Source organism: Pinus tabuliformis, chromosome 9 (genome assembly GCF_031772625.1).
Source record: "Pinus tabuliformis cultivar Carrire ecotype Pingquan chromosome 9, CPIR1, whole genome shotgun sequence".
Taxonomy (NCBI): Eukaryota; Viridiplantae; Streptophyta; class Pinopsida; order Pinales; family Pinaceae; genus Pinus; species Pinus tabuliformis.
Genome location: NC_142307.1, coordinates 511651407 through 511723495, shown reverse-complemented (window position 1 = coordinate 511723495; position 72089 = coordinate 511651407).

The window sequence follows — 72089 nt, the reverse complement described above, 5'->3', positions numbered from 1 at the left end:
ACACTTAATGCACCAAACTTCTTACTCAGCTTCCGGTGCCTAGTCTTGTTTTAAATTTTGTATTTCTGAACACAAATTTTGGACCTGCGCTCGCATTTGTTGAGCTCCCAACTCTGGGTCCTATACCAGCGTTTCGTGCTACCACATTGTTGCCTCCAGCGCTTTTTCTTGGGTTGAGATCTTTTGTTGTGACAAAGCGAATTTCAGATATGGCATTAATGATGTGATAAACCAAGCACGGTGTTGTGCATCCGTTAGGGTCATGTTGGCTTTGTGAATAGTGCTTTTTAACCTCTGATCTAGATCCCATAGGGTCTCACCAGGCATCATCGTGATTTCTTTGAATCCTATGACCGACTATGACTCTGATTTTGGCCGACTGAACTCCTTTTTTAACTTCGTGTAGATGTCCACTATCCCCGCCGTTGGGTTGATGCCTAAATACTTCATATACCATGTTAGCGCTCGGTCCTGTAGTGTGCTGACTAAGATGACTTTCTTGATATTATCATCCATGATATGCTGCGCGTTCCATACTAGATTCAATACAAACCAAAACTTTTCCAGATCTTCACTTCCTACTCCCTTGAATATTGGTAATTGGATGGTGCTTGCCATTACTACCATCCCGATCCTTCGTCGTTCTTTCCCCTAGCATCCCCACCTTTCACACCAGGCACCCCTTAGGCAGATCCTGGTCCTGACAATGGAACCATTTGTTGGCTTATATGGGCTTGACCCAGGTTCAGAAGAATTATTTAGCCAAACAAATCCTGCAGCTACTGGCCCTTTCGGCAACAACCCATGAAGCGTAGACTGAGGTCTCACCCGAAGTAGTAGGGGAGGGTGTTGGAACCAGGTTTCCACACCCTGGGGATTTCTTGGATGTGGTTTGGGGCTCGTGCGCTGTTCTGTAGCCTCGCGCTACGCCAGATCCATGCAGATCGGAATACCCTTATCGTGCTTATTATAGATGGAATCACTTATTACTGGTTTGATTTAGTTAAAATGGTCTTTAAGCAAACATTTATTACTTTTGGTTACTTTGCGCATCCAGATTAACACAGTTCACATGTATTCAACCATAGCAATTGCAGAAATTATAATAGTTTATTTATTATAAAGAGTAAAGTCGCAATCAATACAGAATTCAGAAGAAACTTATCTTTATTATCAATCTTCAACAATACATCCAGATCCACCCTGCACACTCAGCTACAGGGGTTCGCACACAGAACTATGGACTTTCCAGGCCTTTGCGCACACAGTTGCAAAGCCTCTACCTTCTACCCTACTCCCTCGACTTGGACTTACAGACGCTTTCAAGCTATTTCCTTTCAGAACCCATTACATTCCATTTTCCAAAAGAACTACTTTCCCTCATAGAGCCCCACTCTATTTATACTTTCCCTTGGCCCATGGTCCTCCGCGGGCCGATTCTATTACTATTTCTTTACATTATTTTTGGGCAGACTACCCTTTGACTCAACCTACTATAGTTTGCGCTCTACACTTTCTGTGGAGTCTTTTACCCTATTATTACCCAAAATTCGGGGTTCGCACCCCATACTTGTTCCGTAGGGCTTGCACTACCCAACAATTATCAAAGACAATTTCAATCTCATAAGCCCCAAGCTAATGAATGATGAAATTTTCCTTGAAATGCTTTAAACTTTGAGTCAAAAAGTAATGCCCAATATCCTACTGAAATTTTCTTTCCTCTATGTACTTGTCATGCCAACTGGATCTTTGTTGTTGAACTATGTTGGTTCTTTGAATAGCATCATGTCTTATCACATCTAGTTCATTTAGCTCCTCCATTCTTCGTTTTTGTGATTCAGATAGATCAAGACCTAATTTAACTATTGTCTTGAAGGTCTTTGCTTGGAACTCAATATGAAATAAGACTTGCTTCCCATAAACAAGTTGATAGGGAGTATGTCCTGTAGTGTTTCTCCATGTGGTACAATATGTCCATAGAGATTCTAGAAGATTTTATGTCCAGTCTCTTCTTTGTAGATGCATAGTCTTGGTAATAATTGCTTCAATTATTTTATTAGTGGATTCCACCTATCCATTTGCCTATGGATGATATGGAGTGGACTTCCGATGTTTGATTTTATATTCCTCCATTATCTTTTGTACCAACTTGGATGTAAATTGAGTAAATTGATTTGTCACAATTTCCCTTGGGACACCAAAACGAGTAAAAATATCCTCGAAAAGAAATGAAACTACAACATTTTTAGTAGCAAAAGAAAGTTCTTTAGCTTCTACCCATTTTGTAACATAATCATAGTAAACAAGAATGTACCTTTCTTGTCTTGATTGTGGATTATTTGGACCAACAAAATCAAGAGCCCATTTCTCAAAAGGTTCAATGAGTACCTGAAGGCTAAGGTTGCAGAGGCATTTCATTTGAAAGAACAGGTTTCCCCATTCTATGACAACAATCACATACCTTTACATATTCTTTGGCATCCTTTAAAAGGGAAGGCCAATGATATCCGACGAGAAGGATTTTGTAAGAAGTTCTTTTATTAGCGAAGTGTCCTTCACATGTTTCATCATGACAAGCCTTTAATATCTCTGGTACTTCATATTCTCTAACACATCTTCGAATAACTAGATTTGAACTTGTTTGGTAGAATTCTCCATTTATCCATGAGTAAGATGCACTCATTTGAATTACCTTTATTTTCTCTCAAGGAGACAAATATAATGGTAACTTCCCTGTAGTCAAATAATTAAAATATCTACAAACCAAGGAGATTTAGTAGATACTGCAAATAAATATTAATCAGGAAAATTGTCTTCTATAGGTACATCATTATTATCATTTTGAATCCTAGATAGAAAGTCAACAACTGTATTTTGTTTCCTAGGTTGATCCAAAATAGTAATATTGAATTCTTGTAACAACAATAACCATCTTGTAATTCTACCATTATTAATTGGTTTATTCATTAAGTACCTAATTGTATAATGATCTATATGTACAAAGGTTTCGTAACCAGTGAAGTAGTGTCTGAATTTATTGATGGCATGGACAATAACTAAAAACTCATTTTCTATTACAGTATAATTTAACTTTGCAGGAGTCAAATTTTTACTAGTATAGTAAATGGAATAAGGAGTTAAATATTTTTGTCCTAGTACAACTCGTAATGTTGTAAATAGAAGCATCGGTTGAAATGTGAAAAGGTAATTTCCAATTTGGCCCTCTTAGAATGGGTGCTTCAGAAATATTTTCTTTCAATGTTTCAAAATATTTTTGGCAATCAGAATTCCAATTGAATTCACAATCTTTTGTGAGCAATTTGAAAAGTGGAGAAGCATTTTTTGTAAAGTTTTCTATGAATCTTCTATAGTAACTAGTGAAACCAAGAAAAATTATGACATCTCTTTGACAAGTTGGAATTGATAATTTAGAAATAACTTCTTTTTTAGATGTCCTACAACAATCCCATTAGCAAACATCATAAAATATTTTTCATGGCTTAATGAGAGATTTTCTTCCTTACATCTAATGAGAACTTTTTCCAAATTTTTAAGAAATTCTTCAAAAGAATTTCCATAGACAGTAAAATCATCCATGCAAACATCCACATAATCATGAATTAGATCAGAAAATATTCCTAAAAATTCCCTTTGGAATGGTATAGGTGCATCACACAACCCAAAAGGAAGTACTCGGTAGGCATAGGTTCCTTGTGGACAGGTAAAAGTGGTTTTATCTTGATCTTCTAGAACTACCTAGATCTAGCTATATCCACTAAAACCATCTAGAAATGAGAAATATTTATTTCCTTCCAATGTGTCTAAAACTTGATCTATGAAATGAAGTGGAAAATGATCTTTTAACGTATCTTTATTAAATTCCCTATAGTCAATGCATACTCTCCATTTTCCATTGTTTTTAGGAACAATTACCAATGGTGAAACCCACTGGATATCTGATATTGGATAAATGAAATTCACATTTAACAATTTTTATAATTCCTCTTTAACAATTTCTCTCAAATTTGTATTCATTCTTCTATGAGGTTGTCGGATTGGTTTAGCATTTTCTTCAATGTAAATGCGATGCATACAAGTATTAGGATCAATTCCTTTCATGTCAGTGTATTCCCATGCATAAGCAGAGCAATGCTCTTGTAACATCATTCTTAAGACTTTCTTTTGAAATTCTTCCAGATTATTATTGATATTCAATGTTTTTTCTGGGAATATTTCTATTGGAGAATTGCAAAAATTTTCGATAGAATATAAAGATAATTGATGAGATGATAAATATTCAATATTGCATTATTCTTGAAAAATTTGATTAGATTCACAATATGTGGAAGACTCATTATTTTCCATTAAATTTAAAATATGATCTTCTTCATCTATTTGTGAAGTAACAAAGATTGGTCATATATCAATATCATCATCTATTCATTCTTCAATTTCTACTTCGATTGTTGTTGTTGCAAGAGTATATAATGTGAATTTATTTGTTGAACTTCCATAGGAAATAAACATATCACCAGATATACAACTTATAAAAGCATCAACTGTAGCTAACCATGGTCTTCCTCGAATTAATGGATGTCCTCCTAAATTTCTCTTTGGTGTTAAAATCATAAAACCAACAGGATACTCCCAAGAATCTAAGGATACAAATATGTCTTCCAATACACCGGCAGGTTTATCAACATATTTGTCTGTTAATTGCAACAATGTATGTGTGTAATGAAGATTAGGAAGTTTCAATTGATTCATAGTTTTTTTTGAGTTCAGGCTTCTATGATTCATATTACATTAAGAAGAGTCTTTTCTGTAGAAATCACATAGGAGAAAGTTTTTCCGGTGCTTTTCAAACTAGCTAGTGTGGTTCATCATCAAGACCAGATGAAGATGTAGATCATAGCATAGGCGTAAATAGAGAGCAATGTAGAGACCAATGGCTAGTTTATGAAAATTAATATTTTAATAATGATTATTAAGATCAAATAATATTCCTATAACGACTAGTTTAAGTATAATAATATTATAATTTATAATAATAAAATAATAATAACATTAATATTAATTAAGAAATATCGAAAAACGTAAACATTAATAAGAAACAAACAATCCAAGTCAACCAAATATAGGGAGTAGAGCCAAAAAAATAATAAATAAATAAATAAAATAAATAAATAGGAGTCAAGACCTGATTAATAAGTCAATCTCCTATAACAAACATAATAATTAAAGGAGACTAAAATTAAAATGAAGCAATCAAAAGGGAGGGTAAAAGTATTATTATTATTATTATTATAATGGTTAGTTTAAGAATAATAATTATTATCAAAAAGTTAAGATATATATATATATATATAAAGAGAAGTCAAGACTTGATTAATGAGTCAAGATGCTATAACAAAAATAATAATTAAATGAGACCAGAATTAAAAGAAAGCAATCAAAAGGGAGTAAATTTTTTTTTGTTTTGTTTTGTTTTGTTTTTTTTAAGGTGAGAAAATGGATCAAAAGAATATTAAAATTAAATGAAAATACCTATATACAAAAAATTCATAAATACAAACGTTAAACCCTAAAAAATAAATTCATCCACAAACAAAAACAAACTAGGATGACATGTCAGGGACCCAACTTCTGCTAATATTCCAACCATCATCTCTATTTAAATTATTAGGCATTTTTTGATTTCCAAGGCCTCCCTAAATTTACGATGATGGAAATGACTAACATTGGCAATGACATGGGCTTCCTCAATGCAAATGTGATGCCTAAATTTTTCTGCATGTTCTGCCAAAGCAGAGGAGCGGATCTTGCCATGCTTGATGTTAGTTGCATGCTCACAAATCCTTTGATTAATCGAGTGACCAATTGTTATCACCAAAAAATTGATCATCTAGGCTAATTTACTAGATGGATCGAAGTACACCACGTAAAGCCAATTTTACCATAGTAAAATTTCTTTTACTGTGAGAAATTACTTAATAAAGCACCTTTGTTAAGTAATTTATAATTAACCCATGAAGAATAATTAAATAAATCACTATTTATTTAATTTTCTTCTAGGAATAATTAATTAAACCATTGTTCAATTATTATTCCTTGTCATATTTGACCCAGTTATGAAAAATCAACAAATAAATTATCAATTATCTTATTTTTCTCTAGGAATAATTAATTAATCACTAATTAATTATTATTCCTTGTAAAATTTAACCAAATCCTTTAGGAATAATTAAATAAATCATTATTTTTTTTTATTCCTTAAATAATTTCTTGAGATGATAAATAAATCATTTATTTATTTATTATTTCTAAATAAAAGTTTAAATACTTTTTCCCTCCTAACCAAATATAATAAAATATTCCAAGTGGTTATTCCAAGGATGGCGTTAATAATATTTTATTATTGCTCATTATTTGAGGATAACTCAATATTTTGTTATAAATATAAGGGTTTTCCATTAATTATTCACTTTTTGATTATTTTCATTGTCCACCACCACTTTTCTTCCATTTGGGTTCCCATTGAACTCAAACATTTCATTTGTTGGGTTTACACATTATATAGGAGAGAGACTCTATCAAAAAGCTAAAGACATTTGAGGATAACCAAGAACCGATTCCATAGAGTGGGGGTGGTAACATTTATTTGTTCCTTTCACAGTTGTTATAATAAAATCTATTCTTTGTATATCTGGTTTCCATTAGATTGGAGTTATTACTGTTTCTTTTTGTTGTTTAACTATGATTGTGGCATAGATCAGGACTTTGGTAGGTTTTGTTTCTATTAGTTGTTGCAGATCTACAATGTTTAGCAGCCATTTATATTGTTAAGACTATTTGTCATCCACAGTCTTAAGTGGGTTCCTTTCATACATCTTTGAGAGGAGAACACTACAAAAAAATTGGCGACGCCAATGGTTTTATACTTCAGATCTAGGAAAAGTGGGTGAACTTCAGATTTCAGCTTAGGTTTTCTTCCTTTTTCAGTCTCTTAATGTTTCCCAGCTTTTTAACCCTAGATCTATTAAATTTTTTACTTCCGCAAGTTTTTTGGTCATTTTCGCAGGTCATTGGAACCAATTGCGACATAGATGGTAGTTTTTTCCGTGATTTTCCAACTAGGAGTCAAGGAGCATAAATCACATTTTTTAGCCCAAAAAGTGATATCTAGAGTCCAAAGTGCACCTTTCAGCCCAAAAAGTGCAATCTCACTTGAAAATAGGTTAGTACTGCGATTTTAGGGTTTCTTAGTTTTTATCAGATTTGTTTATGGATTTTGCCGAGAGCTGTCTGCTGGGTTGTTTGACCTCTATCTCATCCCTCTTAAGCATTTATCTACTCTGATTTACTTGTCAAAGTGGAATTTAGCCCCCCTAGGGCTTCTAGTACACTTCCACCTTTATAGTAGGAGTTTAGCTGAGAGAGTAGTCTGAGTTTCTACAACACTTTTTGCCATATTTTCCATATCTGTACCCTTTTGTTTTACATCTCCGAAGATAGGTTGTTGCCATCCATAGTTTTATATTAAACCTTATTTGGTCATTGGCCTTAGGGTCCCATCAATTACCCTAGGTTTTTCACCCATCTCCCTATCTTTTTGTAGTGATCTTCCTCTCTGGTTTTTGCTATTGTTGTGCCACTTTCCAAAAGCCTAGTGTCATTTTCTCCCAGTCACACCGACAATTAGATCTCTTGACATTTTCAATATGTTTTTTAGTTGATCTCGTCACCAACCATCACAGTGCTTGCAAACCCAGTTTGGGTGGGGTTTAGTTAATTGTTTTTTGTTCATTCTTTGTTGTTAATTTCATTTTATTTTCAGCAATTTTTTTTCGTTTTTACAAACACGATTTGGGCTTAAGCAATAAACACACTTGCACACACAAGAACACCTTAAGTGAAGGGCGCTTGGTTTACACACCAAGCCAAGAATTAACATAATAAATTTATCTCCCCTCATCGAGACAAAGGCATATTGTTGATCTCCCTTCACCATTTCTATGTCACGTGTGTCTTACCACCATTGTGCCACCAAGGAATTTTTTGCGGAGACTATTAGGCCTTCACTCCCAATTTCCACTTGGGAATATTACCCCTCCCTCTTGGGTTCGATTTCATAGCCCTCTGAGTCCCTATACTGACTCTTCTCATGGTGCATCTGATTCCTCATCTAATTCTGAGCCTCCTTCACCGCATACTGTCACCATGTCTGGACCCACAACTGGTGTAGGAACCCAACCTAGTGTTGGCTCCAGTTCTATCCCAGTAGTCATATCAAGCAGAATAGTTCCAGGAACCGTTTCGGCAGCCCCCATGCTCCCTTTTATGGTTGGGTTAATTCTACTAGATTTTATCCAATTGAAAAATGACCCCATACACCATGATGCTGGTTTTCTTGCTCATGTCCGCTCCTTCCACATGTGGTGTTCATCCAACTCCATTATTGATGACTCCATTCTTCTTCGACTCTTCCAATGCACACTCACTAGAGATGTTGCAAAATGGTATGTAGACCAGCCCATCACATCTCATTCCATTTTCACGATGCTTGCTGAAGTGTTCCTATCATATTTCCAGTTATCTCTCTGGTAGGGCACTGGTACAGAGCTATTGACATCATTTCGCTAATCCTCTACCACTCACCTTTCTGACCATGTTCAAGAGTGGCATAGTAGGAGGAGCACATGTTGTGCCCTACCCTTCGAAGACCATGTTTATTTATATTGTTGTTTTCTTTTTGCATTCCCGTCTCTTGGAAAGAGCAACTAAATTAAGTTACCAGTTAGGTCCTAATAATTATTTGGACTATGTATAATATATCTGCGATTATTTTCAATTTGTAATATGATATCAGAAGTAATTGATTTAGTAAGTCTAGGGTGCAGGACTCAACCACTTCGCCTAGAAGCACAGAGCTTATATTCCCACAACCTCATTTTCACGGTTTAGGCTGCTCCCATTTCGCTCACCGCTACTACGGTTTCAAACGTCTGCTAATTGGTTTCAAATGTCTACGAAAAGATCACTTGGGTTTATCCATAGTCTTTATAACATAATCAATAATTCTCTTCATTTTCAATTGGGTCTTGCTTTAGCTTCTTTGGGGGTTATAACTCCCTTGGTAGCTCAACACATGTATTCTTTACCCGCTGATGCATTCATAGCACAAGACTTCACCTCCCAAATAGAACGAGAGAAAGAGGATCTCCTCAATACTACTTCTGAGAATTTGGTACAATTAGAGGATCCCAAGAATGAGACGATTTACTCCGAATAGTAAAGAGTCTCTCTATTCCATCATCTGGCTTATATTCTTTATGTAGCATTCAGAATGAATGACTTTATCAAATTACGCTAATACTTTCGTATGTTATGGATAACGTAGGAGGCATATTAAACATCTTTTTCTCTTCTCTCTCTTTTTACTTTTTTTTACTCTGCCTTGGAATCTATTTTATGCATTATGTGATCAAAGCAAAGGAAAATACATATTGCACAAAAATTGTCTGGAAATGACAGATTAACTCATTCTATTAATAACTAAGCATAGTCAGATTCATGATAAAATTTCATTTTTTATTTATTATAAAATGAATCCATTATATGAACTCAAGATTATGGAAATGAGAGGAATGGAAAAGAACCAGCTATTGGGATCGAAATGATGACCATCACTTTACAAGTGTGATGCTCTAACCTCTGAGCTAAGCAAGCTCGATGGAATATCACTCCCCATTTCAATGACCTGATTTATGCACAATCTGGTTATTTCTATGTCGTCATTCCAGAACTTCCCCATCCTAGAAGTGCCAATGCACCGAGGGAATCTCATGCCATAGATAGTATCATTGGAGCCCTTTCCACAGGGGGGCTATCCATAGGGGGGTATCAGTTCCTCCAACACTTTTTCCCCTCTTGCTAGCAATGTGTTTTCAGGGCCCCAACCTGTCTACCAAACTGTTTCTCCTCATGCACAGACAAGTGCTCTAGCCCCTCATGCATTAGTGTCATAGCCTCCCATGCATCCTTAGCCCCAGCGACCACCGCCACCCCCTCTGGGTCAAGTGTTTGCGCATTAGAGTGCGACCAATCCCCAAAATTAGAAGAAAAATAATAAGGGAAAGGGTAACAAGGGTAACTAGGGTAATCGAGGTAATCAACCTAGTGAACACCAGGGGAGCCATCCTAACACCCAACAACCAGCAACAGAGAAACCAACCCAAGAAAATAAAGGATAATTGCATGAACATGCATTGTGCATGTTGTGGTGTACATGGTCGTCATACACATGAGTGTCCTTTCTTACCCCGGATGTGCCAAATGTGGGAAGCTCAAGTAGCTTCTAGAGGTAAATAATCGCCTTAGAATTCTGCACCATCTCAACTGGAAGTGCTCACAAATCCTTTCCCTCAACAAGGATTTCTGTTGCTCAAGCTCAACCAGGTCATACAACCCATCCCCCACAACCTTCTGGTCCTGGTGGCTACTAGATCCTTATGATGAATTTTTGATGAGGCTAATCCCTTTGATATCAACCTGCAAACTTGGTCGCATCAATATGACAAGCCAATGACTCCATTTGCCACGGAGTCCAAAACCAAAGCATCTACTGAGCCTATTACAACACCAAATGGTCTACTACAGATCCCTCAACCTAAAGTTGAGGCCATTCCCAAGATCCTAAAGGGTCCGTTACGCTGTAATGCGGCTTCTAACTGAGCTGTCCATACATAAAATATAGTAGACGACTTGGTGCAATCAACTGCTGCAATGTCAACACTAGAAGTCCTCTAATAGTTCCCCATCTCAAAAGAAATATCTACTAACTGCTTTGGGCATAGTAGATCATTTTTACGATCATTTGATTGTCTTCCCAATTGGTACATCAGAACATCCCCCATTGCCTTCATCCGTTTCTTTCTAGATACCAGTTCGAGTCCATAATTCCATCATCTACCGATGCATTATCGACAAAGGCGCATCCACCTGTGTGATGTCCGCTACCATTTGGAAAAAACTATAGTCACTTGAGTTGTCCCCCTCCACCATCACTTTGCATGCTTGGGACAAACACTCCTCCTAGCCTCTTGGCATGTATCGCAACTGTCTGGTGACCCTTGTAGGAAATATTGCCCATGTAGACATTGAGGTTATTGATGCCCCTAAAGATTACAATATTATCTTGGGTCGTAGTTACACATATGCCATGTCAACCGTCGCATCTGCAGTTTTCCGCAAGATGTGCTTCCCCCATGAAGAGAAGATCTTTACCATCAATTAGTTGACTTACTAAGAGTCGGCATCCATGACCTCCCCCGAGTGCATTATCTCATCAATGTTAGATAAGCAATCTTCAACTCCCCTCACCGGTGTCTCACTCGGAGTCTACAAAGATTCGTCATTATTGAGTGCTTTCCCTGGTCCTCCCCCTCTCATCTTAGAGCCTAACACTATGAAGGTTTGCATGTTACAAGCGTCACGGGCTGCTCTCAAGCAGTCTGGTACATTCGATCAACAATCATCTCCTCAACACCCTGTTGTTGCTGTTATCACCAAAAAATTGATCATCTAGCCTAATTTAATAGATGGATCTAAGTACACCATGTAAAGCCAATTTTACCATAGTAGAATTACTTTTACTGTGAGAAATTACTTAATAAACCACCTTTGATAAGTAATTTATAGTTAACCCACGGAGAATAATTAAATAAATCACTATTTATTTGATTTTCTTCTAGGAATAAATAATTTAACCATTGTTTTGTTGTTATTCCTTGCCATATTTGACCCAATCATGAAAAATAAACAGATAAATCGTTAGTTATCTTATTTTTCTCCAAGAATAATTAATTAATCACTAATTAATTATTATTCTTTGTCAAATTTGACTAAATCCTTTAGGAATAATTAAATAAATCCTTATTTGTTTATTATTCCTTAACTAATTCCTTGAGATGATAAATAAATCATTTATTTATTTATTATTTCTATATAAAAGTTTAAATGCTTTTTCCCTCCTAAACAAATATAATAAAATATTCTAGATGGTTATTCCAAGAATGGGATCAATAATATTTTATTATTTCTCATTATTAGAGGATAACACAATATTTTGTTATAAAAAGAAGGGTTTTCCATTCATTATTCACTTTTGATTATTTTCATTGCTGCACTCGCTGTTGTAACTCTAATTATTTTCATTGTCGCACACCATATTTTTGCCGGGTTTATACATTATAGAGGAGAGAGACTCTACACAAGCTGAAGATGTTTGAGGATAGCCAAGAACCCATCCCATAGAGGGGGAACAGTAAAATATATTTTTTCCCTTCACACTTGTTATAATAAAATTATTCTTTACATATCGGGTTTCCATTAGATGATTGGAATTATTACTCTTTATTTTTGTTGTTTAACTATGATTGTGGCATAGATCTGCAATTTTCCAGGTTTTGTTTCTATAAGTTGTTACAAATCTACAATTTTTGGCATCCATTTATATTGTTGATATTGTTTGTCATCCACAATCATAAGTGGGTTCTTTTCGTACATCCTTGAGAAGAAAACACTACAACAAAATTGGCGACTCCACTGGGTTTTATACTTCAGATCCAGAAACCTAGGTGACCTTCAGTTTTCAGCTTATGGTTTTTTTTATATTTTCAATTCTATTAATGTTTCCTAGTTTTTTAACCCTAGATTTGATAAATTTTTTACTTACGCAAGCTTTCTAATCATTTCCGCAGGTCACAAGGACGAGCCGCAACAAAGGCAACACTTTTTTCTGAGATTTTCCGACTGGGATCCGCGAAGCAAAAATCACACATTTTCACCCAAAAGGTGTGATATGGAGGCTAGAGCACATTTATTAGCCAAAAAAGTGTGATCCATGTAGGAAAATAGGTCAGTACTTGCAATTTATGGCTTTTAGGGTTTTTCTCATATTTGTTCTTGGGTTTTGCAGAGAGCTATTTGCTGGGTTGTCTGACCTCTGTCTCATCCCTCTTAGGACTTGATCCACTATGTTTTACTTGTTGAATTCAAATTTAGCCTCCCCTAAGGGTTCTAGTACACTTCCACTTTTCTAGGAGGAGTTTAGCTAAATGAGTAGTTTGAGTTTCTGCAGCGCTTTCAACCACATTTTCCATATATGTACCCTTCTATTTTAGATCTGTCAAGATAGGTTGTTACCATACGTTGGCTTGTGGGGGCTTGACCCAGGTTCAGCATTATTTAGCCAAACAAATCCTTACACTACTGGCCATTTCGGCATCAACGCGTAGAGCGCGGACTGAAGTCTGACCGAACCAGTATGGGGGGATGTTGGAACCAAGTTTCTGCACCCTTGAAATGGATGTGATGTCACTTTAGTCCAGCTATACCTGCCTTCGCACAGTTTACTTAACCCTCTATTCCACCCTTCAGTACCTTCGTGAAAGTCTACAATCATCTTCCACGCAACCCTAACCAGAGATTGAAGTCCTTTCGCTCTGCTAGGGCAACGAACTGCGATATCTTCCTAATTAGGCTAAGTGTTTTATTATCAAATGTTAATTAGCTTCACGTAAACAGACATTCCTACTTGCGGTCACTTATCCAACATAATTACATACATTCGCTCATCATATAAGCATTATAAGTGAAATTTATACTCAATATAACAGATGCATAAACAGGAACTAAAGACACATAAATTTTAGAATACTTCTCTTTATTGATAATTATGAACAATTATAGACTCGACCCGCCTTGCGCACTCAGCTACAAGGGTCCACCCACTTAACTACAAACTTCTATGCCTATACACACTCAGTTGCAGAGCCTCTACCTACGCTATGACCCAAAACTTAGACTTCTACTCAGAGCTATCTACCATACATCATATCTTGCTTAATTCCATTCTTCCATAGTGCCTCTAACTACTTAGAGCTTAGCTCTACTTATAAAATCCCATGGTCCATGGACCATGGGTAGATATTCTACAGCCGACATTACATTTCCAAAATAAGGGCCGACAAACCTATGAATTTTTAACATCTATGCACTCTGTGACCACAAAATGTGGAGTCTTTACATTTGGATTACAAAATTGGACCAAAATATTGGCTTTTAGCCCCAAAACTTCGCTTGGGAAATCTCGTGCCCAACAGGCTCCTAACACAAACATCATGACTCGACCTTGAGTCACTCTGTAGGTGTGGAGATCTTAGCACGAAGACTTCCCAGCTCTGCTTGGATCATCGCAACGTCGGCAGCGCACTGACCAACTGCTTGCTAGACTTCTTCCACTCACTGTTTGGTGACTACTGCTGAACTGTTGCTCTGAATCTTCTGCTGAGGTGACTGTAGTTTCACGAGCTTTCCTTCAACGGAGGCTATGATTGCGTAAGCCTCATCTATCCATGGCTATGGGCACACTTTTAAGACTTCTTCATTATGCCGAGCGGCATCCACCTGTTCCTTAAGTGCCTTAGCCTCCTGTATTCGTGCGAGACTCTGTGTAAGGGAAACTGTCTGCGTGGTCCCTTTTACCTCATCATATTTTTGTTGTAGCTCGTGCTCCTCTGTCTCCAAGTGCACTACATTCAGGTCCTCCTGTAGGGTGGTTAAAACCTCAAATGACTATTCAAACAGCGGCATGCAGTCTGCCACTACACTATCAACCGTCGTTATTGTTGTTGTAACAGTGGTGGTATGTTGTTCCCTAACTTTCAGTGGAGTTGAAGGCTGGGCCTTCAACTACAATTCATCAATCTGTAGGTTTAGCTCCAACTGAGCTCTGACCATCTCTACTCGAGCATCGCACACCGCTATGTCTAACTTGCAGACAAGTGCCTCCATCGGTTCTTTTGCCTGAATGTCCAACTCCAGGACCATTTGACATGCTTCCTCTACTACCTGCATAATCTTCTTATTCTGCTCCACTTCCTCATTGCGCTACAAGCCCAACTGCTCAATGTTGATGCGCTGCTCGCTCATCACTTGTAGAGCGCGATTCTCCCAGGCCCTGAGTTCCACGATGAATCCATCTTGTAAGAGGTAGAGTGTCTCCCAAGGGAGCACAACCATGTTCAATCCTACCCCTTTCAAACTGCTAACTATGGGCCTATCGGCCTCCTTCTTTGTAGTAAGTGCCCCATCTGGTAGCACTATCGTGTTGGTCACCCTTGTGCGTAATGTCTCCTTAGCAGTTGAAGTGCCAATTGCAAGGCTGGTGGACACTATGCCAGCCTATGGAGTGTGAACCTACAACTCCTGCAGCTCTATTTGGAAAGCCCCCAATACCAACTACTGCTACTCTTCGAACTGTTGGAGGGCCTCTATGGTGACATCTCTCACATTTTCTCTAATATCATGCAAATACCCTTCTGTGAGGGTGATTGGGTCGAAATATGTCTTTTATGGCTTTGTTTTCTCTCATGGCACTCCTTGCTCTCATGGTTGCGGGTGCTTTTGTTGGGTGGATGTCGTCTACAGGTCCGCACTGCCTTGTTCTGTCTTTTTTTCTGCCTCTGTGTCAGGCGAAGGTGACTTCTGTCTTTCACGCTCTTGTCCTCCTATCCTCTGTTGTTCGGCCAATTTCACAGCATCACCATTGCTTGGACCTTAGCCTCTTCTTCCTCCTTTCTGCACTTTTATGCCAGCTGCGCCATTCGGAGCTTGGTTTCTTCCTTTTTATGCTGCGTGGAGGACTTGTCCATTTCCATCACGGAGCTAGTTGGTGCGCGCCATTCTGGTAGCCAAGACTCGAGGACTACGAAAATCACATCATCAGTCGCCAGATATGGTAGGTTATGTCATGTCTTCATAGGGTCCTTCTGCACCCTGATAAAGACATGGTAGAAATCCACTTTGAACTCTGCAAAGCTTTGTAGACTGGCGTATACTATGGGTGATAACTGTGACTTGAAATTGATCCCCATCTAGATAGTCATCTCCATTAACACCAAAAAGATGTAGCTTTCTTTTATTCGTTGTGCGTCCTTGGTCACCCACAACGAAGCGTGCTTCGCTCCCTCTGGAAGGTATGATGTGATCGAGGGGAATTGGTTGTCTTTGGGAAGCTCCCATGCCACTAGTACGATCGACAATAGGAGCCACACGTAGTGAAACATTTTTCCTTGCTCCTATGCCTCATGACAGTTCACAAGGAACTCGCCGCATAAACAGTTCACCTAGTTGAACTAGACTCCTTCTGCACATTGGGCTGCTAGTGCAATCACAGTTGCAGGCACCTCATCCATGCGGCACTTTTGCATCACTTTCCCTACTAGTATTTGTGTCGCGACCTTAACTGCGGGGTTGTTAATGCTAGAGATGGCATATCCTCGCTTCTTCTTATCCAACTTGAACTTCTTCTTCATGGCTTCTGCGAGGGCCAACTCACCACCTTTTCCCTCTGATATATTGGTTGGCTCCTCCCCTGAATAAGGCAGCCGTGTGATTTGATGAATGGAGTGATCTGCGATGGGAATGGGCTCCTCCAGCAACAAACATCCATCATGCACCAAGTAGAGTAGCTGCTTGATGACGAAGACAGTCACTGGGGTGCGGTGGTAATGCAGCACCTAGAGCAGGGTTAGCAACCCAACTTTCTCTACACGCTTGAGCCATTTGTGTGGCTCCATTTCAATCATTCTAGCCATCACGTCAATCTATCAGTGCCTTAGCTATTCAGTTCCTAAATGTTGGAATTTCTCATGATCCACGAGGTCCTAATCTTCAAACTTTAGTACAAGAACTCGCCCTAAGTGCGGTCCCTCAAAAACAATATCATCTGGGAGCAATGGGGTTTGCAGAGAGCTCTTGCTCTCATCTATGTCCTTCGGCACTTTGGCCTTGCCCTTCCATGGAGGAACATATTCTGCTAACTGAGTAATAGGGTCCACAACCTGGGTTTCAACTTCCATTTCCTCATCCTCCTCATCCACCAAGGTTTCTCTAGATTCCTCCTTGTCGGCCTCCAGATTAATGCCTTCCCCTTTTCCTGCAAGGTGAGCTTGGTCCTCTATGGGTTTCATGGTGAGACGTGCACCGGGATCATAGCCTGCTTATCCTTCTTAGGTCTCAGTGTTGTGGGTGATTTAGGGACCTCAACTATTATTCTGGCGCTCTCTAGAGCTTCTACTACTGCAATTTCCTACACGACTTCTTCGACTGTCACTGCTCCTATGTCCATGGGTTCTGCGGGTGCTGACATAGCGCTATTCCATAATTCTTGCAATGTCTCTGGTAGTTGCTCAAACAATGAATTCACTTTCAGAGTCTCGAATAGGTCTCGATTCATGTATACTTGAGTGCGCAACAACTCAGTTCTTAAATTTCCAAGTGTTTTCCGTTGGACAACCACTTGTAGTTTATAGGGCCTTTTGAATTCAAATTCGACTGTTCCCCCCACATTCGGTCCATTAATTCTAGATTGGCGGCAGATTTTCAAGAATCTAACCCATAAATATCACCTTAAATGCCTGTCGCCTACTCCATTTGGCCTCAAACTGACCATCAAATCATGAATAGTGACTTTAACGGTTACTTTTTGATGGTCCTACACGCTAGTGCAGCTACCTTCGCACTATCGCGGACCCTATGACACTTCGCTGCTTCGTGCAGTCTTGAAATCACACAGCTCTCGGGTAGTGTATTTTATAGTCCCGCACCTCCTTTTAGCTGCTTGGAGTGCTAAGAATGTGCTTCTGTCGGCTAGTTAGATGGTCGGGCCACCTTTGTATGGCTTCAAATGATTGCCATTCACCTTTCCTAGGAAGGGATCTCCATTCAACTTAACCAACTAGACCGTGCCACCATCAGTAATATCCTTAATAACATATGACCCTAACCAGTGCATCTTGAATTTTCTGGGGAATTTATAAAACTTACTACCATACAAAAAAAATAGATCATTCACCTTGAATGTGCGCAGCTTGATGTGTCGACCGTGGCATGCCTTTTCACACTGCTTTTGGACATGTTGATGAAATCCAACCAAAAATCTCTCTTCTTCCAACTCATCCAACTACGCGAGCCTCTCTTCCAGGGCTCCGCGATCCGTCATACCTGTGAGCACTACTATGCACAAACTAGGCACAATGTATTCCATAGGCATCACTGCGTCAACCCCATATACCAGCCTAAACGGTGTATGTCCTGTTAACTTCTTGCATGTTGTCTGATAAGCCCACAATACTATAGGTATGGATAGGTCCCATTCACTTCGCTGAGCATTGCATACCTTGGTCAGCATGGTCTCCAATACTTTGTTGAATGCTTGAACTACCCTGTTAGCCTATAGGTGATAAGGTGTGCTCTTTTGGTGATACACCTGAAATTATTCTGTCAGTGCGCTGATCATTTCATTTAGAAAGTGCGTACCTCGATCGCTCATCAAGATCTTTAGACATCCAAATCGCGTCAGTACATGCTCAAATAGAAACTTCGCGGAAATCATACCCATGCAATCATTTACCTATTACGCTTATGTCCAACAAGTCAAGTACTCCATCGCAGTGATAATGTACCCTGCGTCAGTCTTTCCTTGAGGCTGAATAAGTCCTACAAAATCGATTTCCCACTTCTTGAAGGGTTGCAACGTCATTTGCAGATTCAAAGGCATTTCATCTTTCTGCGATGGCCTTCCTGTTCTTTGACATACATCACACGCCTTGCGACATGCTTTTGAATCCTAATGAAGGGTTGGCCACCACAACCTGGCGTGTAGAATCTTCTGCGCAGTTGCTCTTCCTGCATAATGTCCTCCCGCAGCACCCCCATGAGCGTCTATGAGGATGCTGCTTCATTCAAACTCAAGTACATACCTTCGCAATATCTCATCAGTCCCCATCTTGTAGAGATGCCCAAAAATGATAAAGAAATATGTCGCGTGCACCACTAATTCCTTATTTTGCTAGATAGAGTATCGTTCTGGTGCAGTTCCAGTTGTTAGGAAGTGTATTATGTCCTTGAAATGTCCATCCATGATGCGCACAACAAAACGTTATGCATCAAGTAATCCTTCCTCCAAATTAGTAGGTTCTTCCCTAGTCTCAATGCACGATAGGTGATCTAGTCCCGCGTTCAATAGTCTAGGCTTCACAAAAACTTCAAAATTGTATTCTTGGAACAGTAAGAGCCATCTACAAATGTGCCCCCCCAATACAGGCTTATTGACCAGGTACTTTAGCGTGGAGTATAGGTGCACCTACTCAGGTTGGGGCTTTTCTTCATAGGCCTACGTCCCTTTGGCTAGATGGATGCGCAATCATTCTTCCCATCGTACTTATCTATTAGTCACATCTTAGGCTTCCCAAATCATGTTCACATCATTTTCCTACATTTGCACCAATCATCGAAACTTCCCTTTTGCATACCCCACCATCTTGCGGGCGTAGCATGCAGTGCCCAGTCCAAGGCCTGGAAGTGGTTCTTTTCTGGCACCCCCCTTTTAAATGCATCCAAAACAATATCTACCTCATTTAGACCATCATAGATAGGCATATTTCTTACCTCTAATGATACACAGCACAACAACCGGGTTATCATGTTGCAATTTAGCGTAGTTACATCGTGTAACCAATTCTTCTAACATTCTATTTCTTCGTTGGGATCAAAAGTGTAGGAACTCTCGTGTTCCCATGTAATCTGCCCATCCGTAGTGGGATTCAACGATTCTTGGTCTCACGATGTTATCTTATAGATGTAGTCCAGATCATCATCACTCTCATAATTGTGGACTTGTTTTTTGTAGCGTGATCCTTCAGTAGGATCTAGGGGTATTATTACGCGCAGTAATTTCATCTCAAAGATCATCTTTCGCTTCTTCAAATTGATTACCCTGGTCATATCAATATCCTAGTCAATTCCCAAGAGCGTAGGGTAGGGATCGCTGTCATCAACAATCTCTATTACTTCAAAATCTGCCAGCATGCTTGCTCCCTTAATATCCATGGTCACTCCCTACAGCTACCCCATGGGTATGATTTTATACTGATTCGCCATCCTTAGCTGAATTGGAGACCATTACAGCACAATTCTCCCCATTCACTCCCATGTTTGCTTCAGTAGAACGTTCGCATCTGATCCCAAATCCAGAATGACTTGACCCATTTCGTATTCTCTGATCTGCGCAGTGAGTCTCATTTCACGCCCCGTCCTTGTCTTATGCTTTCCGATCTTGCAGACTACGCATGGTTCACCTGGCGCGGTCCAAGTACATCTATTGATAAGTTCCTGTAACCCTTTCACAGCCTTACTGTCGTGCAATAACTTCATACAGGTTTCTAGGAAAGCTGTGAGCATAGAGGGGTCCATCTCCGACTCAGGCTTATCCTTGCTTCCTGAAGTGGAGGCCTTAGCAAAGTTCCTCTTAGCTTTTATGAATGCTTCACGAGCATGCTCCAAATCAAACACATCCTCTTTCGTCGGGGCTTTGCGAACCCATGTACTATGTTTTGGTTGGTTCCCCTTATCATCCCCCATTGCAATTTGACTCTGGAGCACTATATTTACGTTTGGGTCTTCCTCACATAGCTCAGACCTCATCATCTGCAGATTCTGAGTCGAGGAGGCAGTAACGCCCCTTTTTCACATATCCTAGCTATCAATGTAGGACAATCTTTTGTTTCATGATCAAACAACGTGCAATACTTGCACGACGTGCACGTTGGATTAGTGCAATCGCAGGCATAGTGTCCTGGACCTTCGCAATTGTAGAAAATCAACTGTCCGCGACCCCTACTAGGTCCTCCTCCACCTCAGCCTCGTTTGCGCCCTTGAAATCCTGTCCGCGCCATCCCTGCATTCTGGTCAAGGGGCCACGTTTCGTCTTGAACCCTGTAGGTGGGAGTTATATCCATCATAAATTAATAGCTCCTGTAGGTACGCTCATCATGTCCTACTGATTTGCAAAAGTTTTAGAACAACTGTTGCGGTGTTTTCACATACTTCTGTATCAAGTGGCAGTTATCCAACGCATGTTTTCTAGCCACCTGACAGATGGCGCACCATAAAGCAGGCATCGTGCTAGGTCCTGCTTGAGCTTTTGGTCTTAAAGGCATTGATCCTCCTCCTGCAAGGTAATTAAAGATCGTGCAGTGGTCTTTGTCATGATCCTGACTCTTGCATTTCAAACACCATACCTCCTCGCGCACCTCTAGTCGAACTGTCCTGTCCTGCTTCAGACTTTGCATCTTAAGGCACAGATTCTGCAGCTGCTCGTGTATCTACTGAACTCCTAGATTAGGATCTTGCATTAGAGTCTCATGTAGTCTCATGGAAATCTCCAAGGCCTCTGCCTGAGTTGTTATCTTCTGCTGCGATAGCGCACTCCTTAAGTGTGGTAGTAGTGAAGCCACAAACCACTCGCGATGTTGTCCATCTATTAAATTCATGTTGGCTTCGTGGATCATACATTTCAACCTCTGATCTAGTTCCCAAGGCATCTCACTTGGTAGCATCGTGATCTCTTTGAATCCCACAATCGATTGCGCTTCAAATTTAGGCCTGCTAAATTCCCTATTCAGTGCTGCTTATATGTCTGCTACTCTAGAATTCGGGTTATCGCTGGAGTAATTATATACTAGGTTAGCACGCGATATTACAGAGCACTAACCAATGTTGCCTTCTTTATGTGATCATCTGTAACACCTTGAGCTTCCCATACAACCCTTACAGTGAACCAGAATTGGTCTGGATCCTCATTTCCCAAACCTTTGAACTAAGGCAACTTCACTGTATTCTCCATACTGAATCGCAGTGGTGGTGGAGGTGGTACGTGTGACGTTGGAGGTGATGGTGGAGAAGAAGGAGGTGGTGTGGGCAGAGGTGGTATTCGTAGGAATCCTTGTCTTATCAACTGAATAGCACTTTGTGGAGAGACCTTTGATATCCCTTCCTCGTCCCTTTGCGATGGTGAAATCAAGGGGCTATACTCCAGACCCTTATTTCCTTCGTTTTTGTAACTTTTTCCACTTGGCTTATTCCCAAACATCAAGGTAGCTGCATAACCCATTTTTTGCACAACAACATTTTAATCCAAGTATTCAGAGATTTAACATACTTACCTCACGATACTTTGAAAAAGCATCACTCTGCCTCACTATAGCTGACTGAGGTGTCTTGGCCTCATCTCCTCCCTCTAGGACCATGACGTGAGGATGAAACCCTGCAACAACCCTAAAAACACAGGGTTTTGCTTTTCACAGGGAGTTTGTTGTTTAACGTAGTCACTCGGTTCATTACATTGTTACTCTATTCCTTTCATGATCATATACTCCTTCACTCTCTTCCTGTCATTTGGTCTCCCTCATAGCCCTTTCCTTCTTCCTCAGCATGAAATACTTGGTGGAAGCAGTTAATTCACGTTTAAACATTTTTACCCGTAGATTACCATACATAGCAAAAACTCGACCAATCACCGCCCGATTCACTTTTAACGCTAACTTTTTTCACTTTAAATCCCCACTGTTGATATGCCTCGTCAGATCCGATGGCTATCACACACTCTCTCACCAACTAGCTTGGTCAAATCTCCATCATTGATCTTCCTAGCCAGATCCAACGGCTATTGCGCCATATTGTGTGGATTTCTGTCTGATCGTTATCCACTTAAGGGCATGTGATAAGAGTGGTTTCCCCATGCTACGTGTCACCCAGGGAGGCTAATCATGTAAAATTCTAGAAATCCACTTACACCTTTGAGGGCACGCGATAAAGAGCTTACCACCCTCTAAACCCGCTCCATCATTCTGCACGTTTTCTTCTCCCGCTTCAACCTCCACCATCGATCTATCCCTTGATCTGACTGTTGGGTGTGGGGCTTGATTATCTTCTATATTCAAAGGTTTCAGTCGGATGTATAACCCAGGAAGACTGTACACCCCTCCACGCGGGGGGGGTGCAGGGGGGACTTGTCCCCCCCGGCTGGGGGATCCAGGGGCCAGCGGTTCCCCAGAGGGGGTTCAGGGGTAGTGCCCCCGAAGCTAAAAATAGATGTAAAATTGCCTTATAAAAGTCTAGTAATTTCTAGTCAATCTGGGCCATTCATTAAGTGGATGATCTGACGGTAGAAGTTATGTTTAATTTAGGGTTTTCTGCCCTAGAAGGAAACCTGTCACTATATATGAGGGAATTGTATTGCGTCTATATAGATCCGTATTCTGAGTGAGGAAGAGAGAGGGGATTGAGAGAGAAGAGGGTGTTACAGTAGATCTACTGTAGGTTGTATCTTTTCAGTTTGTTGGATAATATAATAAAAGAAGGACTAGCTGTTTCTCCGTGGACGTAGCCCAAACTGGGTGAACCACGTATATCTATGTCTATCTTATTTTATGTGTTTTCTGTGTTAATATTTCTGCAATATTTTATGTGTTCCATTGCTCCGTAATATATAATTTTCTAACAACTGGTATTAGAGTTGAAGGTCTGTTTGGCTGATAAACTCATAGGAGAGAAGGGTTCCTTGTTCGAGTGGGAGAAATGGCGGAAGATGGTAGGTTTAGGGTCTAAAAATTCAACGGCCAAAGCTACCAGCTGTGGAAGATGCAGATGGAAGATTATCTGTATCAGAGAGATCTATACCTACCATTGAGCGGAAAGACAAAGAAGCCGACAAGTATGACAGACACAAAATGGGATATTCTCGATAGAAAGGAACTTGGAACAATATGGCTGTGCCTAGTGGTGTCGGTAGTGTTTAATATTTCAAACGAAACGACAACACATGGTTTAATGTCAGCATTGGCCAAACTATATGAAAAACACTCGGCGTCAAATAAGGTATTTCTTATGAAGCATTTAGTTAATATGAAGATGTTGGAGGGTGGATCTATTGTTGATCATTTAAATGATTTTAATACAGTTACAAGTTAGTTATGTTCTGTAGAGGTAAATTTTGATGATGAAGTTAGGGCTTTGTTATTTTTTGGCTCATTTCCAGAAAGTTGGAATGGTTTAATTATGGCTATTAGTAACTTTGTCTCTGGACCTAGTACTTTAAAGTTTGATGATGTTGTCAGTGCAATCCTTAGCGAGGAAATGCGATGGAAAAGCTCTGGTGAGACATTAGGTAATGCTTTGACTGGACAGACTAGGGGAAGAAAAGTGGAAAGAGGAAAGAGCCCAGGATATCGCAGTAAGTCAAGAAAAGGAAGATCCAAGTCTAGATCGAGGATAGTGTGCTGGAAATCCAGGAAGAAAGGACACTTGAAGAAAGACTGAAAGTCTCGGAAGGGAAAAGAAGGAGATGTGCAGCAAGAAACTAATCATGAAGAGAATGTAACAGGTGATGTGTTGCAAGATTCTTTGATTCTTTCATTAGAAAATATTATTGATGCCTGGATGGTAGATTCAGGGGCCTCATTCCATGCCACACCTCATAAGAAACATTTTCATGATTATGTTTAAGGAGATTTTGGATAAGTTCAATTGGGTGATGATAAACCTTGTAAAATTGTTGGAATGGGTACAGTTTTCATAAAACAACAAAATGGAAATCAGTGGCTATTGAAGAAGGTAAGGCATGTTCCAGATCTGAAGAAAAATCTAATTTCAACAGGGCAGTTGGGAGGTGAATCTTGTGTAACTACTTTCACAGATAAAACTTGGAAGGTCACTAAAGAATCCTTGGTAATAGCGAAAGGAGAAAAGGTTGGTACATTGTATTTATGCAATGGTATTTCTAATTCTGTTAATGCTTTAACCTCTACAAGAGAAGATAAAACATTGTGGCATCATAAGCTCGAGCACATGAGTGAGAAGGGGATGCAGATTCTTCACTCAAGAAATTTGTTGCCAGGTTTGAAGCATGTTGATTTAAGATTCTGTGAGAATTGTGTTTATGGAAAACAGAAGAGAATCAAATTCATTAGAGTTGGGAAAGAAAAGAAGAGCAAGAAATTAGAGCTTGTTCATACAGATATATGGGGACCTGCTCAGGTATCATCTCTTGGTGGCTCTCATTGTTATGTTACTTTATTGATGATGCAACCAGAAAAACCTGGATTTATTGTATTCGAAATAAATCTGATGTATTTGATACTTTCAAGAAATGGAAATCTTTGGTTGAAAATGAGACAGGGAAAAGGTTGAAGTGTCTCAGATCATATAATGGAGGTGAATATTGCAGCAAAGAGTTTCATAGGTACTTTACAAAGAATGGAATTCACAGAGAGAAGATAATTCCAGGAACACCACAAGAAAATGGTGTGTCAGAAAGGATGAACAGGACAATCATGGAGCGTGCAAGGTGCATGAGATTGCATGCAGGATTTCCTTTACAATTTTGGGCAAATGCTGTAGATACTGTTGTTTATCTAATAAACAGAGGGCCTTCAAGTTACTTGGATGGTGGTATTCCAGAGGAGGCATGTATAGGTAAAAAGGTAAACTACTCATTTTTAAAGAATTTGGTTGTGAAGCCTTTGTCCACATTAACAAAGAAAATAGAACAAAGCTTGAGGAAAAATCAAAGAAATGTACCTTTATTGGATATGGTGTTAATGATTTTGGTTATCGCTTATATTATTATGAAAATCAAAAAATCATTAGGAGCAGAGATGTAATATTTAATGAAAAGGTCTTGTATAAGAATCAATTGCAGGAAAAGAAACGGGAAAAAACAAACAGAGAATACACAATGCTTGACGATATCACAGCAAAAGAGATGGTGCCTGAAAATCATAATGATCAATAGCCAGAACAACAACCACAACAGCAACAATAACTTCAAACACTTGAAAGTTGTGTTAGAAGATATAGCAGGATAAGTAGACCCCCTGAACGATACTCTCCTTCATTATATTATGTATTGTTGACTGATTCTGGTGAACCAGAATGTTATGAAGAAGCAGTGCAGGTAGAAACCAGGAAGAAGTGGGAGCAAGCCATGAAAGAAGAGATGGACTCCTTAGCACATAACCAGACATGGGACTTATTCAAGTTGCTTTCAAGTAAAACAACATTGCAGAATAAATGGGTTTACAGGCTGAAGGAAGAAGATGGAGGAAAACAAAGGTACAAAGCTAGACTTGTGGTGAAGGGATTTGCACAGAAGAAAGGTATTGATTTTGATGAAATATTTTCTCCTGTTGTTAAAATGACTTCAATCATAACTATTTTAAGTCTATTAGCAGCTGAAGATCTGCATCTTGAGTAGTTAGATGTAAAGACAACCTTTCTCCATGGGGATTTGGAGGAAGAGATATATATGCAGCAGCCACAGGGATATGAAGTAAAAGGGAAGGAAAAACTAGTGTGCAGGTTAAAGAAGAGCTTGTATGGCTTAAAACAGGCTCCAAGGCAGTCGTATCTAAAATTTGACAGGTTGATGTCTGAACAAGGTTATACCAGGTGTCACTTTAATCATTACGTTTATCTCAAAAGGCAAAATGATGGCAGCTATATTATATTGTTATTGTATGTAGATGACATGCTTGTTGCAGGTTCTAACATGCAGGAAATAAATGTGCTCAAAAGGAAATTAGAAAACTCATTTGCAATGAAGGATTCGGGTGCTGCAAAACAAATCCTTAGTATGAGAATAACTAGAGACAGGAAGAATCACAAATTAACATTGTCTCAAAGTGAGTACATAGAAAAGGTGTTTAAAAGGTTTAATATGCAGAATGCAAAACCAGTTAGTATACGATTGGCAGCCATTTCAAATTACGTAAGGAGGCGTGTCCCAAGACTTAGGAAGAAATGGCTCATATGTCTAAAGTTCCATATGCCTCAGCAGTTGGAAGCTTAATGTATGCAATGGTCTACACAAGGCCTGATATTGCACATGTAGTGGGAGTTGTAATTAGGTACATGAACAATCCAGGAAAAGAACATTGGATGGCGGTGAAGTGGATTCTCTGGTATTTGAGAGGTACCACAAATCACGCATTATGCTTTGGTGGTTCAAACATTTCTCTTCAGGGATATGTTGATGCAGATATGGAAGGCGATAGAGATAATAGGAGGAGCACAACAGGGTATGTGTTTACTGTAGGTGGAATAGCTGTCAGTTGGGTTTCAAAAATCCAAAGTGTTGTTGCACTTTCAACAATAGAAGCAGAGTATGTTGCTGCTACAGAGGCTAGTAAAGAAATGATTTGGTTACAAAGGTTTCTGAATGAATTGGGCAAGAAGCAAGAGTTGGGTAGGATATACAGTGACAGCCAGAGTGCCATACATCTTGCAAAAAACTCTACATTTCATTCCAAGACTAAACATATACAGCTCAAGTACCATTTCATATGGTCAGCATTGGAAGATGGATAGTTGAAGCTGGAAAGGATACACACTAGCCAAAATCCTACAGATATGTTAACAAAAGTTGTAACCAGGGAGAAACTGAGAATCTACCTAGTTTCAATTGGTCTTCAAGTATGATGAAGAAGATGAGAAACAACCAGGTCCAAAGTGGAGTCATTGCCTAGCAAATGAAGTAGCAGTGGAGTTTCTATAATCAATCTCCATGTGGGATATTATTGGGTGTGGAGCTTGATTATCTTATGTATTCAAAGGTTTCAACTAGATGTATACCCCAGGAAGACCTTACACCCCTCCACGCAGGGGTGTGTGGGGGGGACTTGTCCCCCCCGTGGGGGTCTGGGGGCCAGTGGTCCCTCGAAGACGGTTCGGGGGTAGCGCCCCCGAAGCTAAAAATAGATGTAAAATTGCCTTGTAAAAGTCTAGTAATTTCTAGTCAATCTGGGTTTTTCATTAGGCAGATGATTTGGCGGTAGAAGTTATGTTTATTTTAGGGTTTTTTTCCATAGAAGGCAACCCCTCACTGTATATGAGGGAATTGTATTGTGTCTATGTAGATCCGTATTCTGAGTGAGTGAGAGAGAGGAGATTGAGAGCGAAGAGGGTGTTATAGTGGATTTGCTATAGGTTGTATCTCTTCAGTTTCTTGGATAATATAATAAAAAAGGGACTAGCTGTTTCTCTGTGGATGTAGCCCAAACTGGGTGAACCACGTATATCTGTGTCTCTCTTGTTTTATGCGTTTTCTGTGTTTATATTTTTGCAATATTTTATGTGTTCCATTGCTTCGTAATATACAATTTTCTAACAACTGGTATCAGAGCCGAAGGTCTATTTGGCCGATAAACTTGCAGAAGAGAAGGGTTCCTAGTTCGAGTGGGAGCAATGGCAGAAGATGGTAAGTTTAGGGTTGAAAAATTCAATGGCCAAAACTACCAGCTGTGGAAGATGTAGATGGAATATTATCTGTATCAGAGAGATGTGTACCTACCATTGAGCGAAAAGACAAAGAAGCCGACGAGTATGACAGACACAGAATGGGATATTCTCGATAGAAAGGCACTTGGAACAATACGGTTGTGCCTAGCAGCGTCGGTAGTGTTTAATATTTCAAAGGAAATGACAACACAGGGTTTAATGTCGGCATTGGCCAAACTATATGAAAAACCCTCGGTGTCAAATAAGGTATTTCTTATGAAGCATTTATTTAATATGAAGATGTCAGAGGGTCGATCTGTTGTTGATCATTTAAATGATTTTAATACAGTTACAAGTCAGTTATGTTCTGTAGGGGTAGATTTTAATTATGAAGTTAGGGCTCTGTTATTTCTGTGCTCATTGCCAGAAAGTTGGAATGGTTTAGTTATGGCTATTAGTAACTTTGTCTCTAGATCTAGTACTTTAAAGTTTGATGATGTTGTCGGTGCAATCCTTAGCGAGGAAATGCAACGGAAAATCTCCGGTGAGACATCAGGTAATGATTTGACTACAGAGACTAGGGGAAGAAAAATGGAAAGAGGAAAGAGCACAAGATATTGTAGTAAGTCAAGAAAAGGCAGATCTAAGTCTAGATTGGGGATAGTGTGCTAGAAATGCAGGAAGAAAGGATACCTGAAGAAAGAATGCTGTCTCAGAAGGGAAAAGAAGGAGATGCACAACAAGAAACTAATCATGAAGCAAATGTAACAGGTGATGTGTTGCAAGATGCTTTTATTCTTTCATTAGAAAATATTATTGATGCTTGGGTGGTAGATTCAGGGGCCTCATTCCATGCCACACCTGATAAGAAACATTTTCATGATTATGTTCAAGGAGATTTTGGACAAGTTTGACTGGGTGATGATAAACCCTGTAAAATCGTTGGAATGGTTACAGGTTTCATAAAACAACAAAATGGAAATCAGTGGCTATTGAAAAAGGTAAGGCATGTTCTATATCTGAAGAAAAATTTGATTTCAACAGGGCAGATGGGAGGTGAAGTTTTTGTAACTACCTTCACAGATAAAACCTGGAAGGTCACTAAAGGATCCTTGGTAATAGTGAAAGGAAAAAAGGTTGGTACATTGTATTTATGCAATGGTATTTCTAATTTTGTTAATGCTTTAACCTCTACAGGAGAAGATACGACATTGTGGCATCATAGGCTCGGGCACATGAGGAGAAGGGGATGCAGATTCTTCACTCAAGAAATTTGTTGCTAGTTTTGAAGCATGTTGAATTAAAATTCTATGAGAATTGTGTTTATGGAAAACAGAAGAGAGTCAGATTCCTTAGAGTTGGGAAAGAAAAGAAGAGCGAGAAATTAGAGCTTGTGCATACAGATGTATGGGGACCTGTTCAGGTATCATCTATTGGCGGCTCTTGTTATTATGTTACTTTTATTGATGATGCAACCAGAAAAACTTGGATTTATTGTATTCGAAATAAATCTGATGTATTTGATACTTTCAAGAAATGGAAAGCTTTGGTTGAAAATGAGACAGGGAAAAGGTTGAAGTGTCTCAGATCAGATAATAGAGGTGAATATTGCATCAAAGAGTTTGATAGGTACTGTTCAGAGAATGGAATTCTCAGAGAGAATATAGTTCCAGGAACACCACCAGAAAATGGTGTGTCAGAAAGGATTAAGAGGACAATCATGAAGCATGCAAGGTGCATGAGATTGCGTGCAAGATTGCCTTTACAATTTTGGGTAGATGTTGTAGATACTGTTGTTTATCTAATAAACATAGGGCCTTCAAGTTCCTTGGATGGTGGTATTCTAGAGGAGGCATGGATAGGTAAAAAGGTAAACTACTCATTTTTAAAGACTTTTGGTTGTGAAGCCTTTGTCCACATTAACAAAGAAAATAGAACAAAGCTTGAGGCAAAATCAAAGAAATGTACCTTTATTGGATATGGTGTTAATGATTTTGGTTATCGCTTATATGATTATGAAAATCACAAAATCATTAGGAGAAGAGATGTAATATTCAATGAAAAGGTCTTCTATAAGAATCAGTTGCAGAAAAAGAAACAAGAGAAAGAAAACAAAGAATACAAAGTGCTTGATGATATCACAGGAAAAGTGGTGGTGCATGAAAATCATAATGAGCAACAGCCAGAACAACAACCACAACAACAATAAGCAATTCAAACACCTAAAAGTGGTGTTAGAAGATCTACCAGGATAAGTAGACCCCCTGAATGATACTCTCCTTCATTATATTATGTATTGTTGACTGATTCTGGTGAACCAGAATGTTATGAAGAAGCAATGCAGGTAGAAACCAGGAAGAAGTGGGAGAAAGCCATGAAAGAAGAGATGGACTCCTTAGCACATAACCAGACTTGGGACTTAGTCAGGTTTCCTGCAGGTAAAACAACATTGCAGAATAAATGGGTTTACAGGCTGAAGGAAGAAGATGGAGGAAAACAGACATACAAAGCTAGACTTGTGGTGAAGGGATTTGCACAGAAGAAAGGTATTGACTTTGATGAAATATTTTCTCTTGTTGTTAAAATGACTTCAATCATAACTATTTTAAGTCTATTAGCAGCTGAAGATCTGCATCTTGAGTAGTTAGACGTAAAGACAACCTTTCTCCATGGGGATTTGGAGGAAGAGATATATATGCAGCAGCCACAAGGATATGAGGTAAAAGGGAAGGAGAAACTAGTGTGTAGGTTAAAGAAGAGCTTGTATGGATTAAAACAGGCTCCAAGGTAGTGGTATCTAATATTTGACAGGTTTATGTCTGAACAAGGTTATACGAAGTGTCACTCTGATCATTGCGTTTATCTCAAAATGAAAAATGATGGCATCTATATTATATTGTTATTGTATGTAGATGACATGCTTGTTGCAGGTTCTAACATACAAGAAATAAATGTGCTCAAAAGGAAATTGGCAAACTCATTTGCAATGAAGGATTTGGGTGCTGCAAAACAAATCCTTGGTATGAAAATAACTAGAGACAGGAAGAATCACAAATTAACATTGACTCAAAGTGAGTACATAGAAAAGGTGTTGAAAAGGTTTAATATGTAGAATGCAAAAATAGTTAGTATACCTTTGGCTAGAAATTTCAAATTAAGTAAGGAGGCATGTCCCAAGACTCAGGAAGAAATGGCTCATATGTCTAAAGTTCCATATGCCTCAGCAGTTGGAAGCTTAATGTATGAAATTTTCTGCACAAGGCCTGATATTGCACATGCAGTGGGAGTTGTAAGTAGGTACATGAACAAACCAGGAAAAGAACATTGGATGGTGGTGAAGTGGATTCTCAGGTATATGAGAGGCACCACAAATCAAGCATTATGCTTTGGTGGTTCAAACATTGCTCTACAGGGATATGTTGATGCAAATATGGCAGGTGATAGAGATAATAGGAGGAGCACAACAGGGTATGTGTTTATTGTAGGTGGAACAGCTGTTAGTTGGGTTTCAAAAATCCAAAGTGTTGTTTCACTTTCAACAACAGAAGTAGAGTATGTTGCTGCTACAGAGGCTAGCAAAGAAATTATTTGGTTACAAAGGTTTCTAGATGAATTGGGCAAGAAGCAGGAGTTGGGCAGGTTATACAGTGACAGCCAGAGTGCCATACATCTTGCAAAGAATTCTGCATTTCATTCCAAGACTAAACATATACAGCTCATGTACCATTTCATATGGTCAGCATTGGAAGATGGACAGTTGAAGTTGGAAAAGATACACACTAGCCAGAATCTTGCAGATATGTTAACAAAAGTTGTAACCAGGGAGAAACTAAGAATCTACTCAGTTTCAATTGGTCTTCAAGTATGATGAAGAAGATGAGAAACAACCAGGTCCAAAGTGGAGTCAATGTCTAGCAAATGAAGCAGCGGTGGAGTTTCTATAATTAGTCTCCAAATGGGAAATTGTTGGGTGTGGATCTTGATTATCTTTTGTATTCAAAGGTTTCAACCAGATGTATATCCCAGGAAGACTATACACCCCTCCACATGGGGTTGTGCGGGGGGGACTTGTCCCCCCCGTGGGTGAACTCTTTATTAATTGTTGTATTCTTGCATTTGCTTACTGTGTTTCTCTTGTTGTTTTCCATTTACCAGTGTCTATGTATTTTGCAATCTGATCGATCCATTCCCTAAAATAACATAGACACACACCAACACATGAGTCTGTAGTGCCTTCATTCAATAATTAATTCATTGAGGTCACTTAAGAGTGATTTTTAGATCACCGAGAAGCAACCCCCAAAGAAAAATGGTTGATACAATATCATAATTTAAGGGGCTCCCCTAACTATTGGGGAGGTGCAAGAAAAGCTTGAACTGATGAGGAAGGTCGATCCACTAGCCATCCCAAAGCAAAAAGCACAAAGGAAGCCCAGGAAGATAGTTGCAAACAAAAGTATGTCCATGAGTAGTAAAATTCAGAACACTCCACCAGATAGTACAAACATGAGTCTAACCCCAGACACCTCGGTGAGTTTACCCACTCTTGACTACAATATTGTTGAAGATATGAAGAAAAATCTTGAAAATATTTCTTTGTTTGAGTTAGCTAAGCTCAAGGGTCAGTGAGATATTCTGTTGTGCACATTGGTGCAAACATCCACAGAAAGAATAACCACTACTAGCAAGAGAGCAATTACATCTCTTGGTTCACTCACAACTATGCTCAACACACTCTGGATGGAAGAAGAAAACTTTGTTCGCCCTCCATTCTTGCTCTCATTTGAAATATTTAACTGCAATGTTCACAACTGTTTGGTTGAATCTGGAACATCAGTTAATGTCATGCCACTCTCCATTTCCAAGAGGATCAATGCGCAATGTAGCAAAACATGTGCATAGATCATCCAACTAGATCGAACATTCGTACCATCCATTGGTGAACTATGGGATGTGTCATCCGGTTATCTCATGATGGTCATGTTCACCAATGAATCAACATTGTCATTGTGGACATACGAGAGGCATGACTTACTGCTTAGCAGAGACTAGTCTAGCAAGTTGAATGGGTACTTTGCCATAGCCTGGTCACACTTATGGATTCTATATAAGGGAAAAATCAATCAAATTTGGGTGTTATCTGAGAGATACATGAAACATAATGTCACTCCCATGAATGGTGAGAATGAATCGTTGTATTTCGCAGAACTCATGTTCGAAAACTGGCTCTTGGAAACATAGTTGGGGTGTTATCTCACACAGCCATATCCAACCCCACTAGACACACAGTTGGGTCTCCTTCCTTTCCTAACTAAGGGTAATGAAACATGTACAATACAATGTAACACTAGTAGCAGTAGTGGTAGTAGTACTAGCACATCAAGCAATCTGTGTACAGATGATTTGTTGACCATGTATTCTGACGGATCAAAGACACACAGCTCTGGAGACAGGTGTGCCTTGATAGACCCAAAGCAAAGGAAATAATTGATCTCAAGCCGCTTGGAGTTTGAGTGCATGAAAAACATTGCTAAATATGAAGCACTCATATTGGGCTTGAACAAAGCCATTAGCCTTAATGTTGTTCTGCTCAAAGTGGTAGGTGATTTAGAAATCATGGTACGACGTGTACGTAACACCATAAAATGTTTTTCACCTCATCTCAAAAGTTATCAGCAAGAGGTATGGCGACCGATCTCTAACTTTCAAGCTTTCAATATCATTGTTGTGCCAAGAATGCATAATGTAGCTGTCAATCCTTAATTAATGCAACTGCTAGGATGACACCACTTACAGATAGGTTTACTGTTTAATTTTTTTATAAGCCTTCTATCCCTGATAACATAACTAATCTATGCATTTTTTATGATGATCAACAGTTACTGCACTTCATGGCCAATGATGATGTCTTCAAGGATGCAACAATTGATAAAGATCAGCACGAGCAGTCTCTAGAAGCCACAGTTGGTGACAAGAAAGGAAACCTCATCCCCAAGGGTGTGGTATCTCTTGAAAAGATCTATGACTTACAAAACTGCTTTCAAGGGCCAAGGAACAACAAAACCCACAGTTCCACCATGATGCATGAACAGATCAACTTGGGAACAAAACAAGATCCAAAGTTCATCAATCTCGGTACATGTTGCACACCGTAGAAGCGGCAAGCCTTTGTCCACTTGTTCAAGCAGTACCGGGATGTGTTCTCGTGGACATACGATGCTCTGAAAACTTATAACATGTAAATAATCCAACATGTGATTCCGATGAAAGAAGGGGTCAATCCATCTCAACAGAAGTTGAGGAAAGTACATCCATCACTTGAACCCCTCATACAAAAAGAAATGACTAAGTTGTTGGATGCTCAAATCATTTACAAAGTTCGTCATTCTGCGTGGGTTTCTAAATTAGTTCATGTACATAAGAAGTCTGGGGAGATCCACTTATGCGTTGATTTCTGAAACTTGTACCATGCCTCAGACAAAGACAACTACCCTGTGCCATTGATGGAACATATTTTACAGGCAGTATCTGGAGCAAAAAAATTTTCTCTTCTCGATGGTTTTTCGGGATACAGACAAGTTCTTGTAGCAGAACCTGATAGATTAAAAGCTACCTTCCTTACCAAGTGGTGTATGTTCACCTACAGAAGAATTCCATTTTGTCTTGTGAATGTAGGCACAACCTTTCAGCGCGCCATGGACATTGCCTTCCATGGACTTATCGGACAGAGCGTAGTGTTTTACCTTGACAATATGACTACCTTTTCTAGAAAATGGTCAAACCACATATGCCATCTAAAGAAGATATTTGAGTGATGTCGAAAATACGGGATATGCTTGTATCCCAAGAAAAGAGTATTTGCAGTGTCTGAGGGGAACCACTATGGGCACATCATTGCAAGAAGTGGGATCAAGGTTGATCCAAGCCGAGTTCAGATGATCACATAGATTACTCACCTAGCCAACAAGAAAGCCATGTACACCTTCTTGGGAAAGATCAACTTCCTCCAGAAGTTCATCTCAGATTATGCGCAGATGTGAAACCTATGCAAGACATGATTAAGAAGGATACAGTCTACATCTAGGGTAATAAGGAAAAGAATGCATTCACCCATATCAAGTAGGCTATAGCAGATGCGCCTACACTTTATAGCCCAGACTTTAACAATGATTTCTTGTTATACACCTTTGCCTCTGACACATCGCTTGCCGCAGTACTCGCTCAGAAGGATGAGTTGAATGATGAACGTCCCTTCTCCTTCATGAGTGCAAGCATGGAGGAATCCAAACTAAACTACCCTGCCATTGATAAACAACCATACATAATATACAAGGAGGTGAAACACTTTAGACTGTACTTGTCGAAGAATCATTGCATAGTCTTTGTGCCACACCCAACAGTTTAATCACTGCTTATTCAACAAGAGCTGGGTGAAAGACGTGCAAACTAGATGACAGGCTTGCAAGAATATGATCTTGACATCAAGCCAGTTCACACTATCAAGGGTCATGGTCTCTGCAAACTCACAGTCGAAGTAGTCCATGCATAGGAGGAAGAAGAAGAACTCACTGGTTGGGAGTAAGAAATTGAGATGCACGATGTAGAGCGAGCACCACAAACTTCATATAGAAACTCTTGGTATGAAGATGTATGCTGGTACCTTTAGCATGGCACCATACCCTCTCACTTCTCCATGAGACAGAATAGGACACTTCACCTCAAAGAATTACCTTATCAGTTGGTGCACGAAGTGCTTTAGAAAAAGCACAACAATGGAATTTTGCTCAGGTGCCTAGAGACACATGATTCAAAGAAGGTCTTGCATGATCTCCATGACAGATCAGCTAGGGGCCACTTGGCAGGAAAAACTACTGCGCACAAATTCATGCGAGCTAGTTTCTACTAGCCCACATTATTCAAGGATCGACGTGCTTATGCCTGCAAGTGCCCGGTCTATCAGTGATGCATCGATAGAACATGAAGGTCAGCAGCCCCGTTGCACCTTGTTGTAGTGAGTGAACCATTTCAATAGTGGGGCTTAGACATCATTAGGAAAATATTCCCACATTCATCGAAATAGAAACACTACATCTTGACAGCTACAGATTACTTCACACAGTGGACAGAAGTAGTTCCATTTAAGCAACTAATGACCAGGAAGACATCATCTTCCTTTAACAGAACATCATCTCTCGATTTGGCATTCCAGTATCACTTGTTTATGACAATGAAACTTACTTTTCATCTTTAAAGATTTATGATTTTGCATTGCAATATGGTATCAATATTAAACACTCGGCTAACTACTACCCGCAAGGAAATGGTCTTGCCGAAACTACAAATTAAAAAAACTTATCTGCATCATCAAGAAGACCAGTTACTCTGAAAAATTAAACTGGCATTATTCTTTGACAAATTTTGTATGGGATGACCGTGTAACACCCAAACCCTCTCTGAACACTTTTCCATACTTCTTGGTTTATGGGAAATAATCCATCCTCCCGCTAAAGATCTACTTTCCTGCTCTCAAATTATCCCAGGAATCCCAAGGCAAGCCTTGTCTGTTAATTCAACGTAGGATGGATACACTTTACAAGCTATCAGATGAAGGGATGAAATCAAAAGAAAAATTATCACTCCACCAAAACTGTATCAAGAGAAGAGTTTACAAGAAGTCTGCAGGGAATGCTAACTTCGATGTGGGTGACTTAGTCTTGAAATGGGAAAAACGCCATGAAGACAAAGGAAAACATAAGAAGCTATAGTTCCTATGGATTGGTCCATACAATGTTCAAGAAAATCTTGGCCCACACATGTATCATCTGCAATCACTTGACGCGAGGATTAACAACATTCCTGTCAACGACCAAGACTTAAAGAATTATTTTCAATAACCCAGGGCCGCACCCCACGCCATGTGCATAATATGTTTACTTCTTATTGTCTTTTCAACTTTCTTTGCTATTTTTTCTTCGTTTCATTTTGTTTGCTTAATATCATGCTATTTTTGTTTTTTCCAATAAGTTCTACCCTCTACTAAGTTCTGGCTTTCGAATGAGTATGTAGCTGAGATCCAAAGAGTCTTGTGACACTACAAAACTTGGCCAGGCCTATGTTTGTCTTCTCTGTGCTTGTTCGTAACCTTCAGCTGATGAAGTCTTGATAGGAAATATGATTTGTCTGTAAGGGAAGCTCTATACCAACCATGAACCTATGTCCACACTAGAAAACTCCATGTCTATACTCAATCTTCTGCTTTTTGTGTTCAAGCTCATCCAACTAGAAGAAACGAAGAAGGGGGGAATCTAAATGAGAAAACCTAAATCAAAGGACTTACATGCTTCTCTGAAGTAACAACCTCTTATGCTTTCAATAATTTGGAATCCCTCTTCTACCCCAAAAAGAAATAAGTGCCTATGCACAGTCCACTTTTCAAAAGTACAAAGGCAAAAGAAGAGAAAGGATTCCTGCACAAAGAGGTGAAGCATGCAAATCCACCGAGGTACTGGCCAGGCTTGCTGGCAATGGAGCAATGTGTGTGTTCCTATGTGACTCTGTCAGGGTACTATCCAGGCCTATTGATAGCAAAGCAACACAATAGATGAAAACTTATACTCTAAAAATTTTAAACTTGCGAACCAAACTACCATTCTTGATTTTGAAACAATGTGATCAAGCTAAAACTTATTGTTGTGTTTGACTGAGTTGGAAAAAGATGAACCATGTCTGTCTATGAGGAAAGTGGGAAAACTAAAGTAACCCGCACAAAGATTCAATACTCCCTGATAGACTAAGGTCCTATGCTGTCAATAAAATGAAACATATAAGCTGGTATTCAACTAGTCTGTCGCCAAGTGTTGTAGCGACTGCAACACCCTCCAAACTTTTGGCCTACACCCAATTTCAGATCCTTCCTTGGTTTTATTTCCTTCATGATTGTAAATACTCGGGCTCATCCCATGAGCTCGTGTCGAGTATTTACACCCTGTTTGCTTGACCGATCACGGTCATATTTTAGCATGTTGGTTGCAATGTCATGCTTGCAGTCTTTTTCTGGCTATGTTGAAGGTTTTTGTCTGTGTGTACGAGTTTTGTTCACTATGTAAGCATCTGTCTCACTCACACACAAAGTTGTATGAAATGTCAGGCAAGTATCGTTGCGGTCATTCAATGATCTATCTCAAGTTTCACACTTACCGCTCTCACCCTTCATTCAGTCACACTAAGCATATGTTGTCTTGTTGGTTTGAGATATCTTGTCATTGAGTCATGTTGATTGTGTGTTTGCAAGGTCATGTAAACACGAGTTCACTCGCTCAAACATTTAACCATTTTTCTGAAGATCTGTCAACCAGACCACCCTCCATCAACAGACCTCCACTAAGCTACACTGGGTAGTCTCGGTCCTTAGTGACCAAACATTGTTTCCTAGACCCGCACAGAGCTTGAGGTTGCCTTCCATGCGGTCTGAACTGTTGACTGTCACCCAGAACAACAAAAAAGTTTCCCAATATGCCATCTCAATCTAGGCTTCCTGCAAGCCTATCCATCAAGCCTATCGTTGGTCAACCAAAGAATTTGACTGAAGTACTGACTCGGGGCTATACTCATCTCCAAAAATATGTAGGAGCGATCATACTTTGTTCCACCACTACCTAGTAAAATGCAGACATGAGGGACAAGAACCGGCTGCCCATTATTGCACTGCCTCTAGAAATTACACAATTTTTTCATGAAGTCCCCTTGCTGACCTACTCTCAACTCCTCCTAAAAATTGTGTAGTTTTCTTGGACATTTCACCTGCTACCTGGCACCCCGCTCAGCCTGGAAATTGTGCAGACATGTCCTGCTTGACTACCTCCCAAATCTACATAGTTCTGATTAGCAAGCTTCCGTAGCCTGATCTCGACCTCCTCCGGAAATCTGCGTAATTTTCAATCCCAATGCCTCCTACTGCCAAAATTGCCTTCCCTAGAAAAACTATGCAATTATGCCTCCCAGCTGAGCCAGACACTGCAGATGTCATTTTTGTCCTAGACATCTCAACCGAGCCTCTTAGTGGATTCTATGTAGTTTTTCCCAATAGTGCCTCGGAGCCTCACATCCCTACTTGAAATGTACTTTGCACAATTTGAGAGCCTTGTCCTCTCTGCTGGTCACCTACACCTAGAAATGAAAGATGATGCATTATGGTAGACTAAGGGATTTCTATATTTGATGTCATCTCGTCATGAGTGATTACAAAGACAGGTACATGGATAAGACATGGCGCGATGACGAACGAGATGATCAAGGAGCACATGCTAAGAGACTTGTTCATGAATGGATGAACACATAAAGCATGCCAACTATCAGCAAAGGGGACACATGCACATCCAACATCAAGCGAACACCAAGAACATCAAAGACTTTGCACACCTTGTCATTCAGAGGTGAAGCTATGATACACCAAGAGCACACAAATCACTCATCAACATAGCAGCTCGACATGGACACCACCATTAGCATGAACATACCAACTGTGTCATGTCAAGTCATGCCATGAGTCGTCTCGGCCACATCACTACTATCAACCATATTATTGTAATCAATGTAATGTAACGTGGAAGTCCAAGAGACCCACATACGAAGTTAAAGAGTTATGTTAGTTGAAGAGTCTTGTAAGTCAAATAGTCATGAGGGAAGTCGAAGAGTCACAAAGCTCAAGTTTACCCTTGGCTATATATACCCCTCATTTGTACATACAAAGGAATTTTCACCTTGGCTCCTCCCACATAGTCTTGAAAGTCTATAGTCTTTTCTTTGAGGAGCGAGCAGTGTCTCCAATGCCCCATTATTAGGGTTAGTGATGTATGGTGTATGGATGTGTCTTGGAAATTTCACTTAATTCAGAAGCTTGTTAATTGGCCAACACATTTTCACACATGTATTATATTTGTTTGTAAGACTATTCTTTGGATGCTTGTAATGCATGTTTCTTTAACCTATACTAAGATAGTTGAAATATTTTGGTTGTTTTAGTGCATATGTTATTGGACATGTGTTGTGTTAGTTGCTATCACTGTCTTGCTCATGTGGACTACTCCGTCGGACACTAGACATATTCATTCTTGTAAAATTGTTATAATGACTGTCATACTCATGTAGACTATTCTGCTAGGTGTTCTATGTGTTATCTGTTCACTTTGTGTTTGTGACTACCACATCTGTGTGGACTACTCCGCTAGAATCTGCGCATGTCCTGCTATGTTGTGTGTCTCTAAATGAGTTGGGACTATTTCCTTTCGACTTGAGACTCACTCTCACCCTCTCCCTTTGTAGTGAAAGAACTTAGACATAAGTTATAGTAAGCACTCACCAGGCACACGAACCTCGTTGTTTGAAGACGAAGTATACCACTGTCATGTGTTGACAAGCAAGAGCTAAAGCATATATTAAAATAATGCCAATCAGGCCATCATACTGGATGGGACTCCCATGCCAAATGGTGTGAGGTCTAGTTGGGACTTCATACCCGGGAGATCACTTGAATGTTGGTGGGTCCAACACTATCAATGACTGGATGTGGTTATGGTCATCCCATCCATCCCATCCAATTATATGCATGTCGTTATGCATGCATTGTCATGGTTTTGGTTACCATGCATGAGGTCATTGTATGCAATTAGTATTGTCATGCATGATGTCGGTATATGGATATGATTATAGACACACACACACACACATATATCGTGCTAATATGGAATGATTTTTCATGTGAGATAGTCTCCCCTAAAATTCATTAAGAAATGTTGATTATGTTCATATTTGGCTATCTGGCATGGCATGTTTGCAGGAAGAAGAAGATCAAATATGACTAGCAAAATGGTGGATTACTATTCACAAGACTCTCCTTATAGATCAGATGATAAGTGAAGAGATGAGTATTATCCTAACATAGGAAACACTTTGAGAAGTCTAAAGGCAGAAATCAGAAGTTGCCAAGTAGATAATGACATAATTATTCAGTCACAAGAAAGAATTGCCAAGGCATAGGAGAAACAAGCAGAGGTCAATGCAATTATCCTTCAGAGTTTTTCAAACTTTCAGATATACGGAAAACCACATATTAGTTATGTACATTAGGATAGGACTAATGGGGTGTATGGTAGTAGGTCTCATGGTGGGCACAGGTCGAAGAGGGATGTTATAGTCAGAGATTGTAGGTTCTTGGATACACCTAATAAGAGAGGTAGTGGTTATGGGTTCTATTATAGTTATGGTTCAAAAAAGTATCATGGTCATCATCATTATCATCCTTACAGGAGGAGTGAGAGACAATATTTTTCGAGCGAGTTCAAGAAAGCCAAGCCACCTACATTCGATAGAGATTTGAAAAAATCGAAAGATGCATAAGCATGGTTGCTTGGAATGAAGACATTATTTGAGTTGCATGACTATATAGAGAACATGAAGGCCATGATAACTATTTTCAACCTCAAACGGAAAGCAAACATTTGGTGGGAATATTTGAAGCATGTCACAGACATTAGGATAGAGGAGTTGAGTTGGCATGAATTCAAGATACTCTTTAGGAAGAAGTACATGTAAGAGAGGTACTATGATGAAAAGGCCAAGGAGTTATATGAGCTAAAGATGGTACCTATGACATATGAAGAGTGCATGATTAAGTTCCTAGAGTTGTTGATGGGTGAGAAGACAAAAGTTCATTGATTTATCAATGGACTGCCATTAGTATTGAAGGACCAGATTAAGTATGATGAGCCTTGGTTGCTCGAAGAAGTCATTAGAAATTTGAAGCATTGTTATGATAAATCGAAGCATAAGATTGAGTCTAAGTAGGGTTAGAAAGGGAATGATAAGACTAAATGTGCCACTGAAGCCGGAAACAGCTCAGGATGCTAGTGAGAAATAGAATGTTGCTCCTCACAGGAAATTTAATACAGTTGAGAAGGGATATGGACCTCAACCTGGAGAGAATCAGAACAAAGGTAGTGGGCCTTTGCAGTGTTGGATATGTGGCAAGGATCATCACAAGAAGGATTGTATGTTATAACAAGGTGGTAGGCCTCAGATATACAATGCACAGGAAGCACAAACAGGTGGGTATATGGGCCAGAGTATTCCTCGGATTTATGCAACATTTGATAACAAGAAGGTATATCACTAGGCATCCATTATTGAGATGGAAGGTAATCCTTGTGTTTGAGTTGTTTCTATTTTGATTGACCCTGGATATAATTATAATTATGTTAATCCTGAATTTGTGGATAAGTATGGTTTAAGAAAAGAAGTGTACTAAGAAAAGAGTTCATCATTGGGTGAGAGATTTTGAATTTGAGCTAAATGGTATGCCTACATCAACTCATCTAAATGTGCTTTTGTTGGGATGATACAATATGATTCTAGGTACATATTGGTTGTACCTTCACAGGACTAAGGTGGATTGTTATGAAAAGGCTATTGAGTGCTTAGATGATGATGGAGAGAAGAGAATCTTGTAGGGTAAGAAGAAGCCTACATCCATGAGAATGGTTACAACTATGGAGACAAAGTGCAATTGCAGGAAAGCGTGTGTATTTCTCACAATGCATGTTACCAATGAGAAAGGTAAGGATGTTGAGGATGTGAAAGTCTTGAAGAGGTATCTATTTTTACAGTAGTTTCTGGATGTATTTCTAGTAGATATTTTAGATTTTCTGCCTGATAGGGAAGTGAATTTCTCTATTGAGTTGGCACTAGGTGCAACACTAGCATCAAAGTAACCTTAGAGAATGAATGCTCCAGAGTTAGTGGAATTGAGGTTGCAGTTGAAGAAAATGATTGACAAGGGATCCATTAGGCCAAGTGTGTTCCCTTAGGGTGCACCAATGCTTCTTGTGAAGAAGAAGTATGGTACTCTTAGGTTGTGCATCAATTATAACTAACTGAACAAGGTGACAATCAAGAATAGGTATCCATTATTGAGGATTGATGACTTGTTTGATTAGTTGAAGGGGGTAGCAGTGTTCTTAGAGATTGATTTGAGATCAGGATATCCTCAAGTATGCATCAAAGAAGAGGACATATACAAGATTATTTTTCGGACCAAGTGTGGGTGTTGTGAGTTTGTTGTGGATCCTTTTGGTTTAACTGATTCTCCAACTACTTTTATGTGTTTTATCAATAGTGTGAAATGTCCTTATCTGGAAATTTTTTTGATAGTATTCATTGATGATATATTGATATATTCTAAGGATTAGGAAGAGCATGTTGAGCACTTAGTAGTAGTATTGATATTTCTAAGACAGCATCAGTTGTATTCCAAGCTTAGTAAGTGCAGTTTCTTTCAGCCAAAGGTAAATTACTTGGTTTTATCCTCCACAATGTCCCAGGTTGATAAGGAGATGGACAGAGGTAACCATAGACCAAGCTTTTAGTTTGGTAGCTAGCTCTACCAAACCATAGAGGGCTCTCTCTATGAAATCACAACTAAGAGATGACTGGAATGTAAAGAATTTAAGGCTAGATAGCTAGGCTCAGGTATGTTTTGGAAAATTTAGGGTTTTGATGTTGGATAAGGGAGAAAAACCAGGTAGCTAGGTCATAGGATCAAAGGGTTACAACAACAAAGATATGAAGGAGAAATGTAGAAATACTTTTATGATGGATCTTAGGGTTTTTTGGTGTAGTATGGTGTTCAAAAGAAGTTAAATTTCTTAACAAGTATGAAACATGAATTCATTAAGCAAGAAAGAAAGTAACACATAATTATTTTTCCATCAAAACAAAGCTTTATGCAAAGAATTATGTTTATAAACTGTAAGGAAAACCAATGAAGAATTGATAAATGGAAATAGAAGATGAATATCTTTCATATAAAGTGATAACAAAGAAAAAACATCACAAAATTACTGCACATGAATTCCTAGATAATAGATGCAAATTGTATCCTTTGATTTCCAGAAAATATCCAAGTACAATCTACAATAGTTATCTATTCTCAAGTCCAATTCATTCTATGACTGCGAAACTGATACATAAAGACCAAAACAACATCTCCCCGCTCTCAGGGGTCGAATCCATGACTCTAGGAACTGCTCCATGAGGTGTTCTAACCAAACCCTATTGTCTAGGGAAGTTAAAAACAACTTCTTCAATTAACTTTGACTCCAACCACTCTCATAAATGAGAAAAAATTTACATCAAAACCACTTACAAAGACTAATCATCCACTATTACATCATATTTACACTAGGATTACTCAATTGCATAATTTACAAGAGTGAAAAATTTAAACTAGATCGAACTACTGAAGAAACTAACCTCCTGGAAAAAGCACAGCGAATTCTGTGAAAAGTGCAGCATGAGCTGCGAAAAGCGTAGCGTGTGATTGCAAGCCACTTTTGGAGGCCTTCCTGAACTCAAAATTCGGCTCATGATAGCTCATTAAAATTATTTTTCTGTCTGCAACACAATGGAGTCCTAAAGCATGGATAATAATCAATTATGGCCCCTCAAAAATGAATTTTCCCAGGACTGGCTAAAAAGCGTAGTGTGACCTCCAAAAACAAGGCGGAAGGTGTTTTTTAGGTGGTTTTTGGTCATTTTAACCCTAAAAAAGCTGATGATTTGGGCTTCCAAGTGTCCAAAGATGATGTGTAATTCAATAAATATCCAATCATGTAGATTTTCTATCATTTAAAGCCCTCTATAAAAAGTGCAGTGTGGCCCACTCTACGCTTTTGGTAGGATGATTGTGCCAAAAATTTCCAATTTTTTGCGAAAATAAAGATGAAATGTGGAGCGATATCTCTCTAACCATACATAATTTTGAAACTTTGAGAGAGGGTTTTGTTACTTTGCATGGTTTTAAAAATAAACTCCTCCCGTTTTCCAATATTCATCTCTGATTGGCCACAATCTTCTCTCGAAAAAGGTGACTAAAATAGAACATTGCACAATTAGACAGATAAGTTGAAATAAGGAAATATTATCTCCCAATCCTTGATACCTATGTTAAACGTGAGAGATATTTTTGTAGCTTGGAATCCTAGGAACCAAAAGCTCCTCTAGTTTTCTAAAATACTTTTCCGTTTGTTCATAATCCAAGTTTGTAGTTGGTCACTAAAATACTGAGCAACTCTTCCGTAGCAAGTGTATTTTGGGAATTTATCTCAAATAATAACACCTGTCCATAAAATAAAGCAATTTTTTGTTACTTGGCTTATTATTGACAAAAACCTCTTTCACTATTGTAAAATTATTCTCCATTTGGTCAAAAACATATTTTGAAACAAACGTGTCCCTATGTGCAGCAAATGGCCTCAAAGAGAGAAGGGATTGTTTTTCAAATGGAGGGAGATTAAGGGGTTAGGGAGTAGGAAAATTTTATGATATGGGGAGGGATTTTAGGGAACTTATGGAAGTGGATGGAAGTGAAACAAGTGAGGGAATAGAGCTAGGGAATTCGTACATAGTCCCAACTATGAAGGCTGCCAAAAACGCAGCGTAGGGCAAGGTTTTAGGTATAGGAGGTTTTAGGAATGAGAATGAGGGGGTGTGAGGTTTTTAGGAGTGTTTTTAAGTGTAAAGGAGGGTAGGTTATGCTAGGCATAGGGTTTAGGGTTTGAAAACTAAAAATGATGGCTCTCCCACAAAAACATAGCGTGGGGGAAAATAGGAGGCTTAAACCATAAAGACTATGAAATAAATGGATGGAAAGGATGCTGAGCCTTCAACTTACTTGATTAAAATTTTTGGAGACTTTATTTTCCTTTGAAAACCCTTAGAAGCTCATTTGATTAACCTTGAAGAAAAGTGCAACATGATCCCTAAAAACACAACGAGGAGGCTTAAAAACATAGAGAAAGAGTTTAAAATAATTTTTTGGAATGTGTTTGGCCCTAAAAATGGCGAGGAAATGATTGATGGTGAGTGAGAGCTTCTTTAACAATGAAATGAATGAGAGAAATGAACAATGATGGTCTTTTATAACTTGTGAAGTTAATTCTTTTTCATAGTAGTGGGGTGGCTCACACTATGCCTTTCTCACTTTTTCTTTGGAAACCATGTAGCTTAGGAACCTTTGGATGCAGCTTGAGATTATTTGAAGCTTATTACAACATACTCATTTGAAATAAAACCTTTTTGAACCAATTTGTATCAATACTCCTTCCCATGCCAATTTTATGAATGGAATGAGAAATTCAATGACTGAAACACTAATGACCTAATGGATGATAGTGAGATGAATGAAAACCATGATAATGAGACCGAGATGACCATAAAACATTTTAGATATGGCACATCCAAATGTGTGATGATAGTGACCAAAACATGGAAATTTTGTAAAGGAGTAATTGACAACCTAGACACACTAGCTAGTGACCAAATTTTATTCTGAAAACCTAGTGACATCATAAAATTTGACTTTGAGATCCCTAACAAAACTTAGTAAAAGCATACTTGATCACTAGTGATAGACATAATTGACTGACACTAACATTGGCTCCAGCTGGAGATGGTAGCTCCTTGGGGGTGTCAAGAACACCATACCAAGTAGCCTTAACCATTAGGCATGGAGTCAAAATGCAAAGAAAAACCTTGAAACAAAATTGACTAACTAACTAAAATGACTTGACTATAAAAAACACACTGACGAAACTTACTTATGGCAGCAGACCATCGGGATCTTAGGGCCTTCACCTCGAGCTTCAAATCCTGATGATAACCGCCCACCTGCTGAAGATATATATATATATATATATATATATATATATATATATATATATATATATATATATATATAATCATGTGTAATGATCCCTCCAGTGTAACCAATCTATAAAATGGCTACTTATTTGAATTTTGCTCCTACTTTCCTTGAGAAGGCAGAAAAACAAAATCTAGGTCACTCCAAGTGTCCACTGAACATGTGTACATGATCCATAAATATAATAACATGCATCTCCCTTGATGACTGAAACAACTTGAAAAAAGGATCTTGAAACTCATGAATAACTACCTTTTCTTGATGATCAACAACAAGACAAGAATCTTCTTCCTTTTTAGACATTGGTTGTTTTATAAAATGAAGTTTGTCATTCTTAAGGGAAAAAAATGTAGAATGCAAAATTTTGGATGAACTTTGTAACGAGACTCCTACTAAACAAAAAAATGAATCCAATTGCTCGATCAAATTTGTGTCATCTTTGTTTTGAAGCTCATAGTTAACTAATGGAGAAGGAATTTGACTACAAATATCATCCACAACATTAGCTATTGGATCAAGGAAAACTTGAGAGGAATGTTGCAACTTGTCATACATTGTTTCCAATGAGGCTACATGATTTTCTATAAATTCTTCATGTTCCACACTTTCGGCTGCATTTTCAAACTGAATGTTGTTTGGTAATGGTGACTGTGGACTGAAAAAAGGTTCTATATTACAAACAACATTCTCAACAACTTTAGAAGAAGGTTTCCAACTGCTTTCAACTTTCTTATTTGCTTCCTTGGTAACCTTATAGTTTTCTCTTATTATTTCGAAAGAAGAGAAACACAAAGGTAAGGAGTCTTGGTCAATAATTTCATGGTCTTCTCTATGCTCAACATCAAAACTGAAAGACTATTGATTTCTAATCTTAGGAAAGTTTTCTCTCAGTAATTGAAATGAGGTAAAACATAAAGGCAAAGACCTTTCACCTGATTTGAGATTTTATGGATTCTCTTAGTTGCTATCATGATTGATAAGCATAGGCTGAGTGCTACATATGAGCTACTGTAATGAAGCTTATTATTCCCAAAAACATGTCATTGATTGCCTTGTAGAGTCAGCCTCTATTTCAAAAACATAATCATCATCATACTGATCATACTTGGGTAACTCATCATTATAAGGAATGACATAAAACATACACATTAAATTAGTAGATTGATCCTCCATGGGTTGATCTAAAGATCCATTTTCATGACTGTTTCTGAGAAAATTAATGTCTTGTCGAATGACTAACCCTCTAGGTTTGGTAGCTACCCTAGAAACAACAGTTTAAATAAATTCAATGATTTTTCCTATGTGTAACAGATAAGAGAAAGATAGTGAAACCAACCTGGAACTTCCACTTAATCCCTTGCTTTATCTCTCTCTCCTTTGGCAAATCTTGCAACTCTTCCCCATACTTAACATGCTTGGAGAGTACCTGCACAAGTACAGCAACAAAGAACCGTCAAAGCATCGCGATCTATTACAACATAAACATTACAGAATTAGATATATAATGAGCAAAATGATAGTATTCACAATTGCACAATCATATGGGAGAAAACTTGAAGTGCTTTATTAATAGAAAGGAGAATTACAACCCAGTTGTCTGATCCAGCGCCATCCTCCCAGCTTCAATCCTTCTTCACCTCATGAAATGGAAAGAACACACCAACAATAATACAATGCTCTCTCCTCAATTACAAATTATCAGCACTTACTTGCAATTCACAACATTCTAGCCTCCTGATGTCCTGGATGGGAGATCATTTTATAGATGTTTGCAAGGGTGTGAGTCATCCATGGGATCTGATTAGTGTCATTCCACTTGTTACAATTGGTTCCACAAGAGAGGGTAATTGGACATGGTTTCCTAGTTCCCTTATTCATCCTTGGGCGAATTCAGAGAGGCAAGTGTCACAGGAGAACTTTCTAAAAGATTCTATGAGCAACTAACTCACAAACTGTCCTAGAAACTTGTCCAACCTCGCCCATCGCACCCTATAGAAGGCCTAAACAGTATGCATTGCACCCTGACAGTGTACCAATCAGTATGCATCACAGTTTATCAGTGGAGTACGGTCCAATTTAGGCTCTTTTTGGATGATTTCTGAAGTGGAGCTTCTGAGGAATGATGTATTTGGATGACTAAGTTTCTTTAGGGTATGAAACAACTCTTTTAGGGGTTGATGAGCCCTAGTTCATCGACATATAAGTTTGGGGTTTATGTGCCCAAATATGTCTATAACAATAACTATCCATAAATGAATACATAAAACAATCATTTTTTTATCTATGGTAACTAGAATGAGTAGGATAATGGTTAGGGTAAACAACCTCTTCTTCTTCAACAATAAGAGGGACATGGTGTTTTTGAACAATGAGTTGATCTCTCATGATGATATTTTTCATCATTTCTTCCATTGTGCTTACCAAAATGTCGAGCTTCACTCCTGAAGATGTTAAATGTTCCTTCTCTATGTTCTCCCTCTCTTCTTCTTTCAACTTTGACCTTTTGACCATCAGATTAGCTTCCACAACTATTGCACTATCCTGCATTTATTCAAATGTGGTACTATTCCTTTCTCTCAATTCAAATCCCATTTCTAGATCAAAGGCATCCAAGTAGTGTAAAAGAGCTAAACTAGGTGTTGGTTTGATATCAGCAGGGATTGAATGGTATACTTGATTGAACCTGGCTGAAAAGTGTTGCACTATTTCTCTTGGTTTTCTTTCCAAATTATTATATTCTTCTAAAATCAGAAAAGGATTCCTCTTGATCACCCATCTATCAAGGAATACTTTCATAAACTGATGGAAATCGAAAATGCTTGCAATTGGTAAGTTCTTAAAACATTTTTTGGCTTCGCCTTGCAAAGATAAAGAAAAAATCCTGATACTGACATCATCTTCTTCAACCTCAAAGAGGTCGAGAAGATTTTCAAAATTCTGAATGTGTTTCTTAGTAGTGACGTTACCATATTCTCCATCAAACCTAGGAAGATATTTGTAATAATTTTCAGGGAAATCATGGAGTATAATAGGTAAGATGAGTGGCTTGTATCCATCTGGAATTTTGCAAGGTGTAGGAGTATGCACATAAGCTATAGGATTATTTTGATCTCTTGAGGCTCATCAAGTCAGAGATAGTCATCATAAGATTCAGAAGAAGGCTATTGATTGAGATCATGTATTCATAATATTCAAAGTAAAGGAATCAAATGTGGGTTTGGGATCTTTTCTCAAATATAGTATACTCTGGAAAACCTTCTTGAAATTCTTAGGAAAGGAGAAGAAATAATTTTCAATATAGAACATGAAGTCTTGGATGAAATTCCAACTTGAAAACCTGATCTTCCCATATTATCCTTGTATGTTTCTGTTGGTAAGGTTCATCCTCTAGTGGAGTCGTTGAATTAAATTTGAAACTAATTTGGAGTTTCCAAGTGAATGATTTCATCCTTCATATGTGTCTAACCACTGTCCAACATCATCAAATCAGATATGATCCTTTTCGTTCTTTCCCAAGGAAGAATGATCTCTCTTTTCCTCAGAAATGATGCCAAAATGTTATCCTCCAAAATGTCCCAGGCTAATAAGGAGATCGATGGAGGTAACCACAGACCAAGCTTTTAGTTTGGTAGCTAGCCATACCAAACCAGAGAGGGCTCTCTCTATGAAATCACAACCAAGAGATGACTGGAATGTAATGGATTTTAGGCTAGATAGCTAGGCTCAACTATGTTTTGGAAAATTTAGGGTTTTGATGCTGGATAAGGGAAAAAGACTAGGTAGCTAGGTCAGAGGATAAAAGGTTTACAAAATCAAATATTTGAAGGAGAAAGGTAGCAATACTTTTGTGATGGGTCTTAGGGTTTGTCAGTGTAGTATGGTGTTCAAAAGAAGCTAAAGTTCTTAATGAGCATGAAAGATGAATTCATTAAGCAAGAAAGAAAGTACACATAATGATTTTTCCATCAAAATAGAGCTTTATGCAAAGAATTCTATTTATAAACTATAAGGAAAACCATTGTGGAATTGATAAATGGAAAGAGAAGATGAATATCCTTCATATAAAGTGATAACAAAGAAAAAACAATATCACAAACTTACTGCACATGAATTTCTAGATAATAGCTACAAACTATATCCTTTGATTTCCAGAAAATGTCCAAGTACAAGCTACAATAGTTATCTCCTCTCAAGTCCAACCTGTTCTATGATTGAGTAACTGATACAAAAATATCAAAATAACATCTCCCCACTCTCAGGGGTCAAATCCATGACTCTAGGAACTGCTCCATGAGGTATTCTAACCAAACCCTATTGTCTAGGGAAGTTAAAAACAACCTCTTCAATTAACCTTGACTCTAACCACTCTCATAAATGAGGCAAAATTTATATCAAAACCACTTCCAAAGACTAATCACCCACTATTACATCATATTTAAACTAGGATTAATCAATTACATCATTTACATAAGTGAAAAAATCAACCTTGGTCGAACTGCTGAAGAAACTAGCCTCCTAGAAAAAGCGCAATGAATTCTGTGAAAAGCGCAGCGTGGGCTACAAAAAGTGCAACATGAGATTGCAGGCCACTTTTAGAGGCCTTCCTAAACTCCAAATTGGTATCATGATAGCTCATGAGAAATCTATTTCTCTCTGCTACATAATGGACTCCTCAAGCGCAAAAAATGATCAAGTATAGCTCCTCCAAAATCAATTCTCCCAAAACTGGTCAAAACGCATAGCATGGCCTCCTAAAACAGGGTAGAAAGGTTTTTTTCAGGTGGTTTTTGATCATTTTCTCCCTGCAAAAGCTAATGATTTGGTCTTCCAAGTGTCCAAAACTGATTTATATGTCAAGAGCTATCCAACCATGTACATTTTTTATCATTTAGAGCCCTTCAAAAAAAGCACAGCATGGCCCACCCTATGCTTTTGGCAAGGTCGCTGTGCCAAAAATTTTCAAATTTCTACAAAGATAAGGTTTAAAGGTGGAGCGATATCTATCTAACCATAAATAATTTTGAAAATATGAGAGACATTTTTGTTCCTTGGTATGTAATGAACAATAACTATCTCCCGTTCTCCAATATGCATCTCTGATTAGCCACACTCTGCTCTGAAAAATGATGATTGAAATAGAACATTGCAAATTCAGACAAATAGGTTGAAATAAGGAAATATTATCTACCAATCCTTGATACTTGTGTGAAATATGAGAGAGGTTTTTGTAGCTTGGCAGCTTAGGAACCAACACCTCCTCTAGTTTCAAAAATACTTTCCCATTTTTTCAGAATCCAAGTTTGTAGTTCGTCACTAAAATACTGAGAAACTCTCTCGTAGCAAGTGTATTTTGGGCAATTCTCTCAAATCATAACACTTGTGCATAAAATGAAACATATTTTGAAACAAAATTGTCCCTATGTGTAGCAAATGGCCTCAAAGAAAAAAGGGTCTATTTTTCAAATGGAGGGAGATGAAGGGGTTAGGGAGTAGGAATGGGTGTAGGAAAAATTTATGAGATGGGGAGGGATGTTAGGGAACTTAGGGAAGTGAAGGGAAGTGAAAAAAGTGAGGGAATAGAGCTAGGGAATTTGTACATAGTCCCAACTATGAAGGCTGCTAAAAATGCAGCGTAGGGCTAGGTTTTAGGTATAGGAGGTTTTAGGAATGAGAGTGAGGGGGTGTGAGGTTTTTATGAGTGTGTTTAAGTGTAAATGAGGGTAGGGTATGCTAGGAATAGGGATTTAGGGTTTGCAAACTGAAAATAATGGCTCTCCCACAAAAACACAACGTGGGGGAAAATAGGAGGTTTACACCATAAATACTATGAAATAAACAGATGGAAAGGATGCTAAGCCTTCAAATTACTTGATTAACCTTGCTGGAGACTCATTTTGCCTTTGAAAACACTTAGAATCTTGTTTGATGACCCTTGAATAAAAGTGCAATGTTCATTGACAAAAGCACAACATGCAGGGAAAAGCACATCGTGCCCAGTGAAAAGGGAAACGTGCTCCCTAAAAATGCAGTGAGGTGGCTTAAAAACATAGCGAAAGAGTTTGAAATAAATTATTGCAATGTATTTGGCCGTAAAAATGGTGAGGAAGTGATTGATGATGAGCGAGGGCTTATTTAGCAATGAAATGAATGAGAGAAATGAACAATGACGGTCTTTTATAGCTTGTGAAGTTGAATTATTTTCATAGTAGTGGGTTGGATCACACTATGCCTTTCTCACTTTTTCTTTGGAAACCATGTAGCTTAGGAACCTTTGAATGTAGCTTGAGATTATTTGAATCTTATTACAACATACTCATTTGAAATAAAACCTTTTTGAACCAATTTGTATCACTACTCCTTCACATGCCAATTTTATGAATGGAATGAGAAATACAATGATTGAAACATTAATGACCTAATGGATGATAGCGAGCTGAATCAAAACCATGATAATGAAAATGATATGACCATAAAATTTTTTAGAGATGGCACATCCAAATGTATGATGACAGTGACAAAAATATGGCAATTTTGTAAAGGAGTAATTAACAACCTAGACACACTAGCTAGTGACCAATTTTTATTCTGAAAGCCTAGTGACATGATAAAATTTGATGTGAAGATCCCTAAAAAAACTTGGTAAAAGCATATTTGATCACTGGTGGTAGACATAACTGACAGACACTAACACCTGGGACATGTTGTCTCCAAGGAACGCATAGTAGTGGATCTGGAAAAGATCAGAGCTATCATGGAATGGGAAAATCCTAGGAATGTGGATGAGGTCAGATCATTGATGGGATTAGCAGATTATTACATGAGGTTTATTAGGAACTTCTTATGAATTTCCTATCCTGTTATAGACATTTTTGGGCACTAAAACCCCAAGCATGAAATGTCCATAAACCAAGGGCTCCTAAGCCCCTAAAAGTGTTGTTCTAACCCCTAAAGGAACAAGGTCAACTGATTACAGCTTCTCCCAGAAGTTCTCCATGAAAAACTGCTCAGAACTGGTCAAAACAGGATCATTTTAGCTGCTCCATAGGAAAAGTGCGTTGCATCTCACCTAAACACACTATGTGGGTGCGTTTCATTTCAAAAAGCCCTTCTGTGGGGTGCGATGAGCGAGAAGTGACAAATGGCAGTGTCATTCGGCGAGGTGGAGAGGCATGGAAACTTCCAGAAACTTCTCCTGTGACACTTGCCTCTCTGAATTCGACCAAGGATGAGTAAGAGATCATCAATCTCCAAGTGGAAGCAAGAACTATCAGAAGGAAGACACTAATCAAATCACAAGCTAACTCATCTCCCTTATAGATATCTATATATGGATCCCTCATCCCAGAGATCCAAAGGCTAGAATTTTTCATATTGTAAGGAATTGTTGTTGGTTTCTTGAGACAACATCAGATTGTTGGGTGATCTAAGCTTTGTATGAGGTGAAGAGGGGCTTCCTTGCTGAGAGGATGATGCTGGGTCAGAACAACTAGTTGTAACTCCCCTTGGCTCTTTCTTGTTTATCAATAAAAGCTATTCAAGTTTTCCTCCATACTCTTGTATCATTTATGTTTGTTGCATTTGTATGGTCAATTTACATCTGATCCTAGATTGTTTATGATTATAGATCCATGTTCTTGTATAGTGCTATGCTACTGTGAGCTTACAGGTATCCTGTGAAGCTGGATGTGCAAGGGAACAAGTAGCGAAAGACTATCAAGAGAGAGAGGAATCGAACTAGGAGATTAGCACAAGACAGAGGTTGGTCTTCTCTGTTCTTCTCTCATCTATACTTCATAAAGGAAAAACGAGAGTAGCTTTACTTTGTTTGTTTCTAAGGTAGCTATCACACCTTAGTGGGATAAGCAGTTCTGTGTAGACACTTTTCCCTGTAACAAAATGGCGACTCCACTGGGGAAGAATTATTTTTTTTGTTTATCTTCCTTGTTGTCTATTTTATAAACTTACAGACGGAGCCTGAAGTCAAGCTAGGTAGCTTTCGAACTGCATTTGCTATGCAAATCCAAAGTAGATAAATGCCACTTCGGTCAATCTCCGAGATTTGTTTATAAATTAAACAACTGATTTACAAACTCTCTGATTGCCCTTGTGATAGCTCTTAGATCCTCTTTAGATCCACCCCTGATTTTTGCATTACTGATTACCATTTGCTCGGCCAAAACCCATGAAATGAACTGCAAACTGTGACCCGAAACCCAAGAAAAGTCTCGTCTCTGGCCCAACGCAGGTACTGTTCTGTGAATCTGAAATTCAGCGCACTTCCCGAGTGTAGTAGGTGTGCTGCATTTCAAATTCCCTGTGTTACAGGTGCGCTGATCAGACTAGGCATTGTCTAGTTTTGGTTCATGTGATTCAGTCTTTCCAGTTCTATTCATGAATTTTGCTACCTGTGATCAGTATATCTCTGTTTGAAACCCCTTTTCCTTACTGTTATTCTGCCTCCTTTGTACAAAAGAACTGTAAATGTTTTTGTGTGTTTGTTGAGTCATTTTTAGTTCTCCTTTGCAAAAGTAACGTAATCGTACTGTCGTCCTTTGATTTGAAAGTGTCGCAAGTGTCGTTTTCAGTCATAGGAAAGAGTTTGCTTGCTGTAGATAGTCGATTATCCTGTTACTATTGTATTTGGTCTGAATTTGTAATTTTTCTAGTGTCGAAAACAAGTATTCATTTCTAAATCGTAAAGTGTTGTGATTGCCTCCATTTTTTATTTCGAAAAGAAACTTGTTGATAATTGTCGCTTGAAAAGTAATTCAGATTTGTGCATTAGCTTTACTTTCTCCATTCACATACTAAGAAAGCTAAAAACAAATACATGCATGTGCATTTACATTTAGACTTTTTGATTGGTTTGATTTAGGAAAGTGCATTTAGAGTGTGCTCTTTGCTCTTTGTGAAAGAATACTGTCTCTCTTTCCTTAGTAGCTAGGATTTTCATTGCACAAAGAAGATAAAATATTGTTTATCATCTTAGATTGCATTTTAGGAATTATACATCTACATCTTGCGGTGAACCTGAAAGGCAAACTTCATAAACAAGATCAACTATAAAATAAATTCAGTGAATCTAACAATGCTTTGGAACCTAACGCACAACATTTAGAAGTCTAGGCTAGAGACATATTCCGGCGTCGTAAAGCCTGGTAACTGTTGTTCTCACTGATGGTTGGGTGATTCCTCCACTTTGAGACGATAAGTGCCAGTATGGACTTGTGCTCCCACGTACCGTCGAGTATATTTTGGGAGACCACAATAGGCTTAATCCTTTATCCATAGGAAGCTATGTCTGCCACCCTATCGATCGCAATGCACTAAACACAGCATTCAGGAAGATTGATTTCCGTACCGTAAAAAGTATTCTGCATTTTTGCGATTGGTTTGGTAATCTGTCTACCTAGATTTCCAGAGCAGTCCCTTTCGTTCCTTTTCAGACTCCTTAATAGAAAAGGTCCATCTCAGCACTTGTCACTTCAGGCTCATTAAAAATCGAAGGTGACTAGAGTCATCTTTTGTTTTTTCTCGACTCTTAAAAATTGAAAAAACAAGTTGTGTCAAAGCATCTAAAATTCATCTAATTCAGAAACATAATTCCCCTTTATTTTTAGTTGATCGAGTAATCTGTAATCATGGAAGAAAGTCAATTGAAACCCCGTCGTTCGCGGAGGCTTACGAGTCAACTGTCTTTGTCTCTGGAATTGAAGCTAGTACGGACAAAGCGAACTCGTTTAACCGGTTCCAAATCTCCTGTTAAAGTTAGAACAAGTGTTCCAACAACATCAGAGATTTCGGTTACTCCAAACATTTCTAGTATCCCTACCTTTACAGAAGAAGTTTAGCAGCCACAGAAGGACAATGGTATTGATCCTAGTCTGAGGGTAAACACTTGTATCACTGAACTAGTTCCATCTACAAACAGTTCAGAGAGTGTTGCTCCCCAAACATCTGTTGCTGCAGATTCCGTACCTTCTTCGGCACCAAAAATATTATACGGACCTAACAGTCTACCCCTTCCACCTAGTCTGATTGCTATAGAAGAGATTGTGGAAGATCCTCCATCTAGTACACCATCGCAATTTGGAGTCGGGATCACTCTGTATCCTTCTTCATCAGAAGTTAGTCTACCGCCAGCAGAAGCTCCTGTAGAAATGCTAGGTAATCTTTTGGATAGACTAGAAATGTCTAAAAAACTGTCAACATCTAGGACTGTGTCGTCTGACACAGCGATGACAAAACTCCCTGCTATTACTCCAACAATGTTCGCCGGTATACCATATCTCCCAACTAGCTCTCAATCGCTAGAAGGAGCCCACTCAGGGGCCATTTCGACGGTATGGTCTGTTCCTGTTTGTTCATCCGGAATAATATCCGGAAACTCTTATGTTGAGTCTCAACAAATTGATCCATTTGGAGGTCAATTTGGGCAGTCCGGTCCTCAAGGGAAAACCATTCCCTCAAGTACCGGATTACCACCGTATGGGGGGCAGTATGCCCTTTCATTATCCCCTCCGGGAGGACAGCCATACGGGAGTTCACAACAAAATTTGGGTTATGCTGGAATTACTTCAAGCGGTTGGGTACCGATACTACCTCAACAACCAAGAGTTGTATATTCGATGCAACAATGCTTACCTATGTCAAGTATACCAACTACGCCAGCTATTGTGACGGTGTTGCAAGTTCAAGCGCTGCCTATTGTATGCCAACCTTAGGTTTCTCAGGTTGTAATGCAACAACCCCTTGACCCTGCAACTCAACGACAATCGCCGACTGGTGGAATGACGCAGGTTCAAACGGGTACAATTACCCCTCATCTTGGTCAAACAGTTAGTACCGGACAACAGCACATGGCTTCACAACCATGGCTAGTGCAATACCAACAACCGCAATTCCAACAAGTATACCAAGGTTCTGAGCAACAAATCTTTGCGAATAGTGGGCAACCGTATATTCAAAATGGTCAAAATCAACCATTTTACAATGGTCATGCCCACCAACCTTACCAAAGTTACCAGCATCAAATGCATTATGCTAGTATGCAAAGACCAAATGCTCAGGCAATCCCATCTTATCCTGGGTATGCTTCACCTAACCTGAATCAACAATTACCCTTCGTGGCAACTTTAGAGTTACCTGATTTAAATCAGCTAACAAATGATCCAATCGCTTACGCCCCTTGGTGGCCAGCGATTCCACATAAACTTCCATCAGATATTCCTAAATTTAATGGAAATCCGGGTGAAGATCTGTCGAATCATGTGATGACCTTTCATCTGTGGTGTTCATCAAACACCCTAAATGATGACTCAATTAGGCTTCACCTTTTTCAGAGGACGTTAACTGGTTCGGCAGCAAAATGGAATATCGAATTGCCTAGAGCTTCATTCGACAACTTCAGTACCCTAGCCACAACATTTTTAACCCATTTTCAGTTACCGATAAGGTACGAAACGGGAACGGAACTTCTTACCAACTTCAAACAAACGACGGCCACTCACATATCTGATCATATACATGAGTGGCGACGTCGTCGTAGAATGGTGAAAACGTATGTTCCCAATCAGCTCTTAGCTGAATGGTTTATCAAGTCATTACTGCCTTCCATCACGGAAGATGTGGAAAAAGGGGGAGTCATCACCGAAGAGCAGGTTATCGCTTGTGCGCAATATTTGGACTTGATTTACACTCAGTCTGGCACTCTCTACGATAAAATACCTGACGCTCCTAGACCGGAATTCTCAGTTCCTCCTCCTCCTAAATCAAACAATGACTCTCATGCCAGTGATGGCATGATTGGCGCAATAGACACAAAATCGAAAAAGGCTACATCTAAAAAGGCCCGTAAGATTTCCGGTCAAAATGCAAATGAGGAACTTCTTGCCTCGGAAGTAAATGCCGTATCGATAGATAAGGGCAAAGAAACCAAGCAACCAGGGGACAAGAAGAAAGGCAAAGGGAAGAAGAAGAAACAGGAAGAATCATCACTTGAAAAATCTTCTACAAACCCTCCAGGAAATAGGAAACCAAAAAATCCATGCTTTATATGCGATGAGGATCATCGGACCGCAGATTGTCCACACAGAGTTGAGCTTAAAAAATTCTTCAAGAATGCAAAAACCTCAGCAGTATTAACTGATCTGTTTCCAATTCCAGGCACAAATCTGGTTGACAGTGGAAATGCTTCCCCGTCTCAAGTGCTAATGTTGTCGGTTTCCAAGCAGCAAAATGATGCTCTGATATCGACAAGAAACAAAGATTATGGGAATCCATAGCTGTCGAACAACAAGGATAAAGATCCACCTAGTAGTTCGACAACGACTTCGATAGAAGTTGCGCCACCCATCATTCTCGAGTTGACAATAAAACCGCCAAAGGGAGTAGTACACAAGTCGACGTTTAATCCCCGTGCTAGAGCGGCACAAAATTATAATATAGTGGAAGATTTGGCCCAATTGCCATCCGCTATGTCGACTCTTGAGGTACTACAAAATTGCCCATCCCAAAAGCAGGCTTTATTATCAGCCATTGGTGGGATAGACCCAAACGATTCCAATCTTGTATCCTTCGATCATAAAAGATACGATCCTCAGTTACCAGCTCAACTAGCTTTCCTCGTTCAAGTGAAAGCCCTCAACAAAACTGTTCATCAAACAATTATTGATGAGGGGGCATCTACATGTATTATGTCGATGAGTTTCTGGAAAACTTTATGATCTCCAACCTTGTCGCGATCTTCGACGACATTAAAAGCATTTGACAGACGAACATATACCCCATATGGTATTCTAAGTAACTTGAAGGTTGAACTAGGAGGGAAAACAATAGAAATAGATGTTGAGGTAATTGACGGAAATCTCGATTACAACATCCTATTGGGAAGACCATGGATATATGCTATGGCTGCTGTTGTGTTGACCTATTTTAGGAAGATTTCGTTTCCCTTTCAAGGAGGGATTACAATCGTCGATCAACAAAACTTCCTCCCCAATGGTTCTCAAGTTACGGGAAGCATTCCAATGATCCATGGAAGCCCACAATCGCTTCAAAATATTGGAGTAGGCCTACTAAAAGATCCTATATTAATGGGAACTTTCGCCCTTCCACCTCCAATCAATTTGGCAGAAGTAGCGTCGGTAGGAACCTGCAACATGATATCTTCTAAAAAGATCTCAGAAAATGATATCGACATGGATCATGCGCAGGTTTTGCCTCCAAGCCCAACAGAAATATTGCAGCAATCAATGTTCCTAGCATGGGAGGAAAACCCAAATCAGCGCTCATCAAGCATTTGGATAGATAGGTCTGAGGAATATGGTACCCCTTCATATCCTTGGTCGCGAGTGCATGTCACCGACGAAGGAATTGTTCAATCAATTGTAATTGAAGGGGCACCATGGGTTGATTACCACCATCGTTCCCTTCTTCCGGATTGTGAAGAAAATACTCCTGATGACCTTTATCATCCTTTAGTTTTTGATTTCCTATCAAATACTGTAAACACGGTGGATTCCGAGAAAAACTTGTCCAACATTGAAGAGACTATCGCCATAAATATCTCGACCAAAACAGATGTTGTAGAGAATATTTATGTTGGAAAATGTTGTTCTCCTTCAGAATTGGAAATATATAACGCTCTTTTTCGCGAATTCAGAGATGTCTTTGCTTGGTCATATAGTGAAATGCCAGGCATTGACTCGAGTATCTTTGAAAACGAAATCAAGATGTATCCAGATGTCAAACCAGTACGACAACAGCTACGGCAGGTGCACCCCAAGAAAGCCGCTGCCATTAAGGCAAAAGTTGAAAAACTTCTCCATGTTGGTTTCATTTACCCGGTTCCTCTAACCTATTGGGTATCGAATATTGTCCCTGTTATGAAAAACAAGGAACAATTAGAGTGCGCGTCGATTATAGGGATGTAAATCAAGCTTGTCCAAAAGACAACTACCCTACACCCTTCATCGACCAGATAATTGATAAATGCGCCGGATGCGAAATCTTTTCATTCATGGATGGATTCTCCGGGTATAATCAAATAAATATCCGCCCATAGGACCAGTCAAAGACTGCATTTATTTGTCCGTGGGGCACATTTGCATATCGAAAATTACCCTTTGGTTTAAAGAATGTAGGGGAAAATTTTCAGAGGGCAATGAATTATGCCTTCCATGACATCAAAAACATCATTCAACCATACCTCGACGACCTACCGGCTCATTCGCAAAAGCGGACTGATCATCCACAGCATTTAAGAGCGATATTTCTACGTTGCCGACACTACAAAATACGACTCAATCCACACAAATGTGTATTTTGTGTCAGTTCTGGTCGTTTACTTGGCTTTGTAGTCTTGAAAGACGGGATTCGTCTCGACCCATGTAAGGTTCAGGCAATCATAAATTTGCCTCCACCTTCAAATTTGCTTCAGATTCAGAAACCCCAAGGGAAAGCAAACTTTCTGAGGAGGTTCATTCCAAATTACGCCGAACTTGCTGAAGGTTATAAGCGTCTTTTGAAAAAGGAAGTACCCTTTGTCTGGGATCAGGTTGCGCAAGCTTCCTTTGATGCTTTAAAAGATTCCCTAATGAAAGCATCATTAATGTATGCTCCTGATTATCAAAAAGACTTTAACCTGTATCTGGCTGCAGCGGATACAACCATCGCAATGGTTTTAGTTCAAGAAGACAACGGAATTGAAAATCCTATATATTATTTAAGTAAGAACTTAAATGATGCATAAAGCAGATATTCTTATGTTGAAAAGCTAGCGCTTGCAGTTGTTCAAGCGATACAGAGATTTCGACACTATGTCCTCTTTCGAAAAACTACCATTCTGTCAGATTGCAACCCCATGACTTATATATTGTCGCGACAGTTGCTGGGGGGAAAATATTCAAAATGGATAGCAATTCTACAAGAGTTTGATCTGGAATTTGTAAAATCCAAGTCAAAGAAAGCTCCGGTTTTCGCGGAATAATTATGTGATCTCCCATCGTCGTCCAACGATGAAACATCCGAAGAAACAATCGTGGACGAAAATTTGTTTCTGATATCTTCAAGCAATCTGTGGTATGGGGATATAATCATTTATCTCCAAACCCAAAAATATAGGCCAAATACCTCTCGCTCTGAAAAAAATGTATTCGATACCAAGCAAAAGACTACATGATCGTCGGTCATACACTTTATCGTCGTGGTATCGATACAGTTCTGAGAAGGAGCCTCACCCATGAGGAGGCCGAAAAAGGTCCTGAATGATTGCCATTCAGGCATGTGTGGGGGGCATCAATCCGGTTATGCTACAGCGCAAAAATTTTTACGAGCAGGATACTTCTGGTCAACAATGTTCAAAGATTGCATAACCGCAGTCAGAAGTTGCCATGCTTGTCAAATTTTCGATATCAAAACTAGAAGACCACCCGCACCTCTGCAGCCAATAATTGTTGTCGGGCCATTCACCAAATGGGGCATCGATTTCATGACATGTAACCCCACCTCAACTGGGGGGCACGGGTATATCATAGTCGCAGTTGACTATTTTACCAAATGGGCCGAGGTGATGCCTACATTAGATAATACTGGTGAAATAGCTGCCCTCTTCTTTTTCAATCATGTAGTCACCAGATTCGGCGTCCCACAAGCTATAGTCACAGATCATGGATCACATTTTCGCAATCACATGATGGTCGAATTAGCTGCCAAGCTAGGGTTGTCTCACGACAGCACTACTCCATATTACCCGCAAGCCAACAGACAAGTTGAAGCAATCAACAAGGTCTTGAAGCGCATGCTGCAAAGGATGATTGGAGTTCACAAAAGAAGTCAGCACCTAATCCTGTACTCAGCCTTCTGGGCTTACCGAACATCGGTAAGGAATGCGACCGGGTTTACACCGTTCCAACTGGTATATGGCCTGGAAACAGTCTTACCAATCCAGTGTGAAATCTCATCCCTCAAACTCGCAATTGACCTTCTCCCCAGAACTTCAGAAGAGGATGCTCATTTCTTGGAACTAATCCAATTGGATGAAACCCGTCGTGATGCCGCTTTGGCTAACGAAACCCATAAGAAATGAGTCAAAGTGCAGTTCGACAAGAATGTCAAACCCCATGTCTTCTCAGAAGGTGACTTGGTCTTGCTTTATGACCAAGAATCCGATAAATTGGGAGCAGGTAAATTGAAATCCTTATGGATGGGCCCCTATATTGTTAAGCGAGTGTTAGCAAAAGGAGCCTACGAGTTAATGGATTATGACGGAATTCCACTGGCACAACCTCGTAACGAGTTGTACCTCAAGCATTACTATGCGTGATTCAGTATAGTAACCTGTATGTTTCTGTTATGTTTTTGTTTTCGCTAAAGTGTTTGTTTTGGTTAAGTAATCCACTTTTTACATTTATTGCAGATGTCAAACCTATTGGAGTCATGTGTTGGATATGCCGACGGAGCGAGTCGTAGTTCATGGAACCTATCTTCCACGGCCTGGGCCATTTTTTTTCCAAGCGGCGAGTTAGTAAGCTTCAGAGGGGTATGTATTGGTCGATCAACGAATAACATCGCTGAATATAGTGCGTTGATAGAACTCCTCTCTTATGCCATCACACATGGTATACGCCGACTGATTGTCAGGCTAGACTCACAACTCGTCATACTACAACTCACTGGTATCTACTCTATCTGAAATCCAGCTATTTATCGCATGTTCCTAAGGGTTAAGATTTTGGAAAGACAATTTGATTTTATTCAATATCAGCATATTTCCAGAACCTTAAACACATTAACTGACTCATTGGCAAATTATGTGTTAGATAGACATTTGCAACATTTATAAAAAGAAGCATACCATCAATATTTGCATTTGGATCATGTAACTTAACCAAAATAAAGCTTCGAAAATCAAAAATATATATATAACTGTTTATGGTTTACACATAATGTTCTGTAACCAAGACAAAATTGGTCAAATAACCAAAAAATCAAAATGCTAGGGGCCACCCTAGTCTAATGATGCTCGTGATAGCAAGTCACAGCCTGTGCGATCATGTGTAAGAGCCGAGTCCATCATCTTGGCACACCAGTAGTATGCCGCTGCAACCTCAAGGGCATCTCGTCAGTCCTCACATCTGGAAAACCAAGAGTGAGGCCCTCAACCTGTTCCTGTAATGTTGTGAGAGTCTCAGCCACATCGAGGTCGCGAAGGATAGTCCTTCCAATAGCCTCTCCTGCTGGGGCGGCAGCTGGCACTCTCAGCCGTACTACTGGCCGAACGGGACCAACATCTGCATGAACACATGAGTTTAGTTAAAGTCTTGACAGAATAAAGCACAAGGACATTATAAAAGAAAATTGATAAACAGGGATATGGTCAAATAATTTACCAATGGCGCCCCACTGTTCGCCAGCCAGCAGTACTAAATCTGGATTACCCCGGAAGTCCATACCAGCATATGGATACTCGGAATAAACCATCTCCTGATGATCAAACCACCCGAAGAAGGTATCAGAAAAGGAAATATGAGACTGACCAGCATGCCTAGACATATGGTCGACCCATCTCTGCATACGTGGTTCAGTCGGTGAAGGTAAATCGAGTGCGATATACTGCGGCTGCATCAGTGGTATCTTTCCCAAGGCAAAGGCGATCAAGATAGAACCATAACCAAAGTTCTTCAACCTCCCACTCTTCACCTTGGTCAACTGTTCTTTCATCACAAGAAGTACTGCGTCGCACCAGTTGAACACCTTCGGTTGGAGACATTCCAAGGCATACTGCATATAAGATCAGTTGGCTACATGAAGAGCCGCACCACCAGCCATCCTACCAAAAGTGAACAGAATAGTCCTAAGAGACCTGTTAGAGACATCATAGATGATGATCTTGCCGTCCTTACTCGGCTGAGATCCCTCTTTGCAATACCGGTGAACATAATCTCTCACAGATTCACCTCCTTGGGCCGAACCTGATAAAGAGATGGGGGCATTGTCCACTACAGTCAAGGGGATGGATTTTCCCCTAATCTGGAACACTTGGTTGGTAGGATCCCAAGCATCGAGCAAATACTACAGCAGTTGATCTGTTGTCTCATGCTAGAAATGCAGAAAAACTTGAGCAAGCCACAGTTCCGCACTGCGTTTACTGTAACCAGATCATGTAAAGCAAGCATGTCCTCTTCTTCATGCTCACGTTCTCGCCATGTAATAGTCATCTTGCTCCAAAGATCTTTGAAAACAAACAAGAGAAGAGTTAGATCCTGATTTTGGTAAGAAACGGGCAAAATTTCCATCAAAAACTGTGCATAAAATTCCTTCCTTGCACCTATCGCACCTACAGTAGTGCTCTGGGTGCATTGCATGTCAGATGGCCAGTAGACGGGCCAACATCCAACGCACCTTTCGATACACAAATGGTGCGCTGAAGCTAGGGCGAGTTTTTCAAACCCCAGAGGCTCAAAAAAACCAGGAATCAAGCTCAGAATGCAAAATGGAAAGCATGAAATGAAAGAGCTCAAGTTTAGCTCCTACCTGGTCCAGACGGCGTCGAGAATCGTCCACAGAATCTCCCGAAATCAACTGATGAAAATCAAGGGGGGAAAGCACCTCCAAAGCTCCAACAAACCAAAGTTCAAATGAAATGGTAAAATGAGAGGTAAAAGAGCTTTTACATTACTTTTTACGTAGTTCGATGTAAAATATTAGTGTTTTAACTCATTTTTCAAACATATATTGTTCATTTCTGACTAGTTTGATGAAGCAATTGAAAATGCAGTACAATCTTTGAAAGAACAAAGCTATTTATGGTAAATTAAAGAAGTGACCGTTGTATCGAGCAGTTTTAGCGCATAGTTCAAGCTCGTTAAAAAATAAACATAAGCCATGAGCAAATGTTTCCCCCCGCGTTTAAGCTCATTAAAAAATGAACTATTTCCTGGTAAATAACCATCGTGAATGTAATACTTTAGCCTTTAAAAGCCTTGGTCATGTTCTCATCATCACCTCCACTCTGTATTGGCCGATCATTCACCTCCATTTGATTGTTTACCCCTTTTGAGGAACAGCTGCGAAGAGTGATCTCACTAGCCATCCTTGTAACACTACCGTGATTGGAACATTCCAAACCTTACCTGGAATCAGCTGCTACCCAATTTTATCACTCGTTCCTCAAAAAACGAGTCTCCTTTAAGCTCTTTTCAACTGACTTGTAAAATATGAAAATATTGCCGAGCCATTGGCCTCTCCAGCTCATTAAAGGGACGAAAGTGCTATCCCTCCTCTAAATTTTAATCTTTTTGGACCTGAGGGATTATTACACAAAAGATCGAGCGCTTGTTTTGTTCGGCTCGTTAAAAGTATTGAAAATTCAACCCTTCTGTATTGTTTTATACTTTTTCGGACTTAAGGGATTAGATGACGAAAAAGGAATTTTGGAGTTTCCTTTATGTTCCTTTTCAGACTCTCTAAAATTGAAAAGCATCGAGTTATCTTTGTCGTTAAACTCGTTAAAACTTAATAGCGACAAACTTGTCCATAGCAGACAAGAATGAGTTTCACTATCGCTAGGCTCGTTAAAACATAGCGATGGGTTTGCCCGAAGGGAAAATTATAGAACAAGCATATGTTATCCTCCTCAAGCTTGAAAAAAATAAAGAGGTACTGGTCAGCAATGACTGGGGAAAATTGGGAAGAAAACTTGAAGAAACTTTGTTGGTAGCAAGTCGCTCTTGAACATGACACTTTCACTCCGCATCCAAGTCGGGTTGGGTTGTTTCATTCACCGGTCACATCACCATGGTCCCATCACACCATCCACATTTGGGGTAATGCTACCAATCCATCATGTCAGTGTCGCCAATATGTTCAAGAGAAGTCATTCAGAGAATTCACCTGTGTCTCACCCGCTACAATACATTTACACTCCATTCTTTCATGACCGCCACCCTGAACCGTATGTCATCAGATCGTTTTCACCTCCATTAAAATCATTTGCTCCATTCCATGTCATTGATGTGGGATTCATTAAGGCCCTCCTGTGATGGATCGCTTCTTGTCGACATCAGCTCATTATCCAAGAAGTCGATCTAGGAACACACTGTTGGTGAGGTAAATCCCCTCTGCGGATAGAGGCGATCCCACTAGCTTAAAACAGAACTAGCCACAATCAATCCACGCTACCACGCAAGTTCCTAGTTGTACATTAAAGGTGAATTAAGAAGACCAACCTAGAATCCAACGCTATAGTCGAAGCAGAGTTGGTGTTCCCACTCCCTCGCTCCGGCAGGTCACAATCCTTGCGATCCTTGCAAACAGACACCTGCACATGCAAAGGAAGAAACAGATACAAGCATAAAATCCACCAAGGAACAACTATATTTCAGTCAGAAAGGAAATAAATCAACATCACTATAATAGACAATGAGATTGGAACTATAATAACAGTCGTTCATTAATTAATAATAGACAGGAAAAGTTACAACCAAGGTTCTGACGTTGAACCTTTCCTCTGGCTGGGCGAGCAGCTATATGCCTTGCAGTAGACTTCCTCTCTCTCGGACTCCCGGCAGCATAACCTCTCTAGCATTACTCCAACAACTCAAGAACTCAAAACTACAGCACTTCGGAACTCATAAACTTGGAACTAACTTGTCTAATGCATGAGAACAGGCTTTTATAGATGAAGAAGGGAGAAAGATTCAATGCACCAGGACACCCATTGTGGAATGGCAACATCCATGAAAAGCTAGTGCGGATAGATATGATGACTCTCGAGCTTTATCAGATGGATTTTTCCCTCAAAGGACTTCATGATCTGGGAGGAAAAATCATACAGTCGTGCTTTTGGCAAAAAACATTACTAAACTTGACTGGCGCGGGCATTGTTCTAAGACAGAGCGCCAATGGGCGTGCCCCTTTTTGAGGATCTGAGTTATTGGCGCGGGTCAGACATTGGGTACCTGCACCAATGGGAAAAGGGAACTTTTCAGGGATAATTTGCAGAAGGTGTCTTGAGGGAACATGAAGTACATACTCAGGGGAACATAGTGCAAGTGTTTTTAGGCTGTCACTGCTCACAGGTCCCAAAATGCATCCTCCAATGTACTGGAATCGGGGCGATAGGGACGGTGACCAACGGTGACAAATTACTGTGTAACAGATGCCCCCCAAAGCATGAGGCCCGAGCGAGAGAGAGGGGTGAAATGCTTTGCAAGAACACATATAGCTGTTGCCGAGAACCTGTATTGAGAGATACTATTGATAGCTCAAATACATGATGTACGTGGTATGGTCGCAACCATCCATAAGAGAGTACATGATAATTTAGATCCATAGTATGGACGCAGCCATCTGGGTAGGATCAATGAATTGACTCAGGTATGGTCGCAGCCATCCAGTGAATGAGTTATGTATCAAGAATCACGCCTGGATTACAACAGACACAATCCAGGGTCTTGCGCTCCATCTTGACCCGAACAGAAGTACAAGTTCAAGCATGCGAATATGTGAGCTGAAGTCGAACATGCATGAACATTGTCTGATTACCAGTCAATATTTGGAACTGTTAACAGACGCGAGAGGTACCACCAATAATGACAATGGCCCTCAAGGTACTATCGGTACAATCTACGGCGTGCGAATTAGTGATCTGACGTCGAACACCCGTAGAATCATTCGATCGGAGGCTAATGATGAAAACCTCGCGTCGAACACGAAGAACCTGCCATTAAGGCATGCAGGCTCCAAGGCACCGGAAAGGAGTCTCTAGATCAGCTTCCTGGATAATGAGCTGAAGTCGACAGGAAGTGACCTTGATCGAAGGTGGGCCATAATGTTTCCCACATCATCGACACGAGACAGAGAGATAATATTGTGAATCAAGATTGTACGAACTATCAGAGGGAGGTTGTTTCTTTGCAGAGGTCAACTTCTCTTGAACATATCGGCGGCACATTAATGGAATTGGCAGTATTTGACATCGACGGATCAGAGGTCATAATGACGAGGCAATGAGCAGATGAGAGGTCAAATAGGATTACCCAATCCCACGGAGGCAAGTGAAAAATAAGATGAGATGTCCCCACCCTAGACAAGAAAGCAAAAAAGTGCCATGTTCAAGAGCAACATACTGCTGACACGATAATAATTATGGTTCCAAAATTTTCTTTTCCCCCACCATTTCTGGCGAGTACCCCAGTTATTTTTAACAAGCTTGATGGGGATAGCATATGCTTGTGGTGCGTCATTTCGACAAAATCCGATGTCATCAGGTTTTAACGAGTCTGACAAAGGAAGAACTCGGCGTCTTTTCATGTTTAGAGAGTTTGAAAAGATAGCGAAAAGGAAACTCCAGGGGTGTCCTTTTTCGTAAAGTTGTGTCTCTCGGGCCCGAAAAAGTATAAAATAATGCCCGAAAGAACCGCCCGATCGTTACGATCGAGGAGTACTTTTCATAAATAGTGATTTCGACCTGAAAAAGTAAAAAAGTGATCAAAACCACGTCATTTTGTAACCATTAACGAGTTTGAAACGACAAAAACCCGGTAATCTTTTTAAGTTTTAACGGTCGACAAAAAGAACTTAAAACGACCGCCCCTTATTTACTTTTAACGAGTCAAGGGGAGTAACTCGGCAATCTTTTCCTCTTTAAATGGTCAGAAAAAGAGCTGAAAGCGGACCTCCATTTTTATTCTCTTTAACGAGTCAAAAAGGAAAAAATACTCGGCAATCTTTTCATATTTTACGAGTTAGAAAAGAGCTTAAAGGTGACTCGTCCTAGAGGAACGAGTGGTATAAAGGGTAGCAACTGGTTCCGGTAATGGTGGAACTGCTCAAAACACGTAATGGTCAAGAGGCTGGCTAATACAAACCACTCATCGCTGCGGTTCCTCAGGAAAGGATAAACAACCAAGTGAAAGCATATGATATGCCCAAGAGATGGTGGCGATGGAATGAAACAACCAAGGCTCATCTAGCAGAATTTAGCAGATAAAAGGCAATCACGGGATGTAAATCAGGTATGGGTTCATTTTTACACAAGCTTGAACCATGGAGAACTCTGCTTGGATTCGGTTTCATGTTTACACAAGCTTGAAACGAAAAAACCATGCTTGTTATAAATTTGCATGCCCCCAGCATGATAATACAAATCGAGGTACATGCCCCCCAAGCTTCATGGCATTCACGGAGTGGATGGAATGAAGGTTCACTTGGAAAGACTCGATTTTGAAAAGGAGGATGCATGCCGCCCGGGCTTCAGTCACGCGCCCGGGTCAGCTGCCGTCATCAGAATGACGGACTGGATGTTGAGGCATTTCCTATGGAAATAAGACCATTTAGGAATGGTAGATGACTATATGTAAAGTGTGAACCGGGGAACGAAAGTTGGTCTACGATCTTGATCGTCCTTCCTTCGTGCGGAAAACACATCACTCTGAAGAGTGAGGACACAATTGCATGTATGCAATAAATATAGTCTCGCCCAAGGAGTAAATTGTAATCTAACGGGCCTTGGACTACCATGACGCCCATTTGAACGGTCTTCCCTTCTAATGTGATAGGTACATGGGGAAGAATTCCTAAAGGTCAACTGGTTTCTCGATGAAAACCTGTAAGGTTTCTCATCTCAGGCAGAAGCAGTGGTGAACCAAGTGCTTCCCAAGCTGTGGAAGAAAGGATGCTCACAGGAGATCCTTCATCAATAATGGTACTGGCCATAACCATTCGGTAGACTTGGACTATAATTTGAAATGGTCTGGAAGCTGGTAACCGGGAATTGCCTAGTTGATCCCAATCGAAGGAAACAACTAGGTCGCTTGGAGGTGGGACCGGATAAACGACCGGGTAAGACTCTGATGGACTTCCTTCCTGCTGTGAAGGAATGAGGGGGATACTCACTTGATCATTAGAGTCTATGTTTATGTATAGAATTTGGACGGTGTGATCTTCATCCTTTACAGTGATAATATCATCTGAGGATGGAACTTCTGAAGGCAAAACCGGGTCAACTGTTATCTGGACCTTTGGAAAGACCGGGTCACTTGTCATCTGGACCTTTGGACTTTCATTTGGTTTGGATTCAGGTGGTTCATCTGTGATGACAAACGTTTCCGGAACAAAGTGGTGTGTAGACGAGGAAGGTAAATCAATAGCGTTTCCGACCAGGGACTGGTCTGGAACAGGCTGTAAATCAACACTCTTTCCGACCAGGGACTGGTCTGGAACAAGCTGAGCACAACCAGGTTCGGGAAGAGAACGCTGGAACAAAGAGGAATCATGCTTGATTTCTTGGTCAGCAGAGGGACGTTCTGCAATTGCAGAGAGACGTTGATAAAGAAGTTGAGTTGAGGGAACTGTAAGACTTTCCAATACAATAGAGGCTCTATCCATGAATGGACAAAGGTGAAGGGGATGATTGCCTTCACAAAGTCTACAGGGGATTCGAATCTTCCCTTTTCCCTTAACATTTCCAGCTGATAGGGTAGCATCACCATGATCTCCAGAGGACGATGTAGGGCAGTTCCGATCATGAGCCCATACTTCTAAGACCCTGGGGATGCCAGGACAATCTCGAAGAAGATGGTCTTCCTTGCATAATCTACAAGGAAATTTAGCCTTCCGCGGCGGAGCAGGAGGAGATTTTACTTCAGGTATATTCAGGGTAGATGGGACCTTTCTTTTGGGAGACTTCTTCTTTTTGGTCTTCTTCTTCTTCTTCTTAGCCACCTGGTTACTTAAATCCAGAGTTTCACCAGGCGAAGTAGAAGATGAGGACGCAGCAGTAGGCGAAGAAGGGCAGGGGTCCACCTTGGAATCAAAATGATGTTGCTCGGGTGGAGGAGGTGGTGGTGGAACAGGAGTTATCACACTCGAGACCACCGAGTTTGAGAACACCCATACGGGTAAACCGATGGTGAACCCAGGTAAAGACAAAGTTGCTATATACTGAACACCAACATTTCCGACAGAAGGAATCGGACCAGCCAGGGGACCACCTTGGCCAGTGGGCTCAGGGAAGAATGCCATTTGAGCGAGAAAGAACCCTACGCAAGCAAAATTTAACCGGGGTATATGTGATCGTGGTCAAATAAATTTTAAGACACTGAACTTTGAACTTGACCTTTTCACTTTTTAAGAGTCGAGAAAAGGACGA